Source organism: Salvia splendens, chromosome 16 (genome assembly GCF_004379255.2).
Source record: "Salvia splendens isolate huo1 chromosome 16, SspV2, whole genome shotgun sequence".
Taxonomy (NCBI): Eukaryota; Viridiplantae; Streptophyta; class Magnoliopsida; order Lamiales; family Lamiaceae; genus Salvia; species Salvia splendens.
The window spans coordinates 21,039,889-21,111,697 of record NC_056047.1 but is presented as its reverse complement, the minus strand read 5'-3'; the positions used below and the strand labels follow the sequence as shown (position 1 = coordinate 21,111,697).

The following is a 71,809-nucleotide window of genomic DNA, read 5'->3' as shown; positions in this document are numbered from 1 at the left end:
TAATTATCCCACATAGGAGATGAGACACATCTTTAAATGTGTATTTATTAAGTGACTTATTACACTTAGTAATTATCGTGGACTAAGATGGGTGAAAGAGCCCACACGCGCGCCGAGCCGAGCCGCGCCTATGACCGTACCCGAGCCCTTGCCCTTGCCCTTGCCCTTGCCCTTGGGTGGTTCTTGGGCTTGGTTCTTAGGCTTGTCCCTGGATCCAGACTTAATGTTTTGGACCACCTAAGTTTTGGGCAGCAGCCTGATCAACTTGACATGCTGCGCCTTGATCAGCAGTTTGATCAACTCGGTCTGCTGCACCTTGAGCGATGGCTTCAGTAGCCTGATCAACTCGACCTGCTGCGCCTTGAGCGATGGCTTGATCAGCGTCTTGATCAAGTCGAAGTCCACATGTGACGGTTGAACTAGGACGTGTACATCGTCTAGATTCAAAGTCGACCACTCCAGCTTTCAAACTCGTAACGGCCGGCGGTTACAGCCCCGCCATAATGAGCCATGATGACAGCCATCAAGGCTGAGTTGATCCCTGCAGTGGACCAATCCTATAAATAGGCTAGTCATTCCTTGCATTAGATATAGAGCACAATCAGAACAAGCATCATCTCTCTGCATAGTTTTTCTTTCTGAAGCTCTGCCCTCTCCTCCATCCAGTTCGCCGGAGCTTTGTTGATTGCGGTGCTGCTTCACCAGAGACGTAGCCGTTTTATCTTTAGGGATGACACGCCAAACCGAGAGCACTACCGGGGCGTATCTCGTCTTGCGAAAAGAGGACTCCTCGACTCGGCTAAGTTTATTTCCAGTTTTACAGTTTCGATTTCATTGTAATTTTCAGTTTTAGTTCTTCCTTCCTTCTTGGGTTGTATTACGCCCGGTATTGTTTATCTCTTGTAATTCCAGCATTATCCCCAACAATCGCAAGTCGAGGTATACTTGCCGTTGAAGGATTCGACGCTAACTAAACTTAAAACTTTTGAAACTTTAAATACCTTTGCTTGGAGATGTCGACCAACGCCAACACCGTCGCTGCCACCACCGCCGCCGCATTTCATCACCATGTCGACCATGTGCACCGGTCAACACATCGTCGATTCCGACGGTGATGCCCACTCCTGGGCGCTATCCATCTTCATCAATAACCCCTTGGGAGTTTGTTAACCCCCTTGGGCCCACTGGTGGATCCAGCTCGAGTGGATCGGTTGGTTCCACTTTTAGTGGTTCCTTCGGATCCTTTAATGGGTCAAGTGTTGGGGCCTTCGGGTCTCACACGAGTGCTGGGGCCTTCGGGTCTCACACGAATGCTGGGACCTTCGGGTCTCAAGAGGGTGCTAGTTCCTTCGGGGCTGGTACGACCATGGCGGGCTCCATGCCCAACATGAATGGTGGGGGCTCTATGCCCAACCACGTTGTTGGCTCCTTCGGGGGCAACGGAATTGGTTCCTTCCATGGACCAAGTACGACACCTTTGGCACCAAGAGTGATGCCACCTGCCGAGAAGCCACCAAAGTTTGGAGGATCCGACTTCAAAAGGTGGTACCAAAAGATGTTGTTCTACTTGACAACATTGGGCGTCGCCAACTTCCTCACGGAAAACGAGCCGTCCGCGCCAAGCGATCAAGAGACTAGGCTTGAGGTCATGGCAGACTATGAAGCTTGAAGAAAAGGAGATTACCTTTGTAAAAATTTCATTCTAAGTGCTTTAGATGATAGTTTGTACAATGTATACTCCGTTGTAACCACATCAAAAGAGATGTGGGAAAGCCTAGAAAGAAAGTACAGCATAGATAATGCTGCAGGCACTGAACAAGTTGTACCATCCAAATTTAAGGACTACAAGATGGTCGACTCTCGACCCATCATGGAGCAAGTTCAAGAGCTCCAAATGATCATCCACGCACTGGTGACTGAAGGGATGACCTTGCCCGACAAATTCTTAAGGTGCACGATCATTGACAAGCTTCCTCCTAGTTGGAAGGACTTCAAGAGCTATCTCAAGCACAAGCAAAAGTAGATGACTTTTGAAGACTTGATCGTGAAATTGCGCATTAAGGCCGAGGTGCGCAAAAATGACCAAAAGGCTAAGGGCTTTGGCCCACTTGAAGCCAAAGCCAATCTGTTGGAGCGGGGCGGTCCCTCCAACAAACGCCCTCGCCCAAGTCAAAAGGATAAAGGAAAAGGGAAGCAGCCTGCAAAGAAATTTGAAGGCGAATGCTTCAAATGTGGCAAACTGGCCACTTTGCCAAAGACTGCCGCAGCAAGAAGAAGAAGCCGGCAGCCCACGTCGTTGAGAAGGAGTTCAAAGACTGGGATGAAATGACCTCATTGCTGTGGTCACTGAAGAAGCCAACTTGATTGAAAACAAGGGAGGCTGGTACATCGACACTGGAGCAACTGCTCATGTTTGTGCCGATAGGAGTAAGTTTCAACTTACAGTCCTGTTGATGGAAGGAAGATCAACATGGGGAATCAAGCATCCTCCGAAGTCCTTGGCATCGGAAATGTGATCCTCATGTTGACGTATGGCGTCACAATAACGCTGAAGGATGTGCTGCATGTCCCGGACATCCGCAAGAACCTAGTGTCAGGATCAATACTAGTTAATAAGGGGTTTAAACTTGTATTTGAGTCTAATAGGTTTGTATTGTATAAGTTTGGAAAATCCCTCGGAAAATGTTATGTAACCGACGGGCTTTTCAAACTTAGTGTGACAACTCGCAGTGTTGCAAAGCCATTGACTAATAATAAATCATTTCTTACTTGAATGTTCAAATTTGTGGCATTGTAGATTGGGACATGTAAATTCGAAAGCCATTAAAAGATTAGTGAATTTAGATTTACTAAAGGCTAATGAAGTGGATACCCAAGATAAATGTGAAATTTGTCTTGAAGCAAAAATGACTAAGTTGTCATTTCACTCGGTGGAACAAAGCACAAAACCCCTTGAATTAATGCACACGGACGTATGTGATTTAAAGATGGTGCAAACTAGAGGTGGTAAAAAGTACTTTATCACTTTCATAGATGATTGCACAAGGTATTGCTACATTTATCTTTTAAGAAGTAAAGATGAAGCAATAGAAGCGTTCAAAAATTATAAGAACGAAGTTGAGAATCAACTTGGTTGTAAAATCAAAACGATTCGAAGCGATAGAGGAGGCGAATATGTAGCCCCGTTTGAGGAATTATGCAACGCAAGTGGTATAATCCATCAAACGACTGCACCATATTCACCACAATCTAATGGTGTTGCAGAACGCAAGAATCAAACTCTAAAAGAGATGATGAATGCACTGCTTCTGACTTCAGGATTACCACATAACATGTGGGGGGAAGTTGTTTTGACAGCTAACTATATCTTGAATAAAATCCCTCTCAAAGGAAAAGATGTTACTCCTTATGAGTTGTGGAAGGGAAGGAAGTCATCCTACAAATACCTCAAAGTGTGGGGGTGTTTGGCAAAGGTGATGGTTCCTCCGCCCAAAGAAGTTACAATCGGACCTAAAACGGTTGATTGCATCTTCATTGGATATGCACTTAATAGTAGTCCATATCGATTTGTTGTTCACAAGTCTGAAATATCGACTATTACAGTAGGAACAACAATTGAGTCAAGGAATGATGTATTTCTCGAAAATACATTTCCTTGCAAAGACAAGGAAAATGTCTTAACCAATTCTGAGACAAGAATTGAAGTAGAAGCCACTAGTTCTAAATCAGCGGACGAGGAACCTGAATCGTGCAAGCGTGCAAGACTCGATCCAAAGGATACAGTACTAAGATGTGGTAGTAGGGTCAGAACACCAGAAACATTTGGTCCTGACTACATTGCTTTTATGTTAGATGAAGAACCGACATCTATAAAAGTAGCCTTCGATGGCCCAGACGGGTTACATTGGAGAGAAGTTGTTCAAAGCGAAATTGATTCAATTTTGCTAAACCACACTTAGGTGTTGGTAGATCTACCTGAAGGTGCGAAACCTCTAGGTTGCAAATGGGTACTTAAAAGGAAATTTAAGGCCGATGGAACAGTGGATAAGTATAAAGCCCGACTAGTAGTAAATGATTTTAAACAAAAGGAAGGACATGACTTCTTCGATACCTATTCACATGTAACAAGGATTACATCTATCCGAGTGCTTCTCGCTATTGCTGCATTGCACAATCTTGAGATTCATCAAATGGATGTAAAGACCGCGTTTCTAAATGGTGAACTAGAAGATGAAATTTATATGGGAACAACCCGAAGGGTTTGTAGTACCTGGACAAGAGAAAAAGGTATGCAAACTGGTTAAATCCCTCGATGGATTGAAACAAGCGCCATTGCAATGGCACTTGAAGTTCGATAATGTGATGTTATCAAATGGGTTTAAAATCAACGAGTGCGACAAATGTATCTACATCAAGAGCACTAATAACGGCCACGTTATAGTGTGTCTATACATTGATGATATGTTAATCTTGGGTAGCAACACTCAAGTAATTAACGATACAAAGGCCATGTTAAAGAGAAACTTTGACATGAAAGACATGGGTCTAGCCTATGTAATTCTTGGAATGAAGATTCTAAGAACGTCTGATGGAATCATCTTAACACAATCTCATTATGTTGAGAAGATATTGAATAAATTCAAAACCTATGATGGCGCGCCAGTTAAGACTCCAATTTAACTCGACGTTCACTTGAGCAAGAACAAAGGCGAGCCCGTTGCACAAGAAGAGTATGCACGGCTCATCGGGTGCATTATGTACTTGACTAATTGCACTCGACCTGACATTGCTTGTGCCGTGAACAAGTTGAGTCGTTACACGAGCAATCCAAGCAAAGAGCATTGGAGAGCTCTTGTGAGGATTTTGAGATATTTAAAACATACTCAAGATCATGGGATACACTTCTCGAGATACCCCCGGTACTTGAAGGGTACTGTGATGCAAATTGGATATCCGACAATAGAGACTCACTTTTAACAAGTGGATACGTCTTTACTATTGGGGGTGATGCTGTATCGTGGAAATCCACAAAACAGACATGTATAGCCCGATCAACCATGGAATCGGAGTTCATTGCCTTAGATAAGGCTGGCGAGGAAGCCGAGTGGCTTAAGAACTTCCTTGAAGATATTCCATGTTGGTCTAAGTCAGTGCCACCAGTGTTGATCCACTGCGATAGCCAAGCGGCTATTGGAAGGGCAAAAATGGCTTCTATAACGGTAAGTCTCGACATATACGTCGACGACACAATACCGTGAGGCATTTGATCACAACTGGCGTGATTGCAATTGACTATGTGAAGTCAATAGATAATCTAGCAGATCCGCTAACCAAAGGGTTAAACCGTGATCAAATGAATAAGTTGCTAGAGGGAATGAGTTTGAAATCCACAAACTAAAGAATTATCATAGTGGTAACCCAACCATGATGACTGGAGATCCCAAGAACTTGGTTCAAAGGGACAACTAAGCTATGAGAGTTCATGAGAAACACTCAACTATATCTATTCCCTATAGGGCAATAGAGTGTTGGAGAACTTGCCTAGTGGTAAAGGATAAGTCTATGACTTTTAATGGTTCTTAAGGATCTCAAAGAGATGGAGTTCTCAAAGAGACCAAGTATGGCAAGGTACTTGACTAAGAATCACCTATGTAAGTGCGAAGTGTGGTCGCTTCATAAAACGCACTTATGAATCCAAAGTGGTGTCCAAGACCGCAAAGGACACAAAACGTGAGAACGGATGAGGTTGAGGTGTTTAAGCGTTAACACCATTGTCTCGGTGCACGCCGTGGGGGATTAGTTCAAAGCATCGCGCTACTAAGTCACCTGTGTATCCGATGGTGTCGACTATGAAGGGTTCAAAGCCAACAACTACCTATCCTTATGCTTATATACCTCGTGAGGGTTGAGCTTGTGTCTGCATACATATGCATTTGGCTATTTCTACTCATGTGGGGGATTGTTGGAATCTTGTTTTAAGATGTCCGGTCAATAAAGTTTGACAAATAATAAATGTGATGAGACATTTAATTTTGGAGAATTAAATGATATAGCGTCGATCTACGTTCCGCGTAGATGACCGTAGTATATTCACTTTCTTAAATCCGATTCCCGGTGAGTAAGAAATAGTGGATTAAAGTTGGTCACATTGTAGGTTTTGATAAAGCTTGGAGTTGAAAGTGTAGGGAGTAATTAACTAGTGTTAATTATCCCACATAGGAGATGAGACACATCTTTAAATGTGTACTTATTAAGTGACTTATTACACTTAGTAATTATCGTGGACTAAGATGAGTGAAAGAGCCCACACGCGCGCTGAGCCGAGCCGCGCCCGTGACCGTACCCGATCCCGTGCCCTTGCCCTTGCCCTTGCCCTTGGACTTAGATCTTGGCAATTGGTCTTTGGGTGGTTCTTGGGCTTGGTTCTTGGGCTTGTCCCTAGATCCAGACTTAATGTTTTGGACCACCTAAGTTTTGGGCAACAGCCTGATCAACTTGACATGCTGCGCCTTAATCAGCAGTTTGATCAACTCGGTCTGTTGCGCCTTGAGCGATGGCTTCAGTAGCCTAATCAACTCGACCTGCTGCGCCTTGAGCGATGGCTTGATCAACGTCTTGATCAAGTCGAAGTCCACATGCGACGGTTGAACTAGGGCGTGTACATCGTCTAGATTCAAAGTCGACCACTCCAGCTTTCAAACTCGTAACGGCCGGCGGTTACAGCCCCGCCATAATGAGCCATGATGACAGCCATCAAGGCTGAGTTGATCCCTGCAGTGAACCAAGCCTATAAATAGGCTAGTCATTCCTTGCATTAGATATAGAGCACAATCAGAACAAGCATCATACTCTTTGCATAGTCTTTCTTTCTGAAGCTCTGCCCTCTCCCCCATCCAGTTCGCCGGAGCTCTGTTGATTGCGGTGTTGCTTCACCAGAGACGTAGTTGTTTTATCTTTGGGGACGACGAGCCAAACTGAGAGCACTACCGGGGCGTATCTCGTCTTGCGGAAAGAGGACTCCTCGACTCGGCTAAGTTTATTTCCAGTTTTACAGTTTCGATTTCATTGTAATTTTCAGTTTTAGTTCTTCCTTCCTTCTTGGGTTATATTACGCCCGGTATTATTTATCTCTTGTAATTCTAGCATTATCCCCAACAATTTCTAAGTACTCAAACTAAAGCAATGACAAGAAGATTTGTTAGTTTCCACATAATTTGAAACATACTTAGCTTTGCTTATAGCATCTCCAACTATTTACACAAAAGTTAAATTCATTTTAATGTAAATCTTCCTTTAAATATGATTTTATTCTAATAATTTATACTAAATTCAAACTTAAAAAAATATTCTTTATATTATGCTTTTTTTACTCACAAAATTTGAAAAACTTTTGGATTGGGTTTAATGTAAACCTAAAGATAGATATTTTTTTCCCAAAAACTAAAAAATAAGATTGGTTTTGGAGTACTATTAAAGTTAATACTTATCTCATTTTAGATTTTAGTATACCATTGGAGATGGTATGAATCCTAAATCACATGCAAATTTTATGGTGCTATATAGACAATTCAATTCTAGAAAGTGAGTTTGATCTAAGATTTTTTTTAAAATTGTCATGATATTGGATACTACTGCTATTTTGTGTTGAAATTGAAAATAAAATGTAATTAGTTAGGTTGATTAGTATAATTAGTTAGGTTGATTAGTTGGTTTTTTGTTATTTTATCGAGCCTATATATAACGCTTCTTATTGTAATTTGTAGTTAACTTCTTTCAAAATGTAGTCCATAATGATTTTTTCTTTTTTCTTCTCCACTCTCTCTATCGAAGGTTTTCTCCAATTTTAGCAGTTACTTCATCCTCCTTCAATGAAGGTTTCTCAATCCAAATGAATTCACCATTTTCAACATTTTGTCAATGCCGACAAAGTAACCGATCTATGAAAAAATAGGTACGGGTTGTGATCAAATTGAGATTTTTTAGCCTAATTGAGAATTGAGATGCATTATCAGCCACTCATTTTTATTAAATAAGTGGTCCAAAATTTGCCACATGAAAAATATTTTTAGATTAATTAATTATGAAAGGGTAGAATGGTAATTTATATTTTTTTTTTACTTTTTTAAATTTTTTAATTTTAAATTTTTTTTTAATTTTAATATGTACAATCTATGTCAATTACATATATACAATGTCAATTATATGTAAAATGTTGTTATTTACATAATTTATACGTAAAATGTTGCTATTGACATTAATTATATGTAAAACGTTGTTGTTGACATTAATTATATAGGTCGTTTGTTGATATAAATAACGTTTGTTATTGGCATCGTAGTTGACATAATGTCTTCGTAGTTGACATCGTGCAAAAATGACAATTATGCCCCCTAATTGACATAATGTCTCAGTAGTTGACATCGCATGAAAATTATGAATGGGTGGCTGAAAATGCATTTTAGTTCTTAATTAGGCCCAAAAATCTCAACCTAACAACCTCCAAAATTGGTAGCGTATATTTTCATCTAAAAAGTTATATTATTCCGTGATTGGTCAAGGAAATAACACTGGAGGAAGCGAAATTAATAGGTTCTTCTTTTTATATTAATGATAATAATGAGTGAAATTGTAATTTAACTGAATCTCAAAATGCATTATTTGACGTTTTCTTCTTCGAAAATAAATTTTGCATATTGGATTGACGTCTATGGTTTCTACCAACCCTTAGTCATCCTTGTGATTTAGAGCGGCAATATTGTTAACTAATAAATTGAATTCAACAATAAATTTTATATTAATAACTATTTATATATTAATAAAACATAAATAGTACTCTAGTATTAATTCTAAGATAAAATGTCAAAAATATTTTTTGTTATGTAAAAGAAGTGAAAATATTTTTAAAATATGAAGACCACAAAAGTGAAATAGAGTTGCCTCTTATATTTATTAAAAACTTTGTTGTATATAAAAAGTTTTAAGCTTTAATCACCGAATAATATGAAAATTATTTATGATGAAGAGTGTTTTAATAGTACTTCAAATTTCATATCGCACTTCGGATGACTATATTATTGGTCATTATAATCTGCATTTTTAAATAAAAATACGAAATAATGCTACATTAGAAGATGAAGAAGAAGGCGGGCTCAATTACACTTCTTTTTATTGCTACTTTAATTCTTCTTCTTTTTGCAAATATTCTTCCAATAAAGAAAGTGAAATGCTTTATAAATGCTTTTGTTTTTGCAACAACACTTTTTGGAGCCTCAAGGATTCAACTACAACGTTGTTTTTGAATTAGAATATTCCCATGCAAATTCTGTTACATATATATTCAGTTTGAGTTATATATATTCAACAAAAAGTATAGTAATAAAATAAATTCAGCGAGATCGATTCAAAAGGCAGACTTTTACAATAATTCAAAAATATATTGTCGGTGGTTAAGATCAAGATTCTTTTAATGTAAATAATTTTACTTTAGATCCCTTTCACTTGATATTACCAATGTATGAAAACCACAATTCAGAATATCATATATAAATTAGCTCACAATAATTGAAGTATATATATACATATATATATAATATATCAAAATGTGAAGTGCAATTAATGGTAGCCACGGATCACAATCAACATTATTTGTACAACTACTAATTATCCATATAAAAATGGTTTGACGGAAACACGCATTATTATATACCATAAATTAAAAACTTCATTAAATGATGACAAACATTCCTCTTCTTGATAAAAATAAGTACAAGTCCAAAAATCATCAAAATCACCATAAACCCTACACAATTTAATTAGAACAAAAATCACATATATCGATCAAATTATTTAGTACTACTACCACCAAAAACATTTAAAAAAAAATTAATATGAGAATTTCATAACTACATTAGAGAGCAAGCATTTGGATTGTCATCACTAAACATGGCCATGTAGGGATCATCATACTTGACGGAGGCGACCGGGTTTTCAACTTTCCTAACGAAGCCCGGTGGGGCCTTCTTGTCGTAGGCCTGTGGCGCGTAGGGCTGAGAGACGAGATTGTATGGAATATAGGGCCAAATCTCGGCCTTCTTCCCCGTGGACTTGGCCTTCTTGAGCACCTTCGCTTGCTCCACGTACCCTGTCACCGTCACCTTCTGCTGCTTCCTGTTTATCTCCACAGACTTCACTCCTGAATTTCGATACATACCATTTTCTTAATTAAATATATGTAACCAGGGGCGGACGCAAAAATAAACATGAGTAGGGGCTAAATTTTCAAAAAATTTATACAAAAATAAATTTTCATGTAATTTAAAATATTATTAGGGGCTTTTATATACCAATATGTTCAAAATATGAACAAAATTTAAAATTTTATAATAGAAAAAAAATTTAAAAATTGGATTCATTAGGGGCTAAAGCCCTCCCCTCTTTACATGTGGGTCCGCCATTGTATGTAACATCAGTCTACCAAAATTAGACCAATTTTGAATATAAAATGTTTTAAATAAATACTAATGCTACACATCATTTTAAATGTGGACCTCACAGTCCACTAATTATCTTTCATCATATTCCCCTCCTCTCTGTATTACTTTACCAATTGTGATTTAAAACTCGTGCAATTTACATCTTTACCTGTTTTTTGAAGATCGAGATAGTATACAATTTGAAGAAAGAAGAAGGTGGAGTGAGTTGAGAGAGATGTATAATAGTACCAGAGAGAGAAGATAAGGCGTTCTTGACTTTGAGTTCACAGCCATCGCAGTCCATTCTGACCTTGAGGTTTACAGTTTGGAATTGCTTCTTCTTCTTCTTTTTGTGTTTGTGGCTGCTGCTCATCATCTCTGATATGTATTCTAATGTTCCTGATACACCCATTTTCTTTTAGAAATAAAAAAATAAACTCAAAATTAGAACTCTATTTGAGTTTTGTTTCACATAGCTCACTTGTTTATATAGACATTTGGTTGTGCAAACAGCTGCATATGAATGGGGGTGTGGCCCACCATTTTTCTACATGGGAATGTTGTTCAAAGTAATATTTTATTTTTCATTTGAATTTAAGAGCATCTCCTATGGCGCCCCTCCGGTAGGACGTCCGGTCGGACACCGGGAAGGGCGACGGGACGTCCGCCGTTGGGAGGTCGGAGGTCGGATACGGACGTCCCGTGAGGACGTCGGGTGTCCTCGGACATCCCGGCGACGGGCGGGCGGACGTCCGCCACTGTGGCTTCAACTCGGACGTCCGGTCGGACGTCCCGTTTTTTTTTTTTTTTTTTTTTTTTGAAACTCTATATATACGGCTCGTTGAATTTTATTTCATTCGCACCACGTGCGTTAATAACAAGTTTCTCTCTCTACATCTATAATCTCAAGTATATCTAGAATGTCTAGTGAAAGTGATAGCGAGAATGAGTTGGAGGTCGCTGTTTCAGGTGCTATACAGAGGCTGCTACAACAGAGGTTGCAGCGGCGGCAGCAGGCGGCGGTACCTCGGCCGATCCATCGTCGAACTCAAGTACCCCGTGACCACATTGCTGCACATATTCGGTTGTATGCGGACTACTTCGCTCCGCAACCGCGTTTTGGGGAAGCCTTATTCCGGCGACGCTTTAGGATGCATCGTCCGCTGTTTCTGCACATCGTGGGTGCTTTAGAGAGTAGATACCTGTTTTTTAGGATCAGAGAGGATGCAGCTGGCAAACCCGGACTCACGCCCTTGCAGAAGTGCACTGTCGCAATCAGACAACTGGCGTATGGAGGCGCGGCCGACATGTTCGACGAGTACCTCCACATTGGCGAGTCGACAGCAGTCGAGTGTCTGCAAAATTTTTGCGCGGGCGTGAGAGCGATATTCGGGGAGCGGTATCTTCGGAGTCCGAGCCCCGAAGACTGCCAGATGCTGATAGATATGCATGGGTCGGTGCACGGGTTCCCTGGGATGTTTGGCAGATGGGATATACCCAAACTGGCCTGTCTTTGTGAAGTCAATCAAGCATGCGACCGGACAAAAGAAGACATACTTTGCGAGCCGTCAGGAAGCAGCGCGCAAGGATGTGGAGCGGGCATTTGGTGTGCTCCAGAGTCGGTGGGCGGTAGTGAAGGGTCCTGCACGGCAGTGGTATATTCCCAACATCGGCGATGTCATGTACGCATGTATCATAATGCACAACATGATTGTCGAAAATGAAGCTGCGGAACTGACTCAGTGGACCAATGAAGATGATACGGGTGCAGGTCCAAGTCACGGCGTGGCCACCGCGAATGTGAATATGGGGGTACCTCATGGAGAGGTCGAGCGGCTGCGTGCATTTGCCGACATGCGGCAAACAGATGCCCATATTCGACTTCAGCAGGATATTATCGAAGAGGTTTGGACTCGGAGGGGTTGACGTGATAATGTATGAATTTTTTTTTTATTAGTGTGTAATTTTTTTTTTCGAATCATGTATGTTTTTTCCGATAAAGTTGTTAATTTTTCCCGTTCGTATTCTCGGTCAAATTTTATTTCCGTAAACGTAAATTGTTTTATTTGTGAATTTATGATTTTTTTTATTGCGGGATGTCCTAGTGGGAAGGGCGATGGGAAGGGCGGATATGCATGGGATGTCCTAGTGATGTGGCAGTGGGGTGGGATGTCCTAGTGACGTGGCAGGAGGTGTTTTTGGGATGTCCTAGTGGATGTCCGAGTGGGATGTCCGCCCACTGGAGATGCTCTAATTAGTTTAATAGATGTGGGAGAAAGTGACTGAAAGTGAGGACATTTAAATAGTAGATAGTAGCTAGGAGTAGTTTAAAGTGTCAAAACATCGAGAATTATTTAGGCCAAATTTACTCTAGAAAGAGACATGTTTTTCCCTCTGTAATTAAAAGGATGCGAGTAATTTAGAGTGGTGAAAAATGGACAATTTTGAAATATTAATTCCATAATTTTTAATTCAAACTATATCATGTTTGCAAATTTACATTGGAAATCAAGTGCATTGCATTATCCCAAATAGTGAAAACAACACTTTTTTAACATTTTATATCTATGAAATGCAGCAATAATGATACATACTCCCCGTCCCATAAAAACGCGTGCATTTTTCATTTTCATTTGTCCCATAAAAATATGAGCATTTAATTTATGAAAATGTATCCCAATTTATCATACGCATATACATTTAGTTATTTATAACTAATATCACCAATTAAACACTCATAATAATATGGATCTCTATCCATTAACATTACTTTAACTATCTGTTCTCTTATTTATCTTATTTTATCAATTTTATTTTAATTTTTATGTTATATCATATGCCTATATTTTTATGGTATGGATGGAGTATAACGTTGTTAGGAAGAGAATTAGCATTGATTTGAGAAGGAGACTAGGTTGAAGTTTTTTGGATTTTATTAGAGAAAAGAAAGATGTTTTCATAAAACAATAATGGTGCATTGTATAAAATATTATAATAGTGGTTCATCATTAATAATGTTGAAACAACCAATAATGGAGGGGAATTAGGTCACATCCGGAGATGGGACACGTGGCTCGATCGAATCGACGGGTTCCAATCCAACGGATTACACTTAACTTTGGGTTTATGAATTAATTACGCTTAGGGAGTCGCCTTTTCTCTTTAATTATTACTACTATAAAATTAGTATGGAGGAGTAAGAAGACCCATTTTTGACATCAAATATTACTCCCTCCGTTCCCGATTAAGAGTCACTCTTTTTCATTTCGATCCATCCTCAATTAAGAGTCACTCTTTCTGCTTATTATATTTTGACATAAAAAATACCCTAAAAGTCAAAGAGGTCTCACATTCCACTACCTAACTCTATTTATTACACCACGCATTCAAACACTTCTTTAAAACTATGTCTGGTCAAAAAGTGACTCCTAATTGGGGACGAAGGGAGTATATTTTTGATATCCACATGTCAGTTTGACACATTGACAAAAAGTTTATAATTCTCCTTTTCACCTTCATTAAAATGATACTACACCTTAGGGTCTCAAATTATCCTAACGCCGTCATTTTTTATACTCCTATTTGTTTTGAAACTTGATTTGTAAATTTTATATTTATCTCTTAATAAAATAAAATAAAATAAAAAGCCTCATCCATACCTCATTCATTCACTTCTATATATATATTAATTTTGATCCCAAATATGATTACCGTTCTAGATTTGCCACTTCAGTCAGAAATATTATTACGATTTACGTAGAACTTTTTTTACTTAAAAAATACTATTATAAGAAATAAAAATATTAGTATAATACTAATATCATTATAACATCCTTTTCGAAGCGAATATCATAAAAAGTTAAATAGAATTAGCCCGATCATTCCCCCTCAATATCAACCATAAATATTGATTTTAAATAAGAGTCGGGATGTAATCAAATGCAAACTCAAAATTATGATTTGTACCGTTAGAAAATATCAATAAATGACAAAATAATAGCAACACATGCTGTGTTGACATTGTGCTGAAATGTGTTGTCATTTTTTATTACTGTTCTAATTGTCCAAATCATAATTTAGAGTTTGCATTTTATCACTAAACCTTAATATATGTATTTACTTATTGGTAGCTATTATTTCCCCCCTAAAATTCAAAAAATGCCAATATTTAAAGTCAACATTACAAGATATCTTAGAACACATAATTGAAATTTTTGTACTAGTGATCCAAATTGAAATTATTTATATGTGGATGAGAGTAGTGTTGCCCACGGTTCCAAAACCGGCGGTTCCGGTTCGGAACCGCCGGTTCCGGTTTATAGGAATTCGGAACCGGAACCGGACCGTGACGCTATTTCACGGTTCCGGTTCCTATTCGAAAACCGGCGGTTTCACGGTTCGATTTTTTTTTCTATGTAATTTGAAATTTGGACTTATACAATAAATTGGAACAAGACAACAAATAATTTAAACTGAAATAAGATGAATAAGGTGAAAATGATATCAATTTTATTGAATTTGAGTTGTAACGGACAACGATACATTACAATGTACAATACATATACAAGTATACAATGTAATATAATTTACAAGTGTCCTCGGAACGTAAATAAAAAAAACATGAAATGGGGGGATAATGGATGAATTTGAATTCAAAATCAAAATTAAAAAAAAATTGAATTTCGGAAAACCGGCGGTTTTGGCAGAAAACCGTCGGAACCGCCGGTTTCACCGCCAAAACCGCCGATTCGGTCAACAAACCGTCTGCCTCGTGTTCCGCACTGGAACCGAAAACTGCCGGTTTCCGGTCCAAAAACCGCTGGTTTTGGCCGACAAAACCGGCTGAAAAAGCTGCCCCCGTTGCCACCTCGGTTTTCTCACAGGAACCGTGCAACCGCCGGTTAACCGGCGGTTCGGTGACGGTTCGAAAAATCTTGAACCGGAACTGGACCGCGATTCCAAATGCGACGGTTCCGGTTCGAAAAAATTGACACGGTTCCGGTTCGGAACCGGTGGGCATCTCTAGATGAGAGGCACAGCTGGAAGAAAAATGGTAACCATGATTTAGGACTCAAATCTCAAAGATTCCACGTTTTCAAGGTACACTAATTGTTCTTCATTCTTGTATATCTACCCATGTCAACAATATTATTACTACAATTTTATTTAATAAATATGTGTTATATCATAATTAAATATTTTACATTTTATGAATATAACTAATTTTCATCGTTATTTATTGGATTGATTGCATGTAAATCTTATCGGTAGCAACCCGATTAACCCGCTGGGCTAGCCCGAAACCCGAGCTTTTAGGGTTAGAGTTGAACTTTTACAACCCGAAAAAATTCACAACCCGATTAGCCCGCACCCGATTGACCCGCAACCCGAGTAGGGCCGGCCCGAAACCCGATGGGCCGACCCGATTGACATCCCTAGTCACATTGTTTCCCACCAAATAAAGATTCTCGTCTTGGGGAAATGTCATAGAACTCCAAGAATAAAATAAAATTTTGAATTCGAATAAATAACAATAACATGACCCTCTAACTTTTTGAGTTATGTTTCTGTAGGGAGATATACTTGCAATTTAAATTTGAAATTGTTGGATTTTAATGCAAATTGAACTTAAGTTTTAAGGCATTTTTTGATTTGTTTATTTCATCAATTTTTTTGCTATCATGATGTTATTAATTTCGTTGTCAAGCATCTAACACCTGGATAATTAAATAAAAAGTTGACTCCGCAAGATTGAGTTTTTTTTTTTTATGATTTGAGTTGCAATTTTGATATTACTTTACACAACACTTCTTGTTCTTGATGAATAATAATATCTGAGAAAAAGATAATAATCTAGGATCTATATGTATTAAATATGTCTAAAATAGAGTGAGTAGTACGTGTATTTCACTCGACATTTAACTTTTTTTTTTCTATCATTTAAATAGTTTCTTTTTTCTAACGAGCGTCTCATATTTTCATGGAGCAAGTAACCGAAGTAGGTCAAAATTTAATAATTATCATGTTTCTAAGTTTGTCAAAATCTTAGCATAGGAGTATATGTAATGTTCATTCTATTCATGAACAAATATGGGCGCCTCAATTTAGGTAGTCAATATTTTTAAAATATACCAAAAGGATTTTTTAAATGGGACTTCCCCTAATTATCATTTTAGACATAAACTATCTAAATTATTCCTTTCCAATCAACTGCACACGTTGTCTTCTCTCTTGAATGCAATGTTCTTTCCAAGCAACTTCAAGCATCAATTCTTGATATGGAGTAATAAATTTTCCAATATAATATAGTATAACTAATTAAATAAGATATCTTAATAGTATTGTTTTCCAATAGGTTCATGACACTTTTGCTTTTGCACTACATTTTTATAATATACATATACTACCATTTATGTTGATGAACTAATCAATTTTAAAATGTTTATTAAGTCTAATTTGCACATACATTCACACACACACACACACAAGCATGAAATTAGAATAAAATGTACATGAAAAACATAGTTCCTAAAGGGCCAAAAGCTTAAAAGTGGAGCTAGGATGAGTTCCTCTTTATGCAAAACAACAAAAGGAAATAATAGCTTTTGGGATTGGAGATGGAAGAGGAGGTGCAAATTCCAATTCTCAAAAGCCACACTCATCCAATCTTGATAAATTATTCATTATTTTTCCCTCACTGTCTTCTCTTGCTAGCATCAACTACAAGCATAGTCCAAAACCCTCCAACTCCCCCTCAACACACACCATACAAATCATGTCTTGATCTAACTAGTATCCCTAGATTTCACCACTCACACAAATTCATAAATAAGCACATTTGCTAAAAGCATTATCAATCTTAGAAAAGCAGGGTGTTTACAACCAAGCATTATCAATCTTAGAAAAGCAGGGCGTTTACAACCAGATTTCATACTCCCTCCTCCGTTCCATAGTAGTGGAGACATTTCTTTTTGGCACGCAATTTAAGAAAAATTGTATTAAGTGAGTTAAGTAAAGAAAGAATAAAGTAGGAAATGAAAAACGCATAGAGATGAAGAGAGAATAAAGTAAAATAGAGTAAAGTAAGTGAGAAGAAATATGTTGACTTTTACTAAAAAAAGAAATGACTCAACTACTATGGAACGTGCCAACATGACAAAATGACTCCCCTACTTATGGAACAGAGGGAGCATATGTTTGCATTAATCCAAACCTCACTCTCAAGTCTAAGGAATAAAAAGAGTAAATTCCTCGACTTCTTAATACTCCTTCCGTCTCCTAAAAATAGGAACTTTTGAAACGGTAAGAGTTTTAATGCAAAATTGGTAAAGTAAGAAAGAGAAGAAAGAAAAGTGTGTTAGTGGGAAATAGGACCCACCTTATTAGAGAGAGAAATTTCCTGAAAACAAAGGTTTCTATTCTTAAGGGACGGACAAAAAAGTAAAGAATTTCTATTTTTACGGGATGAAGGGAGTACGTTTTTACTTTAATATCAACAAATGAATTTCTGAGGAGTGGGTGGTCTATTCCATTAGTGACAATTGATCAAGCTGGCAATTCAAAAGTTTAAACTACTTATACCTAGAATGCAAGGGTAGGGGGCTCATGATTATTCAACAGGAGCCATCCTACTTGGTGCAAAAAAACAAGAATCATAACAAAATGCTTCAATTATGCAAGCTGTCAATTTGGACTAATGTGGTCTATACAAGCATTATAAATTAATAGCTTGGAACATAATTCACAAATAAAAACAGACATTATATGCTTCCTTAGATTGAGAAACACACCTGCACCAAGCTTGTTAGGTAAACAAGAATCTTTCTCAATTGCTTGAAATTTGCTGCACAAAATGAATGAAAAAAATATCTGCAATCAACGTAAAAATTATTCTTCAGTACTTGTTAAACAGATAAGGTTTCTCTGGCTCCAGCTAAGTTAAATCAGTATGATTTGAGAGAAGCCCTACCTCAAAGGCTACCTATTGAAATGAGAGTCCAAGCCTACATAAATTCCAAGTTAAAGTTAGCATCCTATTGTATAGGAGTAAGCTTTTCCCAGAAATAGTAGACATAAAAATGCGATCTTTTACAGTTCAAGTAGAAAAACGTGCAATAATAGACCTTACAGAATGGATTCCGTTGGGCAACTATGGAAATATCGCAAGACTGTAAAACTGAATTTACACAAAAGAGAGTGAATCAAACAAAGACAACTGTAAAAAAAAAGTAATATTGGTTGACAAAATATGCAACCAAAATTGGGAATTATGCATATCTCTATGTGAAGGAAGTGTATACTATTACATACAACAGTACATAAGAAGAAGTGCTAGGAACAACTCTATGTATGAGCACCCTAATTCAAAGCCTATATAAGATTATATAAAGAAGAAGGGATGTTGGGATGGTGAATAATAATGATGCAATGGGAAAGAATGAAGCTAAGAATCAGAATTTACATGGAACTAACAAAGATTTATATTTTATGTACTCTATGAGAGGTGAGCTATGAGCATCAATGAGAATAGCTTTGCCAAACATGACAGGCATTTGGCAGAGGATTCGGAAGGTGTCTTTCCGGCAACTGCAGGAGAAACTGCACGGCTGTTTGGTGCGCTCTGCTGTTGTGCTGTCGGCAGTGAGTTGGAAGAGCTGTTATTGCCCGTTGGATTCAGAGGCGCTCTGTCACTGAGATCCTTACCTGGAAAGATTAACATATACGGGTTGATGGCGTGAGCTGGATAGAGAAATGAGGTTCTAGGTTGAGAATACTTTGTTGAAATGGGTACATTTATAAGCAGATGCAGAAGATGCGAAAAACGGCCATGCAATTGAATTGTGTGGTATTATGTGCTTAAAATAGATAAATTTAAGCATACACTAAGTTATGTACACTCACAATTTGATTCAGACCAACCCAGCTTGAAGTTTTCCCTGTCGAATACAATCTGATATCCAGTCATGAAGTTCTCTGCAAGGCATAGCCAATCACAAAAGGCACTCACATGATGCCAACCAAATGGAAAAGACGCACAACTCATTGCTTCCCATGGTAAGAGTCAGAAGCTTTTATTAAGATTAACTTACGTCCGATTGTCCCAATATCTCCATCCGCGGCCTGTACTGCTAAACAGAATCCAACAGCACCCTGTACCAAAAACAGACCATTCAGAGATTTCACATGTTTCGCATCTTAAGTTTCGTCATTCATGAACTAACAATTGAAACCATCTATAACTCCAGAAACCAAATAACCTGAGTTCCATATATCACAAAAACTGGATTCTTGACCACAAAACTTTTGGATGTTGCAAACTTTAGAGTGAAAGAAGGAAGCTTAGGCACCCCATCGGGACTGTTTTCCATAAAATAATCAGCTGTGTCGATAAATAAATCAATGGGTAGTTTTAACACATGGTTATCAGTCAAAACAAACACACCTGGATTTGTAGCAGTACTTCCATGGGTATCCTTCAAAGCTTGATTTTGGAGCATTTACTTGTCTGTCAAACTACAACCAAAACAGTATGTCAAACAAACTTGCTCATTTTACAACAGATACCAGGATGAATAAAACTAAAAGAGAAGGGAAAAATAATTACCTCATTAGCCACCTTTTCAAAAATTTGTGCTGGAAGAAATGAGAATGAAGACCCACTGTCGACCAGCATCTGGAACTCCGGATTTTCAAGACATGAGCTCTCAATGCAGCACGCATCCACTCCGACAATATAAGTTAAACTGTATCATGAACTGGATCAAAATTGGACTACAATGTGCAAACAAAAGAAAAAAAGAGTAGCAGCTATTGTTACTTACTTTTTCCCATGCAAAGGCAAAAAAGGAGTAGTTTGTTGGCCAGCAATTCCCTGGTCCCCAAAAAGTAACCTTCCAGAATCATCTTCGTTAAAACATAGAGAAAATGAATTTCTAATGTATCCAGCTTTTGCAAGAAAACTCCCAACAGAAATTTCTCCAAGTCGAGACCCAAGAGACCATCAGGAGCAACTCCACTGAGGTACCCACCAGTTTGTTTATTACCACACCTAAAATAGAAGAACGTATAAGAATCGAGAAAAGGAGAAAATGTTTCTTTATGGTAGTTATCGGGTGCATTCAGGTATGAGCAAAGCAAAACGCACCCAATAACCACTGGAGCCTTGACAGATTTGTTAGATACGTCAGAATTGCCTGGCAGGAGATGAAGAACATCTTCAACCAGAAATCCAGAAGTTGAAGTATCATCTGAATAGTAGTTGATGGTATAAGGACATTGTTGCTTAGGATTTGGACAGTCTGGACCCAGTGCACATAACTGGTGGCTGCAAGAAATGATTTTGCTAGTACTAGAACCAGAAGGATTGTACTCACTAAGATCTCTATCCTGCATAATAAATGCCCGAAAAACAAGAGGGCACCTGCCAATCAATCATTCGGAATAAGCGATACTAAGCAGTACAAACAGCTCATTGCTTCTGATACGAGTTTATTGGGCTGCAGTTTTTTGCTTTCTGTCATAGAGAGAAATCTGGAATAGGTCACCCAGAGCAAGGGTGGCAAAGTAACCTCGCCTGCTGACTTGTGTTTGAGGATCCAAAAGTATTTGGGAACAATGGGGGCAATATTGCAGCTGGTAGACTTTAGGATTCCCTGATTTCAGTTGTTCAGTAACAACCTCGAGTAGTCTGGTCAGATGGTTCCTCGCACTGAATGGCTTCTGAGAAGGTCAGGAAGTGCCTCGTTGCCCAACTTTCAGCCATTGTTCAGCACTTGAGAGTCATCGCTCTCCAAACGAAGCAGACACTCAGAGCACCAAACAACAGTGCTCTCTGTTCCTGAACGCAGCAACCTGACCAGCACTGCAACGGGTACTTCCAAATAGAACTCGGAACTATATTGCAGGATGCTAGATAACACTGAAGCAGCACACTCCCACAAAGCATGAGGGAGAAGAGGATCTGACTGAAGTATGACACTCGATAGCTGGCCTACACCCTCTTTTGCAATTTCATTTGGCCATATAGTTGAGACATTGACAAGAGCGCGAACAGCTCTCTGTTGCAAAAATAGGAATGCCGGAACCAAGAATTCGTACCAGTGGAGGGATCACCTGCTGTGTCAGAGGATCTTTCTGAAGATGCTCCTCCAATAGTAAGTGGGAAAGAAGCTCTGCTGCTAACTGCCGTACTGCTGAAGCTGGAGAGTCAAGCAAAGGTAGGAGGGGTTCTATAGCTTGTTGTGATGTAAGAGTATAATCCACACGGCACTGTGGATGCTCAAGAATATTGACAAGAACCTGCAACGCGCTGTGTTGTCCATCAGGTCCAAACTCTGATCTTGTCAGCAACTGGAAGAGAGGCTCGACCACTTTTGCTGCCGAATGACCTTTTGCAATGCTTGCATTGTTTGTTAGTATTCTAAGCAATTCAGAAAATGCAGCAGAGAGAAAATCAGGAGCTTCATGAAGTATATCAAGCACACACTCTATTACTCCAGCTTTCACCATTTCCATCTTACAGGCTGGCCTATCTTTACCTAACTTAACTAGAGCTCTTGATATAGCTTCATGAAGCAAATAGTTTCGACCGTATAGAAGGCCCACAAGCGGGATGACAGCACCATGGGCAGCCACAAGTTCTGCCAGCTGGTCATCATCAAGGAGCTTATCTAATGCACGGACAACAGAATGGTGAGATGGACTATACTCAGAAACAAGCAGAGAAACCAATGGCTCAACACAGCGCGCTGCTGCTAAAGCGGATCGTATTCTTGTGTTGCCAAAAAGAACACTGCACAATTCAGCAGCATCTCCCTTCAGCTCCATAGAGTAATTCGACGAAAGGATTCTGCAAAGCACATCAACTGCATTCATCTCAACATCAGCAACTGCAAGGGCCTTCGATGGGTTTTCATTCAGCAGTCTGATTAAGGCAGCAATAGCAGCATGTTGTTCTTTCTCCAAACCTGTACTCAGAATTTCCACCAGAGGCTGAACAGCTTGCCTGGCAGACTCGGCATTCCTTACATGATCAGCAGAAAATAAGTTTTCCATGCTTTAGCAGCACTATGCTGCACTTCCATCTCACACACCAAAACTGCTACGAGCTACAAGCTGACTGACTGCACCGAATGCAGATTCGTGTCTCCTTATCTCAGCTGTGCTGAACATAATGCCCAGTAAATCAGTAGCAGCTTCCTCATATGTATCTTGGGGCCAAGGGACAGATACTTCGTCAAGCCTTCCAAGCCCCTGACTCTACCATAGCAATTTGATTAGTAGGGCAATCAGTAGCAAGCTGGATCAGAAGTCCCAGAGCAAGAAAAGGTGCTCCAGGACGTTCTGGAATAGGTTTAAGCAAATCCACTAGTGCTGGTATAGCTTTCCTAGAAGTAGCACCAAGCCTGATGTCATCAACCCTGAACAATCTCTCAAGGGCGACTTGATCAGGATAACGAACCAAAGCAAAGTCATCCGCCAATTCCAAAAGGTCATGTATATCAGCATCAGCACAACCAAGCAAAGAAATGAGTCCAGCTGGTGCCCCTGAATTTGCAACAGAGAGAAGAGTCCCCCTGCTACCATTACAGACGAGACTGGCTACAGCTTGTGCAGCAAAATATCTATTCACCCCCTCTTCCGTCCTAAACAAACTAGCCAGTACCGGAATCACTTTCATAGTTGCATTGGCACGTATGATATCTCTATCTTGGAACAATATAGCTAACAATAATGCACAGATCCATATGCTGCCATCCTCCTTATAATCATTCTAAAGAAAAGAAAATGAAAAAATCAGAGCAAGTATTTTCAAGACTATGCCAGTTGCCAGCAAGGCTATGCATTAGAATATGAGCCATGTACTGCACTTAAATCAATAATATAAACACATACCAGCATGTTATGTGAATAGGATTCAGAAATTTTATCAGTGAGAACTTCAATTGCACCAGCCTCCATGATCTCAACTTTACTTTTGTCATCCCGACTAGCAAGAATAGAAAGAAGCCATGTAACAATATTCACACCACTGATGACAGACGTACTTTTCTCAAAGTCATCTTCACTTTCTTTTTCAGTTATCCTGGAGATACTTATAATATCCTTTCTACCCCGATCAGCACCAGGGGAAGACTCTGAAGAAGCTAACATTCCAACAAGAGAATGAATGAGTGGTGTACTCATATTAGATCCATGTAAATCTTCAACTACTTGTTGATATTTGACTTTTGCAGTGCAGATGAGCAGTGCAGCTCCTCCAATTTTGATCCTTGCATCTGAGGAACTTATCACCCTTCTTGTAATAGATGAAATGCATCCATTCGCACATGCAATAGTATTTCCAAGAATTAGGGGCCGAGCCTGGGCGAGCCGAGATAATATTTCTATAGCCTTATCCTGCAACAACGGTGTGGCATCAGCAATACATGAAACTATTTGGGTAATGCCACTCGGATATTCAGCAAGAACGGCCCAAGCAGGCTTAACTTGCTCACCATATCCTGTGGATCTGGAGAGAAAAGCAAGTGCATCTAATGCCTCTGATGTAGCAACTGATCCACTGTCTGCAGTTTCCAGGAAAGAAACTATAGCAAGTACTGTTCCATTGCGATTCACACATTCAGTTAGAGAAGAATCAATCTGACGAGAACGAAGCAGACGGGCAATTGCCGCTGCTGCGTGGATCTTGCCTGCATTTGAGCCTTCGCGCAACACTGCAGTGGCAGGTAAAACAATCTCTTCTGAGATAGCTTTTTCTGAAGTGTCATAGTCTAAAAGGAGATTGGCCAATGCACAAACTGCTTGCTCTGCGACCTGCAGTACTGAAGAGTTAGCAAGCACCACTAATGTAGGCAAAGCATCTCTAGCAAGAGCAGCCAAATCACGGTTTTCTTTAACTGAGAGAAATATAGCAGCAAGGCACTGAGATACTTCTGCTAAGATGGTTTCAGATTCAGAGCTCAAAAGTTTCATGACCGATCCAAGAGTCTTAACAGCAATGTTAGTTTCACGCAAGTCTTTTCTGACATCAAAGATTCCAGCAAGAGCCAGTGCAGACCTTGCCTGAGTCTCTTCCTTGACAGAGCTCAATATTTTTATCATTGTCTCAATCGCATCATTTGCTGCACTTCCTTCACGTACCATGTCACTGAGAGGGGCCACACAGAGCAAGCTTTTTAATGCATCTAATACATAAATTTTGGACTCAGGCAAGTCGCTCAGTAGTAATGCAGTGAGTTGGCTGATTGTTGCTGTATCTGACTTATGAATCAAATGATTTAGGGTCTTAGCAGCAATCTCCTTTCCATTAGGTCTTCCATTCTTTAACAGCCAGAGAAGAGCAGGAACAGCATCAGCACTTTCAACGCAAGCACGTATATCCTCACTATGATTACAGAGGTTGCCAAGGATTGTTGCAGAATCTTCTTTAGCTTTAGCGGACCCAGTTTCCAGAATTTGAACAAGTGGAGGAATACCACCAGCAGCAGTAATAGCCCATTTGCTATCATCGTTTTCATTGGACAGAAGACAGAGCAATGCAACAGCACACTCTTGTTGTTGTTCCGATGATAGACCAAGAAGAGATATTAACAGTTGAATCCCTTCACGACCTTGAAGGGCCTGCCACAATGTACCCTCATTGTTGCAAAAAATAAGTAAAGATCTTATCAACTCTTCCTGAACTTCGTCTGTCGCCATTGTAATCAAACCTACAAGCAGCCTCTTTGCATCAGAATTCGCAAGTTTGCTTGCTAGTATTCCATTACCATACAAACTGGCAAGGGCTTCTATTGTACGCTCCTGGATTAAAAAGGGCAACTGAGGTTTGAGCTGCTGTAACAATGTCTTCTCGACCTCTTCCGGATCTGATGCTCTAGCATATTCAGCTTTGCTATCATATATCATCAGAGCAGAAGCTAATGCACCTAATGTATCAGCTACTTGTGCAGGAGATGAACATGATTCTAGGCTTTGACCAAGACTTGAGATGACGTACGACAAGCCACCAGATATATTTGCAAGGGCACACATTGCATTGTCTTGCAAAGCTAGAGCAAACTCGCCCTGCATAAATTCTTTAGACGGAGCTATTGTAGCATTTATTAGAACGGGAATACCATTAGCATTGGCAATCTCCCGCCTGGCTTCTTTGGATTGTGCAGAAAGAGATTTAAGAGCAGATGCAGCTTCCGCTCTAAGTGGAGCTTCATTATCCGGCCCAAGTAGCTTGAGGAGCAGCTTAGTAGCTTCTGCAGCCAAGATTTTGGAACAAATAGATGCATCTTCCATCATCATGGATGCAAGCAGAAAGCACACATTTGCTTGAGTACTTGATTGGCCTGTTGTAAGCAATTTGACCAGTACATCAACCCCTCCAGCTTGAATTGTTGCTGGCCAAAACCCCTCGGTGCTGCTACAAAGATTCCGCAAAGCTCCTGTTAGTAAGTGATCGACCTCATTTCCTGCCTTAAGTCCCTTATCTAATTGTTGCCACAAGGCAGGAACAACTCCTTCTGTTGAAAATATTTTTGATCCGACGTGATCCTTCGCGCCACCTTGAGACACAGAATATATGGTCTTTGCTGCTGCAATTTGGCCTTCTCTCGAGTTGGACTTGAGAAGACCAAGCAATGGGGGAATGCATCCTCCAAGTAATACTTTGACCCGTAGTTCATTCTCTTGGCACAGAGAACCCAACACTACAGCACTCTGTATCTTTATCCCCAGTGATCCAGACCGAAGAAGAGAAACGAGAACTGGAACCGCTTGAGAATGTGATCCAACTGCACCGAAAGCATTTTCCCTTGTGTTGATTAACTCAAGTAACTGCCTCAGGCATTTCTCTTTTTCCTGTGATGATGAGGAACTCTGCCGCAATTGCTCAATACATTGTGCAACACTTGCTAATGTTCCATCTGGGTCCTCCATGTTACCTCTATCTCTGCATGTGAATAAATCTCATGATCATCACAAAAATTTACCTAAATATTAACTGAAATGAAATCGAGCAGCAAATTCAAAGTAGATTTCAAACTTTTTTGTCACTAAAGTAGCTATGCAATGTAATGATCTCCTAAACACTATAATTATAAAGCTACTGTTGTAACCGATAAGACATTTAAATTGGTGTAACCCTGAAAATTTGTTAGTGCCAAAGGTAAAACAAAACTTCAACTATGAAATTCTACACCATATCTAGCATTTACAAAAGGCTAACAACTGCAGATAACTTAGGGGCCTATTAGAGGTTAGATTAATTATGCAATATTGTATTGGCAAAACATGGAGGTCAAAAACTTATGTCTAGGTAGTAGGAACAAGTGACATCGCTAAGCAACAGCTTTCAGTTCAAAACACATAAACTGATCAGCCTTGAACAAAATAAAGGAACTGCTAACCTTGAACCCATTTTCATGAGTGAGTGGGGGGTTGGAGGTTCTGAATCATGAGGTCTACTTTCCCCATTTCTCTCCTACAACAGAAATATAAAAAGCTCAAACTAACTATAATAAATAACTCTGAAATGGACACTTCAGGAAATGGAACAGGAGTACACAACCAAGCAAATCCATGCCATGATAGCATATGCGCACCATAACAAACAATATAATGCACGTCCCTTAGAAGAAAGAAAGCAACATCAGGAATGGCAAATATACAAAGGAAAGGAATGCATATTTAAATTAAGTGGAGTGAGAACAAAGTAGAAGGAAGAAAAAGTATGAGAGAATAAAGTAAGAGAGATAAGTGTGTTGTGTTTTTCCAAAAAAGGAAATGACCAACTCTAATGGAACAGGAACACTCAAAAAGAAATATGATGCAACACTAATGGAACAGAGATTATATTTTAAAAGCCAGTCATGATCTTCATCCTATCTCTTTCAAGGAACTAGAGTCGTTAACTCGGAGTAAACAATACACATCACGCAACAAAGTAATACTAATACTAGAAATCAGGATTTTCAGGAACTTTCTTTCAAAACTGAAAACTAAGAAACTAATAATCTCCCCCAATAAATTAACAATATAAAAACAAATGAACAATGTAACTACTTAAGGGTGATTTATCGATCCCTTTATAATTTTTCCAATCTGAATTATTACTATTCGAATGGGAAAAACTCACTATGAGCAATGCATGTGATCTATGTACACTACAAACAGAATCAGAAAACATTCATTCTGGATCCAGATAGTTCAGCAGATTTCAAGATTAACTGCAGCGATAGTCTTAGACAAACAGAAAATTAGTTAAATTTAGCAAGCTTACCATGCCATTAGAGGGATTGCTACCATTAGGCGCAGCCACCCTCCATGCTATTGTAGCCGCCAGCCTCGCTGCTATTCTGATGTCTTTCCTTCAGATCCAAATTTTCCCCCTCACACAGGAAAAAGCTAGCAGCGCGTACTGTTGAATCGCAAGTCAGCCTCAGCACATCAAAAGGTTGACTAGACTAAAACACGTAATTAAAATCTAATGAATGAACTTCGTTTTATAGCACAATTAAATCAAAGCTACAGAGAAATGTAGTAATCTGAAACGTGAAATCCAGCTGAAACGCCTCCCCTCACGTTTAGAAATCAAATAGGTGAGTGGTTTAAACGTTACTTTCACCATAAAGTTGCAACCAATTGAAATTGATTGACTACAAACAGTATCATCATCACTTCCAATCACAATAAAATAGGAAATAAGCAAATCCTATTGAATTTCCACTAAAACGGCTCAAAAAATTCTCAGATCATATACATCCGCATAGAGAAGCTGACAACAACAGTATAGTATAGCCAGATCAAATACAGCGCGGCGACCGGAAAATTCTCCACGGATCAAAAATTAAATGTGAGGAAAGATAAGATCTAGCAGAAATGGAGAAACCTTTTGCTAGATTCAGCGGAAGCGCATGGAGATTTCCTTCTCCAACAATGTAGGTGAGCTTCTATAATTGAATCCCCTCTTTTAGCAACTCTCTTCCTCGCTTACTCTCTGTGTGTAAAATGAAATCAAATCGAGAGTTCCGTAGCTGAGAAACGAGGAAGATAGATTGCCTAGAGAAAGAAAGAGAGAGCGTATGTAAGTATGTGTGTGTATGTCAGAGAAGAAGAGTGAGAGTGTGTGAGGAAGAGAGAGACATAGAGCTTTGCTGGCTAAATTCCACGAATGTACGTCATGTCCATCATTTGTACCCGGAAAAAAAACATTTTCCAGTGATGGAAAAGACGAGTGAGGCTCTCGCGTCTTTGATAAACCAAACACGCAAGAGTCTCTTGCGTGTATACAAAACACGCATCAAGCTCATGCGTGTTTGAAAACACCCAATCGGGTGAATTTCCAGTTTCAAAACACCCGGTCGAGTGTTTTGAAACAGGAGAAGTCCAGAGAGAACATCCGGTCGGGTGATTTTAACTTTCAAATCACTCGGCCGGGTGAAATTCGTCTAAAGGCCGCAACAACTATTGAATCAACTATTCTTATTCAAGCTTTCTTGACGTCTTTCTACCTTACATAGAGCTTTCTATTCGCCGGTTGTTTCCAAATCTTGCAAGCCGCTGGCTGATCAAGAGAACCAATATCTGAGGCGAGGCCTTATATGATATGTTGGGAGATAGTCCGCTTTGCCTTGTTGATAGGATAAAGGATAGTAGCTCAGCTTCGGATTAGACTATGTGAAGGGATAATCAAAGCTCAGCTTCTTCACCGCTCGAGAACTCACGAATTGAAGAGCTCACGTCACAAACTAATTTTTCACCCGACCGGGTGATTTGAAAGTTAAAATCACCCGGCCGGGTGTTCTCCCTGGACTCCTCATGTCTTAAATATTTCACCCAGTCGGGTGAAATTCACCCGATCGGGTGTTTTCAAACACGCATGAGCTTGATGCGTGTTTTATATACACGCAAGAGACTCTCGCGTGTTTGGTTTATCAAAGACGCGAGAGCCTCACGCGTCTTTCCCATCACTGGAAATATTTTTTTCCGAGTACAAATGACGGATATCATCTTCCATGACGTACATTCGTGGAATTTAGCCGAGCTTTGCTGGTGTGCGGTGGCGGACCACCGACAGCTCGCGGCTACGGTTTCGGCTCGGCTCGCTGCCGTTTACCTGAGTAAATTATTTTAAAATTGTGTAGCAGATTATAGAAATATCATTATTTTTACTAGGAGATAGAGTATATAGTTTTAACTAATAATATGAACTCATACTATTTCTCTTTTACCTTTTTTCCCCATTTCTTACTAATAATATGGACTACACATTCCACTAGTATTACTTATGGACCGCACATTCCACTAAACTCTCTCTTACTTTTTTTTCTTTTTCTCTTACTTTACTAATTCTACATTACAACCCGTGTCATTCATAAAGTGCCCTATTTTCATTGACAGAGAGTATTTTTTTCAAAACCAATCCAAAATAATAAAATTAGTCTATTTTTTATGGATGCAGATAGTATTAGCTAAAATGTCAGTAACTACGAGTATTTTTGCTAATTTTTATAGCTATATTAATACGAGTTTAGAAAAGTTACGTCCAAATATCAAAAGATAGTCCATTTCATTCAAATTATGGTGTTGAGTAAATATGGTCTCATGTTAGTATGTAAGTGAAGAATCTTAATTAGAGCACCCGCATTGATGTGGGCTCGGTCACGCCTCGGTGAGACGAGCCAGCATCGAGACAGCGATGCAGGTCCCCCGTCGCGATGAAGCTAACGAGCTCTGGCGCGCGGCGTGACGCCCACTTGCCGGCCCGTGAGTGGGCATCGTCATGCTGACGCAATAAATAATTTTTTTTTTAAAAAAATGATTTTCCGAAAAAAAAATTAAAAATTAAAATTTTAAAACAGTAATATTACCGTTTGAATTTAAATTATATTATATATATATATATATAATAGGGTAGTGTTAAACTCCTTTTTTCCCCTTAGATTTAAGTTCCTTCTTAATCTGGACCGTTAGATCTCATTCATCAACGGTTCAGATGATCTGCATTATTACACTATAATGGTGCATTATTAGTCGGTGTGCATTATTCAACTGAAAATCTGCATTATTACACTATAACGGTGCATTATTAGTCGGTGTGCATTATTTAACTGAAAATCTGCATTATTAAATGACACGTGGCATCAATCTAACCGTCGGATGACAAAATCGTGGGGCTGAGATCAAGAAGGAAATAGGAGAAACTATGGAAAAAAGATTTGAATACAATCCTATATATATATATATATATAGGGTCTTCATCTACCAAAATCAGTCCTTAAGTATAGAAATACAGACCATATCTAGACCGTCAGATCTGGAGATTAATGGCTAAGATCTGGAGTGACTCCTCGTTTTATATGGGTCATAATAAGGCCGATCTATGTCATGTTAGGGGTAATTTAGGAAACAAAAATATAATAACTGTCGTTCCGTTTTAGGCCCTGATTAATTGGGATTGGGAGTAATTACTGCACACGTTCCATTCTATTTCACTCTCTTTCAACAAAAACTCTCCAATCTCCCTCAAATCTTCTTCTTCTACCACCAAATCAACAAAAAATCATTCAACAAAAAATCGTCTCGGCCCCTCAAAATCGTCGTCTCCTCCACAGATTCGTCTTCTCCTCCACAAAAAATGTCGCCTCCTCAAAAACCCTATTCCTACTCCAGAAAATCGACGGAGAAGGGGAACCAAAACCTACTTTACCACCAAATCAACAAAAACCCTTCTCCAAATCAACAAAAACCCTTCTCCAAATCAAAGCGTCTCCACCTCAAAACCGTCGTCTCCTCCACAAAATCGTTGTCTCCACCAGAAAATCGAATCCTCCACGATTTTGGAAGACGGTGAACCAAAAGCCTACTTCAACAATGGTGGACACTCGAGCATCTGGATCTGCTAGTCATGACGGAAAAAGTTAGTAAGATTTTGTTCAACGCTTGACTTAAATTTGACTAAATCAGGCAAAATTGTCACTTTAATTGGTTGTTCGGCACGTAGTGTATCAGAGAACGAACGTGAAGAAGAAGATTTTGCGGATCCCTAAAGCACCGAAATGTATGTCGATTTCATTTTCTGGGATTTGGATGCATGTAGTTTTGTTTCGATTTTGGAACTTTGGTATTTAATTGTGGTTTTTTGTTCCATAAGCAAAAGGTCAAACCTCTTCAATGGCTCAAGTTTTCGTTTAGTATGACCCAAAAATCGTAGTTGACGATTTTGGTTATTATTAGTGTATTCGTCGGTCGTATGACCCAGTGCCAGCTTATTATGCCCCAATTTAACCAAATGTTTCTATGACTGAAATCCCCGTTTAGTATGACCCAAAATATATCTAATGTTTTTGGTTATTGGTAGCGTATACTTTGGTCGTATAACCTAGTTCCAGCTTATTATGACCCAATTTAACCATATGTTTCCATGACTAAATATATTATTAGTATGACCCAATAGCATAGTTGATGTTTTTGGTTATTGTTAATGTATTGTTTGGTCGTACTAATATTTGCAACCCATGTTTTGCAGAGGACGTTCTTTTGTAAGTATTTAACAATGATTGGTTGTCACAATCAATGCAAATCAGTGATCAACGCACCTATTCAGAGGTTGAAAATGAGTTGGACAACGACAGACAATGTTGATGACAACAGGGTTTATTTGCTTAGACACCTTGAAGTCTACATGGGTGAAAGAGAGGGTCAATGACTTTTGAATGCTCTCCTCTTGTTTTTGTAGACGATAGCCCATGCGATGAATATTACTCGATACATTGGGTCACAATAAATCAATATTTGAGTTATAGAATTGTTAGGTTAATTTGTGTCATAATATACCAACATTCGAGGCATGACGTAAAACTACTCAGTACCAGCATGCCTCATACAATTTGATCGAAATGTTCGCATGAAACAAACTTATTGGAAGTACGACCGAAGAATATTCTCGTGTTCTGAACATATTAAAAAACCAAATACGCGATTGTAATCATGTTTTAAACATATTAAAAAAGCTAGCAAGACAGAAGAATGCAAACACAATAACTAAAAACAATAGTTATGCTTTTGGGTCATGCTAAACGACGTTTTGAGTCATGAAAATATGTGGGTATATTGGGTCATAATAATCCAATATTCAAGTCATGCCATAAAACTACTGTTTTGTATGCCAACAACTTAATGACGATGATACAGAATTGAAATGGGACTGATTAATCTGGAACACGATTGGAGTTGGAATCTGCTAACGACGATGATATATAAAATTGAGAATGGAACGGATTAATCTGGAACACGACATCGACGAATATTAAATCACAAATAATAAATCTTCATGGAAAAAAGTATGATGGAAGTTTGATGGTAGATCGGTTGAAGAAGATGAAGATAGGAAGAAGAAGAAGTTGAGGAAAATAAACTGTTAACTCATGCGTGTGATTTGTTGGCCGAAATAAATGTAGGCAAGATTATAGGAGATGGCATAACAATAGAGAAATAGCTAATGACTTTATTAACCTTAATGAATATTTAGTGAATAAAATAATAATATTTAGGGAATTAAATGGGCCATTAGATCTTTTAATCTCAAGATCATCTCGCCTAATCCTACGGCTGAAAATTGGCCTGTATTTCTTTGTTTTAAATGGATTCTTGTTTGGATCAAAATCCTATATATATATAATATATTATATATATATATATATTATATATATATATATATAATATATTATTCTATAAATACTCTCATTACCTCTTTCATTTTACATACAAACACACTATCACTCATTTTTTTTCTTCTCATCACTATAATATCATCTCTCTTTTCTCTCCAATTTATGCAAAAGTTTTCGGTGACGGAAACTCCGGCGGCGAGGGCGGCTACGACTTGAACGCGTTTGTCGACTTGGGGGGCATGCACAATGTTTTGGGTGCTTCCGGTTCCAGTTCGTCGCCGGGCACCCAAGGCTCGTCGACGTCGGCGTACCAAACACCATCTTTTACAATTGATGCATATTATCGTCCCTCCGCCCCGAGGTATGGGCAAACGCAGGGATTATCCGAAATTATGGAGAATATTCCGGAGGAACACACTCCGAAAAACCTTCCGACAGGAGCTAGAAGAGGAGGAGGCGGAGGAAGACGAGGAGGTGGAGGACGTAGGTCGTCATCCATACAGCTCCGCAGAGATGATGGCTCTGTTCAACACTTGGATCAGCACGTCGTACGATCCCATCGTCGGGAATCAACAATCCCGCAAGTGTTTTGGGATAAGGTCACCGCCGTATACAACGAGCAAAAGCCAAGGAGGACCTTCAAGCGCAACATGAAGATGCTTCGCAGTCATTTTGAGCAAGCCGACAAAGATATCAAAATATTTTGTGGGATCTACAAGCATGAAGCGGAGAATTACCAAAGCGGAGCCAGTGGAGCCGCCGACATTCTGAGAGCGGCTTTGTGAGTCTTTAAAGCCGATACCGGAAAAGATTTCAAATATGCCGATGTTTGGCAGTCGGTCAAAGAGGTTGATAGGTGGGTTGGCGGTGTCCAGTCCAGCACGGGCTCGAGCTCGAAACGCACGAAGCACACGGCAGGTGGTCAATACTCGTCTAGTGAGGGCGGGGAAGGCAACGCCTCACAAGAGGTTGAGTTCCCGACATCCGATGCAGGGGGCTCCTCCGGTACACGACGTCTGCCGCAAGGGAACAAGGCGGCGAAGGTGGCTAGAGCTCGCGCAGGGAGGGGCCGAGACGAATCAAGCTAGGTGGGCTCCCAAGGCACGCCGCCACCCTCCCTAATGTCCATGTACTTCACCGCCACGATGGCTGACACTTCCCGCATGACGCCTGACCAATATCAAGCCCATATTGCCGGCATTGCGTATCTGGCAAGACAATTTGGTATTCCGCCTCAAACGGGTGCACCGCCACTGCCTTCGGGGGATGATTCGCCGTCGGAGTAGTTTTTATAATTTAAGTGTGCAATTTTTAATTTCTAGTATTTTAAATTATGTCTTTTTTTATTTTTGTTAAGATTTTAATTATGTGTTTTTTTATTTTTTAGGATTTTAAATTGTAATTTTCTTTTATTTAATGAAGTGTGTTTTTATTAATTGAATTTGTTGGAAATAAAAATAAAAATGAAATTGATACGGTATTGAGACAGAGATGTGGATGGCCTTAGAGCATGTATAACGGTGAATCAAAAATAGTTCACACTCAGCTCGTTGTAAGGGTCTCTTCCCAAGTCCCAACAAGCTGCTCGTGTTGAGGTGGTAGGGGTGAGCCATCTTTCCACAAGCACGGTGAGCCGTGAGCCGATTCGTTGAGGGCTCGACCTCTGGTCAAGGGGTCGAGAGCCAGTTCAAGATGTCGTTCGACTGATGAAGGCGACAGAGGCTTGAGGCGGGTGGATCAAGCCAAGAGCCCCACCTCGCTCTTCAACCGTAGCCCATGGGAGAGCTGCATAGCCGGCCCGACCGAGGCCCTTGGGCGCGAGGCGCGGCCCCCTATTGCGGTGGCCGAGAGCCGCGACTCATGGCCAATTTCAATTTTTTTTCTTATTTTTTTTATAAATACACCATTTTTTCTCCATTTTTTCTACCCCATTCCAAACTCCACTCTTTTCAATTTATCTCAATTCAACTTTCAAAATATGGATTCCGACGATGAACAGTATCAACAAGCGATTGATCGGGGGTTCGATGAACTGGTTGCAGCGGTGCAACGTGAAGTTGACGAGACGGAGGCAGCGGCGGCAGTCCCTTAGCCGATCCATCATCGGCGAACAATCGGCCGTGACCATGTCGGGGCCGACCAGCGATTGATGGAAGACTACATCGGCGATAACCCCTGTTATCCGCCAGAGATTTTCCGTCGGCGATTCAGAATATCGCAACAACTCTTCATCTATATAGCAACGTGTTTGGCGCAGCGGTTCAGGTGCCTCACCTTGCGACGTGATGCCAGCAGCCGAGTCGGTTTGTCGACATATCAGAAGTGCATCGTGGCAATTAGGCAGCTTGCCTATGCCGGGCCCGCTAACATGTTCGACGAATATCTACAAATGGGCGAAACGACTGCCCTAGAGACGCTGAGACAATTTTGTAGGGGCGTCAAGGATATCTTCGGTTCGGAGTATCTACAGAAGCCAACGACCGTAGAATGCCAGAGATTGATACATATGCACGGGAATGTGCACCATTTTCCAGGGATGTTGGGCAGCATCGATTGCATGCACTGGGAGTGGAGGAACTGTCCAGTGGCTTGGAAGGGGCAGTTCACTTCTGGGTTCAAAGGGCGACACCCCACGATAATCCTGGAAGCCGTTGCTGACTACCGTTTGCAAATCTGGCATGCATATTTTGGTGTCGCTAGGTCGAACAACGACATCAACGTTCTGCAATCGTCGCATCTCTTCAATGACGAGTGTCTGGGTGAGGGTCCGCAAGTCAGATTCGTGGCCAACGGCACGCAGTACAACATGGCATACTATTTGGCCGATGAGATATACCCTCGCTGGCCCATGTTTGTCAAGACGATCTGGCAACCGGTTGGGCCGAGGCAATCCTATTTCACGCGAAAACAAGAGGGTGAGAGGAATGATGTTGAGCGAGCTTTTGGTGTCCTCCAATCGCGATGGGCCATTCTATGGTGCCCAGTACGACAATGACACGAAAATGATGTCGCTGACATCATGATTGCATGTATCATATTGCACAATATGATAATAGATGATGAAGGATCTGTTGCAGAGCACTGGGCACCGGAAGAGGGTGCTAGTACAAGTCACGGTATTGCCACCGCCCCCTGCAGATGGGTGTACCGCGTAGTAATGCATACTTGATTCAGCAGTTTACCGATATGCGGAGGGAAACATCACATACGACACTGCAGGCTGATTTGGTTGAAGAGGTCTGGAACCGTAGAGGAGGGGGCGCAACGTTATATGCGTTCGCGGTGTTGTTTTTGTGATGTCGATAATTTTCGTTGTGTAATTTTTCCCTTTATATAATTCAACGAAGATTTTGTTATAATTTTTTTATTAAATTATGCAATTTTTAAAAATTATTATAGTCTAAATTTTTTATTCCAGTTAAATTAAAATATACGAAAAAATGAAAAAAAAATCATTTATTTGTGGCTTGGGCTTGTCCACTATTGTGGTGGCCAAGTTTTTTATAGAATGGCCATGTTTCTTGGCCTTGACTAAGTATTGGTGGCTTGGGCTTGCCCTTGGCTCCACTATTGTCGATACTCTAAGGCCATCCACAACGTTGTCACTATATCGTCCCTTTAAACACTATCTGTGGGCCCCACTGTACTTTTTTACTCCATCCCTTAACTAAGGGACGAAACCTGCAACCCTCCGTCCCTTAAATTACTATTCATTCAATTTCATTTTTTTTCCCACCAAATTCAATTAATAAAAAACATACTTCATTAAAAATAAAATAACATTACAACATAAAATAAAAATACAACTTAAAATCCTAAAAAAAATAAAAATGACATAATTTAAAATACAATTTTATAGAAAATAAAAAAAACTACTCCGCCGGCGAATCATCCCCCGAAGGCGATGGAGGTTCCCTGAGGCCACTTGGAGGCGGGATACCAAGTTTTGCCGCCATAAACAGGACTCCGTTAAGTCAGGCTTCGTATTGGGTGGACGTAAAGCGGGAAGTGTGCTTCGTGCGCCCTCACCAGATGAGTATTGTCCACTCGCCGTGTGCTTCGTGCGCTTCGAGGTCGAGCCCGAGCTGGACCGCACACTGCCGGCCCACCTTTCCTCATCCCTGACGATCTCCCAAACATCGACATATTTGAATTATTTGCCGGTGTCTTTGTAGTAGACCCGCAAAGCCGACCTCAGAATGTCGGCTCCCGTGGCTCCGCTTTGGTACTGAGCCGCTTCATTCTTGTAGATGCCGCAGAATCGTTTGACCTCTCTGTCGACTCGGTCAAAGTGAGCGCGGAGCATCTTATATGTGCGGCGGGGGGTCTTTTCGGCTTAATCTCGTGGTAGGCCTCGGTGACCTTTTCCCAGAAGCACTTCCGGGGTTGTACGAGACGCTGATCCAGGCATTGTACACCGCCAGCGTTTCTTTGGGGCCGTACGGATGCCGGCCTAGATCCTCCCCCTCCTCCGCCTCCGCCTCCGCCCTGCAACCTCTCCCACCTCGGCCTTCTTCCGGAATGAGTTGAACCGGATAATCCTCCCGAATCTGAGATAATCCCTGCGGATACCGCGAGGCGGAGGGACGGACGTATGCATCAACATCAAAATTGGGTGGTTGGTACCCCCCGGCGTGCCCGAACTTTGGGTGCCCGGCGTCGACGAACCGGAACCACCCAATGTGTTGTACATGCTCCCCCGGTCGCCGAACGCGTTGAGATCTCACGCACCGGAGCCGCCACCGCCGGAGTTTCCGTCGCCGGACATTTTGTGATTAGATGTTAGATGAAAATTGAAGAGGAAATGGAGATGAATTTGGAAGAATAGATGTGTAGTTGTGTGTAAAATGAGAATGAATTAGGAGTATTTATAGAGTAAAAAACTGTAAAAAAAATGAAAACGGCTCTTTTAAACGGTAACATTACCGTTTCACTTTTTTAATATTTTTTATTTAATTCGATTTTTTTTAAATTAATTATTGCGTAAGCATGACGACGCCCACTCGCATGGCATGGGATCGCGCCACGTCGCCGGCGGAACGAGTTTCGTGACGAGATGGTGACGGGCTGGGGACGAGACAGGGCGCCGCAATGCGTCGCGCTACCGTCCCGTCCCTGCGTAACGGGTTCCGAGCCACCCGCGTGACGCGTTGATGGTGGCCTAAGCCAATGAAAAACAAGTACTCCTATACTGTATTATACTATATCTCACACCTACAAACACATGCACTTAGTTAGAAGGAGGATGGTGGACAGACAATATTGATTCTCGAATCTCACATGCAATTCACAAGTCGATATCCAAACCAATGTTTTTAACATTGTTCCCTATATTAATAGTACTTCTTAAACCGACATTTTGCCTAATTAAGAAGAAGTAATTATTTCCGAATTGTGCAGATCCGACGATTCGTTGGCAACCAACATGGTCCATTTTGTTTTGCCTGTCAAATTTGTTTGGCTCTTAAACTAATTTTTGCCTAAATTTTTTGTCACCGTTGCTATTCATTATTCACCAATCATCAGAGTACAACATAAATATTACCACTACTATCATTCATTCTCTTGCTCTACTAGAATTTCAGTTAAACGTAATTTTGATTTTTTAAAAAAAACATAAAGTATTCAACAGATGACGGGGCCATTTTTGCACATTTCTACATAATTTAGAAAATGTATGACATCCAATCCACACGAAAGTCTACAATAATGAATAATATAGCAAGTTGGTCAATTGATCATCGGTTTGGGATAATTTTTCAAAATATTATTAAAAATAACGAATAAACTTACAGTTTTGCATATTATCATTAAAATATAAAAAATTGTTTGACTTTCTAAAAGAAATTAGTAGAAAAAGTTAATAAAGATGAATCCTACTTTTTATATATTAGTTTTATTATAAAGAGTGACCTACAAAAATGATATCTAAACAATATAGGAGGCATGTTAGAGGTACTTCGTGAAAAAGAAATTACATTTGATGTACCTGAACAATAATTTAATTCATTTGAGGCAGCTTTACATTATTTTTGAACATCTTTACTTTTTTGCATGGAAGGTCATTTTAGTATATCTGAAGTTTTTGTTTCTCTTTTTTCTATTTTCTTGTTTCTTATTTATTTCATTTATCTCTCTTAAAATATAGTTATACTTCACAATTAATTAACATTTAAAAATAATATACAACGAAAAACAAATATAAATTTATAGTATTATATTTTAGTTTAATTCAAAATAATTTTTTGAATAAATAATAATAATAATAATTATAGTTAATGAGTAAAAGAAAATGTAAAAAAGAAAAGAAAAAAATTAAGTTTTTCAAATATAATTTTAAAAATATCTAATTAATAATAATGTATTAACTATAAGAATATAAATTATAAATAAATTGGAAGAGTTAATTGAAGAGTGAGGAGAGATGAGAGATGGAAATAATAAACAAATAAGAAAGAGATAAAGTGATATAAAGAAAATGTCAATTGTGCCCTTAAGCTTAAAAGGGCAAAATGGGATAGAAAATGTGAAAAAGTACCTCAAATTAATTAAAATATTGTTTACATACCTCAAATGTAATTTATTTTCACGAAATTCCTCAAATATGCATCCTATATTATTTAGGTACCATTTTTGTAATTCACTCTATAATAAAATGTGAGTGAAGTGGAATGTGGAGTCCGCTTACCAAAAATGGTAAAAAGTAAAATCAGACATTTATTGGCGTACAAACAAAAATGGAAAAATGAGATTATCCAAGCCTTCTATCACCAAACAGAAGATTCAATGTCCCCGACACGACCAATTTGCTCAAACTAGAAGGCGTTGGCCGAGGCAGCAAATGTACCTCGTTATTGTAGGCAGAACCGGGACCGAATAAACACGACAAAAGATACACATAACGAAGTCACCTTTTGCAAAAATATTCTACATCAGAAGTCACAGGTAAGCTCCAGTTCACACATACTGTAGTCTCTGGAAACATATTTAGGACTTTATTTTTCATGGAGCCGTACAACAGTATAAAGAAGGGAAAGAAACCTCTGCATTTGGTTTTGAGTTACTTTATAGGCTGGAGACGAACCTTTGTGGCTTCAGAAAATCAAAAATTGACATGTTGTATAGTGGGTTCAGGTTAGGCTGATGGAAGTGGTGTAGGACTGCAAGACCGTCAAAGCTTGCTCTGTGATGGCTCTGTCCCTAGCTCGCCAGACCCAATCGGTAACGACTTCTGCTGCCTGGCTGCCTCTAACCCCGTTCTCAAGAGTATCTGCAGCTTCGCATAGTTTGCCTTGAGCTAACAAAATCTCGACTCTGTTTATGACAGATTCAACTCCTTCGCCCAACAGATCAGCCTCCTTAACCTGAACTCGGAATGAAATATTCATAGTTGTGAGGTTGTATTTTGTAATCCGAGTAAGGGCGCTTAACTGCAAGGCTAAAAAGCACCTTTAACCACGAAGCAACTTGAGCCAATGAGTGCGACAATATCCCTCCGCCACCAGGTGGGATTAAACTGAAGTGCCTCAGTGTCCCCTTCATGGCATCAAACTGCAAAAATATGAGATATATACTGTAAATTTCTTTGGACCGATGCGCGCACGCACACACGCGCTGAGTGCATTTACAATAAAAGCAGCTGACATTGAATAGACAAACACACCTTGTGATTCAATTGGGACAGGGTATCTGTTCCGTATTTTTGAGTGTCTTCGGGAAGTGACGATAGAACTAGAGGTATAAGTGCGTCTTTGTCAATGCCTTCAAGATGATCGCGGACGGTCTCTATTTCCTTTTTAATTGGTAACCCTTTGGATAGTGCATCCTCCAGTGCCAGTGCACCCTGAGACATGCGTGATTAAAGGAAATCAGTTGGACTAGTTACATATCAGTGGTCAGTCCAAAAACATGTTGTACCTTCTAAGGAATTGGAAAACATTGGAAGCATAATTACACACTGCACTTGATTTTTAAGTGCTATTTTACTCACTTCTTCCCTAGCTCTTTTCATGACTTATGATATACCAGCTCATACACTTGCTCTAATAAAAAAAACTGTTTACTTTATCTTGATTGAACAACAAAGAGGTGAAACACAAGTTCGATTCATGTTCAGCTATGAAAATAAAAGCCAATAAGCTAAGAGTAAAGTATCAGGGTCAAATCCATAAGCATGTAACAGCTAATATGAAAGTGTGCACCTTACCAGAGCAAGCTTGTGCACAGAGTGACTCTGGCGAGCTTCTTCAGAGCGCGCATAAAATGCCATGCACAAAGCATTTATCTGCATAGAATGGGAAGGGTCACTAACTTATGATTGGAGTTTTTGGTAGAGGTTTAATGACTCCACAATGAAATCAACATTAGCAAGCATCATACATGAAGATTGGCTTCAGCCATTTTCTCAATCTGAGAAGCCTTCTCAATTGAAATTGCCGCAGCCAGTTCAGCTTTAGCTATATCTTGCATTTCCTTCAGTCTTTGTTCCACTTCCATTTCCTGCACAAGGAATTCCAGAAATTGAATCGGTAGATCAACATCGTTGAAAAAGTTACATTTCATAGAGTACTTTATATAACATTATGTTGATACCTTCTGCTCAAGTTCAGTTTTGAGTTGCTCTTCTAATGTTTCTTGAAGAGATTTGAGTGCGGCAGCTGCTTTAACCCGTTCTTTTGTCAATTCCTGTGAATATTTCAATAACGAACAATTTCAGGGGCAAGATAACGATTTTTGCTCCAAACAGAACCAAGAATGCTATTATCTTTCTGGTCCCCTATTATGTTTCTGGTCTGGAATGAAGATACTCCACTTCCAGAAGAAATTTCCTTCCAAGGTATTCCTCAGCTAACTAAGGATGTGAATTACTTTTGATTTTCAAGCACAACAAGTGCATAAAATCAAGATACACAGAACTCACTTTTTAAGCACCCAGAGGCTGGTGCCAATTGTGGACAGAGTAGATGGGTGAAAAGGAAATTGGAAAACCTGGGAATAATGTTATGCATGCATTCATACACAATGAATCAGGAGATCTGAATAACATTAGCTTACTACTTTGAGAAAAATGAATGAGAAAAGGGAGGGGAAAATGCTAGTATAATTATTCCACCAGATTGATTGTGACAAATGATGCAATGAAGATATAAGCAAAGACATAAGGCAAACTGAATTACATTCAACTGGGAGCACAAAGGAAGAAGTTTGAACCTTATCCAAAATGGCTTCCCTCTCAGCATACATGAGTTCCCTGACTCGTGCGTCCTTAAGTTCCTTTTCATATTTCTCCTGAAGAGTAGATGAACTTGTTATGTGAAACTTAAAGTATGATATACAAGTATAAATGCAACTCAAGGCATGACATTTAGAAAGAAGTCCTCCCAATGAGACATTATCACAATGCAACTGAAAAGTAAAACTTCAATAAGCTACATGAGTGTGTGTGTGTGTGTCCTGACCTTCATTGCTCTCTTTTCTTCTGCAAAAGAACGAGCGTCCATCTCTGCTTGCCTTTGTTCAGCAGCATGTATTGCTTGCAAGAAGTCAATAATCAGGTTCACATCATTTGTTATGTAACCACCATGGGCATCTTCTACTGTGGAACTAGTATCCTTCAATAGTTCAATATCAGATGTAAAAAGTATATCCGAGAAAAGATCAATCTTCTGTAATAGCAATGAGGTTATTGATTAATGAACAATTACAGCACTAAATTCTTCTTCATAACAGTATTTAGGAAATATTAACCTCGTGATTTTTTGATGAAGGTGAAGCATATCCTTCAGAATTGTCTTTTAATAGATAATCGTTGAGGAGCGAATCAGATTTTTGTGCTATACCATCCTGGAAAACCTAGCAGAATTTGCACCACAAGAAATCTTGAATAATCCACCAGAAAACAATAACTGAAAACAATGCAAGAGAAATTGAACATTGCCTAAGAAAACTAAAATTTTACCTCTTGTATGTCATCAGTTGTGGTTGGCTCGCTTTGTACAGATGTTACTACAGAGTCAGCAGAAGTATTATCAGCTGAAGTAAAAGTGGTTGTGGTCTCTATTTCCTTGTGCTCTGGCTCATCAGCTCCCAACCCCAGGCCCTTCAGATCAACACTTTCTTCAGCCGGTTTACTAGTTCCATCACCTGACAATGAGCTGCTTTGAGGAACATTAGGAATATCGCTACTTTCAACATGATCGGCATTCAATAGTGTCTCAACTTTAGCAAGTTTTTCTTGAAAACTTTTCTCTTCTTCAGTTCTCATCGAGTCTCCTGGAACATGTGGCTCTGCATGTGTTTCAGCATCTTGTTTGCCATGGTCCACAATGGGACTTGATTCACCTGATTGCCTTGAGGTGTTATCAGGAATTACAGTAATCATTCCACTAGCTGGATTGTATGTGTCTTTTTGTCCTGGAAATGCCTCTGTAGCCTTATCACCAATCCCGGTGTTGGTGTATTCTCTGATGCTTTCTTTTTGCTTCCCAATGTACTCATCAAGAGCACCATAATAGTACGCAGCCAGGAGGACAGAACCCAACGCAAGACCTCCAGTGAGAATCTTTGGTACACGGCTCTGAGGTTCAGGGGTGCTTCCTGGATCTAGCTTCTTTGGTCCATTCTTCGGGGAAACAGAAAATTCCCTTCTGGAAGAAAGGTATGAAGGTATCTGCATATTACCCCAATTTTTAGAAGATAACAACTTAAACAATCAGACTAGTAAATTGCCGACATACACCCCCCTCCCTACTTACATCTAGGGAGCTACAGGAAAGAAGCAAGCCAAAGAAACCCGGCATCTACACCTTTTGTGCTAATTCATGTTTTTCTTTCTAATCTTCACCAAAAACAAAACCATTCATTTACCTCATTACATTTTCTTACTAATGCATCACTCATACATAGCATCAAAGCTATTCCACCAATATACTATCAATCAGAAACTGAAAAAACATTACCTGAACATAAAGATTTGCTGTGTCTTTCCAAATTAAAATTAAAAATAATACTAATAGATACGTTTAATAAAATATCATCATTTCTCTATCCTAGACAATAGATGCAGCAGAAACAAATGTCAGCAAAAATCATACTCCTCATTAATTATTCACGCACAAACACACACACAGGCACACTAATACAACAAAAATGAATGAACACCTGAGTTGTAGCTTGCAAAGGAAGCCTACTGAATGAATTGCTGGATGCGAGCTGTGTAAGTGACCTACAAAATCGTTGCCCAACAAAAATTAACAACGAGAAATGAAAAACAAAAACTTCAATCAAATTAATCAGAACCAACATAAAATAAAATTATGCGTTTAATATATCTAGTGAATCACATTGATACCTGCGTAACATTGCGAAATTAGCTTCAGAAATTCAGCGGTGCGTTGAAGAGGGATTTATTTTGTATTTGTACGGGTATGGATCTTCTGCATTGGCTGGGAACTTGGCAGAGGGTGCTGTGCTCCAACGGTGTCGTTCCATCTCTATTTGAACAAAAATTCATTTATTTTGGTCCTAAACTTTATCTTTTGAATTTTTGCATCCTGAACATTTCAAATCGGATCACAATTGGTCCTGGACTAACTGTTCCGTTAGTTTTTTAACGGTCAACGGGTTTAATCCAGATTTTGACCAAATTAGACTGTTAATTATGATTTTAAATGGATATTTATTAAATGGATATTCTCCTCTTTTCCCTACGCCTCACTCTCGCAGCCCTATAGCCACCCCGACCCCAACCCCTCCTTGCAGAACCAGGCCCGGCCGGCGTCGGGCTTTCCTTCCGTGGTCGCTTCCGTTGGGTAACGGCTGTCTGCATACCCAGCTATTGGTGCAACTTGCGGTTGCGACGCCCAGCGAGAGAAGGGTTCCACGCATGGCCAGATTGTACACTTGATATCCAAAAAATAACGTCAGTAATATTCAGATTAGGTACGTAGGAATTTAATGTACATTCTATCACTACTCAGTAAAATCAGTGGGTCAACACATCCCGCTGTTCCAGTCAGGAATGCACCTTCTTATCACTTGATCGGATCCTACCCTCCATAGGTAAGGGTCGTCCCAAAAATAATATTTTGCCTCACTCTTGATCTTCATTCGTTGGGCTTTGGTAACACTTGGTACCTCTGGAAGTTCTCCAGTTACTAGGTAGTTGGCCAGGTCCGCATACCATGGCCTGCCCTACCTTCTCTTTTCCTTTTGCTGCATCATTCTGACCAGTAAGTTTGTACACTTCTTCCAATCAATTTTTCTGGTGCAAAAAATCACCTCACATAAGTGTTCCTCTGGAAACTGGTCGTTGCACCTCCTCGCTGTTTCCTTCTTGCACTATTCTGCTCAAATGGTCTGCCACCTTGTTTTCGACTCCTCTCTTATCTTCCACTCCCAATCAAATTCTTGCAACAAGACCCATCGGATCAAGCGTGGTTTTGATTCTCTCTTGGTAACTAGATACTTAAGGGCTGCATGGTCAGTGTATACTACGACCTTAGATCCCAGCAAATAGGCCGGAACTTCTCGAAAGAAAAACACCACTGCCAGCATCTCCTTTTCGGTGGTATCGTAATTCCGCTGGGCTTGATTTAGAGTCTTGGACGCATAAAAAATACGTGCCTCCTCCCATCGATCTCTGACCCAGCACGGGCCCCTACCGCAAAGTCGCTGGCGTCGCACATTACTTCGAAAGGATGGTTCCAATCAGGAGCTCGTATGATAGGTGCGGATACTAATTTTTCTTTGAGAAGATCGAAAGCTGCCTTGCATTGCTCATCAAAAACGAACTCCACATCATTTTGAAGCAGTCTGGTAAGGGGGTTGGGCGATTTGGAGAAATCCTTTATAAATCTTCGATAAAATCCAGCATGTCCCAGGAAACCCCTTATTCCCTTCTGATCAGTAGGGGAATGGTAATTTGGATATGACATCCACCTTGGCTCGATCCACCTGGATACCTCTTTCTGAGACTACGTGTCCTAGGACTATCCCTTCGGTGACCATAAAATGGCACTTCTCGAAGTTCAAAACCAGACTCTTTGCTTGACACCTTTCCAAAACTATGTCCAAATGATGAAGGCAAGAGTCGAACGAGTCTCCGTAAACCGTGAAGTCATCCATAAATATTTCTATGCACTCCTCAATCAAATCGGAAAATATGCTCATCATGCATCGTTGAAACGTACCTGGAGCGTTGCATAAACCGAAAGGCTGCGACGGTATGCATACGGTTCCAAACGGGCAAGTAAAAGTGGTTTGTCCTGGTCCTCAGGATCCACGGAATTTGGAAGTACCCGCTACCCATCTAGAAGCAGAAAAAATTTTTCCCAGCTAATCTCTCTAATATCTGGTCGATGAAAGGCAAAGGAAATGTTCCTTCCTTGTTGCGTTGTTCAGCTTCCGGTAGTCGATGCACATTCGCCAACCCGTGACCAGCCTTGTTGGAATCAGCTCGTTCCTCTCATTCTTGACAACTTGGATCCCGGATTTCTTTGGAACCATGTGGATCGGGCTGACCCACTCACTGCCGGCACTGAATAGATAATCCCTAGCGACAACAACTTCAAGATTTCCTTTAAAATTTCCTCTCGCATGTTAGGGTTTACCTTCCTTTGAGCATCTCGATGAGCCTTCGCTCCCTCTTCTAGCCTGATGTGGTGCATGCAAACGCGGGGGCTTATCCCTACTAGATCTGTAAGGCTCCATCCGATTGCCTTCTTATTCCTATTCAAACACAGTCAGTAGCCGCGCTTCTTGTTCTTTGTGAGACTGCTGTTGATGATTACGGGATATGAGTTCTCCTCCCCGAGGTAGGCATACTTCAAGTTCGATGGTAACTTTTTAGCTCGACTTGGGGTGGAAGTGTGTCTTCGGGTAGAGGGTTTTTTCTGGGCCTCCCCGTCTTCTTTAAGTCTTCCCCTGAAGGTTCTTCCGTACTGACTGGAAGCTTGGCCCCTGCGGCTCCAATGAACGCCGACTTTTGACAGAATTCCTTGATCGCTCCTTCTATTTCTTCGTCGTCAACCCCTGGCTACTGATCAACTCACACCACGCAGCAGCTTCTTCGTCGGCCTGATCACAAGCATCTAAAGCCTGGAGTTTTTTCCTGTAATAGTTCGGTCTCAAGAAAATCTTGGACTAGAGGGTCAATCACATCAACAAAGCATAGATTTTCAGAATCAATGGGTTTCTTCATGGCATCATTTATATCAAAAGTAAACTTCTCACCATTAAAATCAATGCAAATAGTCCCCTCGGCCATATCCACTATTGTCTTAGCCGTTCTCAAAAAAGGTCTCCCTAACAAGACTCCACTAGACTCTCTCGCTTCATGCTCACTCATTTTGATCACATAAAAATCAGCAGGGTATGTGAACTCCTGTACTCTAACCAACACGTTCTCTAAAACTCCTTCAGGGCTTATGCAGCGACCTATCAGCCAGCTGGATCAACACCCTAGTGTTTGACAGCCTCACTCCTTTCAGCCGGTTATAGATTGATAATGGCATGACATTAATGGAAGCTCCAAGATCACACATCGCATGTTCAACCTTCACATCCCCTATAGTTATGGGTAAAGTGAACATACCTGGATCGGCCCTTTTGGGCGGCAGTTTCTCTTGCACAATTGCGGATGCGATCCCTTCCACCATGATTTGTCCATCTTTTTGAGCTTTCCCGGCTATGAAATCCTTAATGAATTTTCCGAGCGGGGGTAGTTTCACGGCTTGGAGGAATGGTATGGTGACGTCCAACCTTCCAAAAATCGACAAGTAGTCGACCGGGTTCTCTTTCTTCCTCTTTGTAACAAATCGGAATGGGAATGGTTTCTCCCCTTTTTTCTCTTCTACGGATTCCTCAGCAACTTTCCTTGGTAGCTCTTGGGTCCGAGCCTCCATTCTGGGATTTTTCTCTTGAGGAGGTTCCTTCCTGGTCAGTAAGGCATCGGGTTCACCTCTTATACTTGGTGTATCATCCAGGAAGAATGGATCCTGCATTCGAGGCATGAAATTCCCTATTTCCTCAGCTGAAATTGTCTCGCCTCCTATCTTCGTTCCATTCGATCCTTCACTCGGCTGTTTCGGTTGAGGTGCATCATAAGTAGTTCCTGACCTCAACGTGACCTTACTCACATTTGCCTTCTCGGGCATTTGGACTGTAGATGGGAGTTTTCCTGCATTTCCCTTCAAATCACCCATCGAACTGGCCAGTTGAGCTAACTGCCTATTCATCATATCCATGTTCGCCTTATGTTCTTTCTGGGCATTTTGCATCCCCTGCACGACCTCATTATGGGCTTGCAATTCTCCTTTGATGTTCTGTTGTGATGCTAGCATTTCACTCATCATGTCCTCAACGGATCTCCTCGGCCTGTTCGAGTTTTGGAAATGACCCGGCCCTTGGTGTTGATAGTTCTGGGAGGTTTGCTGTCCTTGATTAGGCGGGTATTGGTTATATTGGGCAGGAGGAGTGTACTGATCTTGAGGATATTGATTCTGGTGCTGGGCTTGGAATTGATTCTGGTTCTGATGGTGTTGGGATGCTTGGTTTGGTTGATTTTGGTAGTTTTGGAAATTTCTCTGATGGGGTGGCACGTAAACAGGGTTCGAGTTTGAGCTTTGTGGGTTATAGTTTTGGGCTTGTTGGTTTCTTCCTGACCAGTTGGGCTGGAAGTCTGGGTTTGCTGGTCCACGGTTAGGGTTTTGGTTCGGGTAAGGGTTATATTGGTTCTGGCCTTGACCTTGGTTCTGGTTTTGGTTCCCTTCTCCCCATCGAAAATTCGGGTGGTCCCTCCATGGTGCGTCCCGTTGTCTCCCCTGGATCCAATTCCCATTCTGGTTAAAATACCCAGCAGCATTAGCTTGCTCCGTACTGATCAAGTCATTCGGATGCTCGTATTGGGCCCCTTGATTCCCCTGCTCTGCACCCTTGTAGTTCCCAGTTGGGAGAGGTGGTGGAGTGCTCTTCTCGATGGCACTCAAAGTGACTTCTTCAGTTCATCCATCTTCAAGTCCATTTTCTGCTCCAGCTTGTTCTCCTGATCAGTAGTCGATGCAACAGCAGCCCGCTCTCGGTTGTATCCTTCCCTTGAATGGTCATACTCTTTCTTTGCATTCAGTAGCTTCCTTAGGACTCTCTTTGCTTCGCTGACCCGTAATTGCGTGAAGCTTCCTCCCGAAGATGAATTGGCCAGGTCTTTGGTTACCGCGTTCATGCCCTCGTAGAAAGTATGATGTACTTCAATGTCCGCCATGCGATGGTTGGGACACGATTCCAAAAGACCCATGTATCTTGCCCAATAGTCGCTCAAGGGCTCGTCATATCCTTGCTTCACATTCGTTATTTCTCTCTTCAGTGCGCTTGTCTTAGATGACGGAAAAAAACTCGCCCAGGAATGCTGACTTGAAGTCGGCCCAAGTCCTCAATAGAGTCAGGGGGCAAGCGCATGAACCAGGTGTTCGCTTCCCCCTTGAGCACAAATGGCAGAGCTTTCAGCCTATAATCATCTTCAGTCGCTCCTGCTGGTCTTCTCTGCGCTCTACAAATCTTACAAAATTCGTGAAGGAACTCATACGGCCCTTCATAGCTTTTCCCGCAGTATGTAGGTAGAATCGCTATGACATGAGGCTTCACGTCACAAGCAGTCTGTCCCGGGGTGACCACGATAGCTTGCGGTGGTTCTCCTTCGGTATGCGCATTCAGCGTACCGATCTCTGGATCTTCGTCCATGTTGGCAGCCATTCCTGGATTGCCTTCCAACAGTGGTAACTCCACGGGAATTGGTCCTTCTATGGTGTCCTGTTCTTCGTCGCTACTCGTGTCTAGGTCGGACAGAGTTGTTGACAGGCCAGAACGAGTGGTCACAAGTATGGATCCTCGCTGAAGTATCTTTGGTTTCCACGGATTAGGATCCGAACTGCTTCTCATAAACTGAAACAAAAGAAAAAGAGAAAAAATTATACACAATATTTACGCCAAAGTATCACACACAATAGTATATAAAACGCCATCCATCCCCGGCAACGGCGCCATTTGAAGAGGTTACGAGGTGCGTAGGTGTCGTTCAAGTGAGGATATATCCTACTGGCAGGATAAAGATCCTAACTAAGCCTAGACCTCGTCTTCAAAGATTCCTCAACCCACTTCTACTGATCAGTATAGTGGAGGTAAGGGTCGAATCCCACAGAGATGGTGCGTTTAAACTACTGCGGTGATGTTTTGGAGGGTTGGTTAGCTACCACGCTCGGGTTGAGTTTCTACCTAGGCGAGTAATTAAAGGGTGGCGTCCTACTGACTAGGATGGGGGAGCAGATCATGGAATGCAACTGTGTACGTGGAAATGAGGGGACATGGTGTAACAGAAATTGTTTGGAAAGGACGGTATTTCTATTTTTGGCTAAACAGAATATTCAGAGTGTAGTGGAGGTAGTGGTGACTAGGCTGACAGATCTGCAGGTACAACCAGAGGTGAAGGACAAAAGAAAGCAAAAGTAAATAAAAGTAAGGTGGTCCCCAATCTGGATGTAGACATCGTCTTCTCCAACAACACAACTTGAACTCAGATAACAATTCCAGATCCAACCCGGCAAACGCAGATTAACAACTCGCGAACACAGATCTAAAACTAAGAAATCAAATCTGAAATCAAACGCTGAAACTGGACTTCTGCATGCTGGTCAACATGAAAGATCGATTCAGAAAATAAAACGAAGCCTTGCATGCAACGATCTACTTCCAGATCAAATAGTACATGTTTACCTATCCTAAAGAAATTTGTTACGTAACAGAATTTAGAGATTTAGCACTTAAAACACCGAGAAATCTTAGATCTAAGCTAACTAGACAAGGAAAGAAAAGAACACTACAATGAACGAAACGGAAATCAACTTCATAGCATTAACACGTTCGGATATCCAAAGCAAGCATTTCAAAACAACAAAATCCCAAAATGTAACAGAAATCCAACGTAAAGACGGAGAACTAATTAAACTACGAAAGCAATTTAAAGATTGTTTGCCACTCCGGGCGATAAAATCTCTGACTGGAACTACGATCTAGCTAACTGGAACGGACGATGACTGGAACTCGGGAACATTCTGAACGTCAGGTGATCATGGCTCGGCGAGGCAAGAAGTGGACACGGCTGAAAGACTGAAATTACCGAGAGAACTCTCTACCTAAAGATGATGGTGAATTGAAGTCTATCCCCCCCGGCTGCTTCTTCTCTCTCCAACTTGGCTACCTTTTATAGGGAGGCTACCCTTGATTTTAGGGTAAATCCTCGCTGCAATTTGACTTCTTTGCCCTTAATTGTGGGTAATCCGTCCCAGCTATCCGTCTTCTTCATCTCAAGCCGTTTTAGCACGTATACGGATCAGTATGAGACCATGCTGGCGCTTTTTTCTACCCGAACACTCCGGAACTTCCCTACTGGCCAGAACACTTATCCTGCACACTTTGAGCAACTGCTTTGCAAATATAATCATTTAAACCTGTCATACTGACCAGTAACCGAGGCCTAGAATACGACTTATCAACACACATTCATGCTCACACGTTCCTCATTCACATATTTGCATACAAACACATATCATTCACAAATATTTCGATCCAACACCCATGATTTCAACCAACAATGCAAAAATCAAACAAGTTCTTACGAACACACAATTTCCCTCCCGTTAAAACTTGCGATCTATCAAACCTACACTCTCTACATGCATGTAGGACTCAAAACATGGTTCAAAAGAGAAGGAGGAGGAAAAGTGTGCGAATATACCTTCCTTTGACAAAACGAATCGGTAGAAACGTAGAATGGAGCGATTCGTCGGAGGTTCGCGAAGATAACTTCAACGGATTGCAAGAACAAGGGTTGGATGGAGGATTTTTTTTGGAGATGGGAGAGTGGGAGAGATGAAGAACCGTGTGGGAGAGGGAGAGAGAGGGGTGGGCGAAATTTTGAAGGAATGGGGGCTAGGGTTTGATAAGTTGGTATTTATTTGCTAGGTTTAAGTCCGTGAATGAATTAAATAAATAAATTGTGGAGAATTAAAATATAGGCTAATGAATAAAAATCCCACAATTATAAAGAGCCTAATTTTCGAAAATTATGGCTGAAAATTTAATAAGAGATTATTTGATATTTACTTGGAGAGAAATAAATCCACAATTTGGGTAATAAAAATAATGAATACAAGGAAACAAATAAATTAAATCTCCAAGTAGGAACAATTGTGGTGGGGGCCGAAAATTTCAAGGACTTTGCACAAGGAAATTATTTAAATCCCCAATTAAATAGAATAGGATTTAAATTTTGGTAAATTCTTTATGCAAAGAGGCTCCCATAAAATAGGTAACAATTATTTAAATTCCCACAAGGAAAATAATAGTATGGGGCGTGTGACATGGAAGGGAAGTAGTAGAAAAATATTCACATCCCCAATTAAATTGACAAAGGAATTTATTTGAATAAATAGGGATTCCACAAATTAGGAAACAAATAAAATATTCTCCAAATTTTATTGGAGAGGGCCGAAAATTGCTAGGCTAAATAGCCAAGGAAATACCCCAACTCTCTATCTATTTTTGGGCGAGGAAATGAAATATATCATGATTTAATTGGATTTAATTCAAAAGAAGAGAGTCAATAAAGCACCAATTAAATCAAATGAAAAATAATCCAATCTCCTATTGGAGATTTTTGAAACTCCCAAGGATAAAAGGATGGAGTTCGAATTTCATGTAGTGTAATTTAAGGTCCATTGGTTTGGATTTAATTTGGAATAATGTCCCAAAGCAATTAATTAAATCCACAAAAAGAAGTACTGTTTCAATAATTAGGAAGGGCCGAATATTTCAATGAATCGACTCGAGAAAGGATAAATGCATGATCCTATTAATCTTTTCCCCACATTGGAAAAACGATAAAATCTCAAGCTCATCATTCCACAATTACCACGGTAATTTATTTCACGCAAAGCACTTAATCACATAAAATCAAACGTTTTTTTTTTAAAAAAAAAAATCCAAAATTCCAATAACATAAAAAAAAATGTCACAAAAGTTTGGGATGTTACATCCTTCCCCTCTAAACAGAAATTTCGTCCCGAAATTTAAACGTCTCACACAAACAGCTCGGGAAACTTTTCTTTCATCTTATCTTCTAACTCCCACGTAGCTTCCTCGGGACCATGGTGCTTCCACAACACCTTCACGGACGCTATCGACTTGCTCCGTAGCTCTTGTACCTTCCGATCTAGGATTGCTTCGGGCCTTTCCTCGTAGCTCATGTCGGGGGTTAGGATCACTTCCTCTTGGTGACTCACATGTTTGGGGTCGAACACGTACTTGCGCAACTGCGATACGTGGAACACGTTGTGCACGTTCCCAAAGCTGGGAGGTAACGCCAAACGATACGCCACAGGACCTACTTCGTCGATGATCTCGTACGGTCCAACAAAACGCGGTTTCAGCTTGCCCTTCACTCCAAATCTCACAACTCCTCTCGTCGGGGACACTTTTAAGAACACTTTGTCACCAACGTCGAATTTGATTTCCGTTCGACGCACGTCAGCATACGATTTCTGCCTATCTTGAGCTTCCTTGATCCTTGCACGGATTTGATGCACAATTTCGGTCATCTCCTTTATGGCGTCGGGTCCTAACATCTTTCTCTCGCCAACTTCATCCCAATAAAGTGGGGATTGACACTTCCTACCGTACAAGGCTTCGTACGGAGCCATATCGATCGTCGCTTGATAGCTATTGTTGTAGGCGAATTCGACCAATGGTAGAACAGTTTCCCAACCTTCTCCTCGATCTAGGACAACGGCTCGCAACATATCCTCAAGCGTCTGAATCGTCCTCTCTGACTGTCCATCCGATTGTGGGTGATAAGCAGTGCTGAAGTTCAGTTGTGTGCCCAATTCGCGTTGCAAACTCGTCCAAAACTTCGATGTGAACTTCGTATCGCGGTCGGACACGATGGTCTTTGGCACTCCATGCAATCGCACCACTTCATTCACGTAGAGCTTAGCTAACTTATCCGCGCCATAAGTAATCTTGATCGGTAAGAAGTGCGCACTTTTAGTAAGTCGATCAATGATCACCCAGATCGCAGTGTTGCCCTTCTATGACTTTGGTAAACCCGTAACGAAATCCATAGCGAGATGTTCCCACTTCCATTCAGGAATTTCGAGCGGTTGCAACTTCCCATATGGCCGCTGGTGTATGGCCTTCACTTGTTGGCATGCTAGACATCGTTCCACATAGGACGCTACATCCCCTTTCATCCCATTCCACCAAAACCGTTGCTTCAAATCCTGATACATCTTCGTGCTTCCGGGGTGTGCGGTGTAAGGCGTGTCGTGCGCTTCACACAAAATCTCCTCTTTTAGCACCTCATCGCTTGGCACACACAATCGTCCATCGTACGTCAAGGCATTATCCGCCTCCTCGAGGTAATGATCAAGCTTCTCGGCTCTCACTTTCACGCGTAATTCCTCCAACTTTCCATCACGTCGTTGGGCTTCTATGAGTTTGGTTCTCAAATCTGGCTCAATCACTAGTGTCGCCAAATTTGCACCTACTGTCTCGGGCGCTTCCACTATTTCCAAACTCATCTTGTCAAACTCGTGAATCAAAGCTTCCTCTTGCGTTAGGAAATAAGCTAGTTGAGGTTGGTTCTTCCTACTCAAGGCATCGGCGACCACGTTCGCCTTGCCCGGATGGTAATTAATACCGCAGTCATAGTCTTTCACGACCTCTAACCAACGTCGTTGTCGCATGTTTAGCTCCTTCTGCTCGAAGAAGTACTTGAGACTCTTGTGATCGGTGTAGATTTCGCATCTCAGTCCATAGAGATGATGTCTCCAAATTTTCAGTGCATGCACCACTGCTGCTAACTCCAAATCATGCGTCGGAAAATTCAACTCATTCGGTCTCAGCTGTCGGGAAGCATATGCTATCACCTTCCCATCTTGCATTAACACACATCCTAGTCCTACTTTCGACGCATCCGTATAGACGGTGAAGTCCTTGTCAGGTTCTGGTACCGCTAGGACTGGTGTTGTAGTTAATTTCTCCTTCAATAGTTGGAAACTCGCCTCGCACTCTGGCGTCCAAACCACCTTAATTCCTTTCTTTAGTAGTTGCGTCATCGGTCTCGCAATCTTAGAGAATCCCTCGATGAATCGTCGATAATATCCCGCCAATCCCAAGAAACTGCGGATTTCACTTGGCATTTTCGGCGATTTCCAATTCTGTACGGCCTCGACCTTTGCTGGGTCTACTTGAATCCCATTTGCCGTCACAATGTGACCAAGGAAGTTCACTCGAGTCAACCAAAACTCACACTTACTAAACTTGGCATAAAGTTTCTCCCTTTGCAACGTTTCCAACACTGTTCGTAGGTGTTGTCCATGCTCCTCCTCGTTCTTCGAGTATACCAACACGTCGTCGATGAAGACAAACATAAACTTGTCAAGATACTCGTGGAAGACTCGGTTCATTAAGTCCATGAAAACGGCTGGGGCGTTGGTCAGCCCAAATGGCATCACGACGAATTCGTAATGGCCATAACGAGTGCGAAAAGCAGTCTTAGGCACATCCTCTCGTCGGACCTTTAGTTGATGATACCCTGATCTCAAATCCATTTTTGAGAATACGCCCACTCCTCGAAGTTGGTCAAACAAGTCATCAATCCTAGGCAGTGGGCACTTATTCTTCAAGGTCATCTTGTTGAGCTCACGATAGTCGATGCACATCCTCATCGTCCCATCCTTCTTCTTAACGAACAAAACTGGCGCTCCCCATGGTGACACACTGGGTCGAATGACCCAAGTCTAACAGTTCCTGCAACTGAACCTTCAACTCGGCCAACTCATTAGGGGCCATTCGGTATGGCGCCTTTGATACTGGCGCTGACCCTGGTTCTAAATCAATGGTGAACTCCACCTGTCTGTCGGGTGGCGGTCCTGGCAAGGCTTCGGGGAACACCTCGGAAAAATCTCGCACCACTGCCACGTCTTCCACTCTCAATTCTTTCTTTTCTTCCCCATTCAAGTATACCAGATACGCCGGACGCCCTTTTCTTATCATCGTAGTTGCTTGCAAAGCAGAGATTATGGAGGTTCGCCGATTCATGGAGATCCCATACACGATAGTCGGCTCTTCGTCCGGGGCTTGAAAGGAAATCTGCCTCTCTTTACAGTAAATCGTTGCGTGGTTCTCGGTAAGCCAATCCATTCCCAAGATTATGTCTACATTCTCCAAAGGCATAACGTGCAAAAGTTGGGCCACTACTCTTAGTTCTCCTAACACAAACTCTAAGTTCGAGCAAGTTCTTACAATATCTATCAGTCCTCCAACCGGTGAAGACACATTCAAACTTGATTCAAGCATAGCAGTAGGGAGTTCTAAGGCATTCACACATGACATGGAAATAAAAGAATGCGAAGCACCCGTATTAAACAGCACAATAATAGGCAGTTGTTGGAGCTTTCCCATACCTGCCAAATTCTCTTTGCCCTTGCTGGCTTGGGGTTCCTGCCCTTGATTCCCTTTGAGTGCATATGCCCTTGATGCTGTGGGGCCACTTGTCGGATTGGTTGAGGCTGCTGTGGTGGCCTCTGTCCTTGCCCATTCTTCACTCCACCTTTGTTGTTGTTTGGGCACTCTCGAGACATGTGCCCGTTTCCACCGCAGGCGTAACACCGAATGCCTCCAACTCGGCACTCCCCAACATGATGCTTGGAGTACCGATTACAGTAGGGTGTTCTCTGCGGGTTTCCTCTCTACTGTGGCACAATTTGGCGCCCATGATTCTGCGGCTGCCGAAAAGTGGAAAAACGCCTCTTGTTGTCAAAAGGAGTTCGGTTTCCCTCCCACTTCCTTTTGTCTCTAAAGTTCGCTGGGGGTGCTGACGGTGCAGGATTTGTTATCCTCTCATTCTTGGGCAGTGCTTCCTCCACATCTAAGGCACAGCCCAACACCTCGGAATAAGGAATTCCCCTCCGACTAGCCACTGCTACCCTTATCTCTGTCCTAAGGCCGGAACGGAACTTCGCAGCCGTCTTCTCGTCTGTATCCACCAATTCTGGCGCATAACGCGTCATCTCACATAGGGTGCGGTCGTACTCTGTGACCGTCATACTTCCTTGCTTCAACGTGTGGAACTCCACTACCTTCGCCCGCCGATAACTTTCCGGAACATACTTGTTGTAAACCTCTTCCTTAAAATCCTCCCAAGTAAGCGTCTCACGGCGAGCGGGGTCCATGGTTCTGTTCTTCGTTTCCCACCAAAAGTCAGCGGGTCCTGTCAGCTGATACGTCACGCAGGCCAGACGTTCCCTGTCCGTGCATCCCATAAACTCAAAGATACGCTCAATGTCGCGTACCCATGCCTCCGCCTTCAGGGGCTCTCCCAATCCATCGAACTTAGGTGGGTTCTCTTTCCGAAAGGCTTTGATGTACTCCCTTTCGTTTGGTTGGGGTAGAGGTGGTGGTGGAGGCGGGGGTGGATTCCCGACACTTCCTTCTGTCTGTTCCCCCACGTTGTTATCCACACGCGGACCACGTCTACGTCTTGGAGGCATGTTGATCTAAAACGCAGGGTAGCACCGTTGTGAGTACATCGTTATCAAAACACCACCACTTTCATGCATTCGTACAGTACAATAAAAACACAAGTACTTAAAGGCATATAAAAAGGGAAACTTCCATAAACAACGTGGAAAGGAAAAACAAAAGCATTCGTTCAGAAAAACAGAAAGGTACTACTTCCATCGTCTTAACAACTTAAGGGAAAAGAAACAACATCACCCATCTATCTAGTGCTAATATCCTCTTCCGGGTCTTCTTCCTCTTCCGGGTCTTCTTCTTCTTCCGGGTCCTCTTCCTCTTCTACGTGGTACTCATCAATCATACGGAGATCTTCTTCGTCATCCATACTATCATCCGTGTTAACATCCACGTAGTCATCTTCGAAACCCGGGACCATTCCTTCTTGTGGTACGGCTTCTCTTACTGCCGTTGGTTTAACCTCGATCACATCATTGTCTTCCCAAAAGGTCTCATCTTCTTCTTTCTCTGTCGATGGTGGTCGCTCGGAACGTGAGTCAATCAAAGCACAGGTTAAGGCCTTTAGAAAACCTTTCATGTCGCCGGCCATCATCTGGTTTCTTGGTTCGTACCACATGAACCGACTGGCTGTTGTTTCCATCCAAGGCTCCCAATTGTCGGGCATCAACTCAATTAGTCTCCTTATGCCACCATAGGCCGTTACATGGTACCCGCAGACATCTCGCCATAGGGTCTCAAAACGGGCAACAACCTCTCTCAAGGCCTTGCCTTCCTCTCTCTCATAGTGGTCGTAATCGTATATCGCTTGTCGCATTCTGGCACTATACTGACTGCTCTTAAGCGCGGTTCGTTTCGTTCGTACCATCTACGTGGAGACGAAAATTTTCTTTTAAAACACCAAATTGTATTATTGTTTGAAAAAGTTGTTAAGTTTGTCGCGTGGTTTGAAAATTTGTTGTTGTCTTAACGTATTCATACCATCTCGATATCACATTTGTACATACAATACATGTCTAAATTATCACGCCAATCATACTCGTATTCCATGTAATCATGCTATTACAACATCATATTTACGCACATCATTCATTCACGTGCATAAACCTGTCAACGTCATATCATATCATCCTTGCATACTTCCAACAATTTAAACATACCTTACTTTCATCGGTTGAGCGTGATGCTTTGGATGTTGAGCCTTCGTGACACTTCTAGTCAAATAAGGGTTCGCTAACTTAGACTTAAAGTGAAAGAAGACTCTCGGACCAGAGCGAAAGAACCAAGCTCTGATACCACTCTGTCACGACCGCCCAAACAAGGGGTACCACAACGCGGCGATCGTGACCGACAGGCATGGACAACACTTTAAAAGAACACCTTACTTAAAAGATTTTAAGGTAAATTATTTTATTGAAAAGACCTAAGATGAAAATACTTTAAAAAAAAAGGATAACGGAAAAATTAGACTTAAGAAAACACAACAATTAAATAACTAAAGTAAAACAAGCATTAACTCAAATCCCGAAGAATACCATTTTCAAAAGACGACGTAAACACACGTTTAAATCCTAACATCACCATACATGTTCAAACCCAAAAATGTTTCATAGACTGGCCAGTCAAATAATCTCCCCACTTTTCACATCAATCCAACAATCACAACCACAGTGCGACGAAAGTGTGGCCACACTATTCGCCCACGAGACCGGCCGACTTGCAAGGACGGCTCACGATCCCACCAGTGTACACAGCCCGATAGGGTTTACGGCCCTACTCGGACCCGAATTCGTTTCACAAAACAGCCATATAGCCTAATGGAGTAAACTCATACGAACTAGGCATCAGGCACAAAATCTCATAACAAAAACAGTCCTTGGCATGACATAACAGTTAAACCACCCTTGTATCTCCACATAATATTTTTCGGAAAAATAAAGAGGTTTGAAAAGAAAGCCCACCTCATTCTCTTAGTAATTCACAACCCAACTTAGCAACTCTCGATCCTTGAGTTCACGAGTACCCAACACCCTTGTCAACGACAACACAAGTCAGCCTCACACAACATTATTTTACTATGCATGTCCTATCGTCTCTCTCTCAACGTTTTCCCCAATTTCCCAAACCCAACATACATCTCAAGGTGTAAAACACACGTAACACATTTCAACTTATCACAAGTGATTTCAACATTTAAGCACATTCCTTGGACATACATGCATCATACAATACTTTTAAACTTGAGAAATAAGTGTCATTTAATCAAGGCAGAAAACTGGCAGAATTGCGCGACCGTTTTGTAAAAATCACTTTAAATTCACCCGACCTCAAAACATGCTAGATTTTGGTCACGATACAGAGGACACATTCAAGTTCATCCATGAAAATTTTCATATCGAAATCACGTCATTTAGTCAGTCATATCACATATTGAACTCTCTGGTCGGAACATACAATTTCTGACAGTATTGCGCAGTTCACTTGAAAAATTCACCATAAATTCATACGATGCCCAAAAAGGCTGAAAATTTAACACAACACAGAAGACACTTCAAATTTTCATATAGTTTAAGAATCACATCGATCGGAGGTAATTTGGTCAGTCAAACAGAAAACGAAACATTCCTGGCGAGAACTCACGTTTCTGGCAGATTTGCGCAGTCAACTTCAAAAATTTATTAAAAATTCATTTTTTCGATAAAACAGGCTGAAATTCACATGAGACACAGAAAACACCTTGACGTTTACTCAGTAAAAATTTTGTAGCAAAATTCGTTCATTTGATGGGTCGAACACAGATCATAAGTCACTGGTCGTGCATCACAGATTTCTGGTTCAAATTCGAAAATAGGGTTTTTAAAACATCCACAACAAAACACCGATTCTTCATGCTCGAGAACACACATTCATGCTCACACGTTCCTCATTCACATATTTGCATACAAACACATATCATTCACAAATATTTCGATCCAACACCCATGATTTCAACCAACAATGCAAAAATCAAACAAGTTCTTACGAACACACAATTTCCCTCCCGTTAAAACTTGCGATCTATCAAACCTACACTCTCTACATGCATGTAGGACTCAAAACATGGTTCAAAAGAGAAGGAGGAGGAAAAGTGTGCGAATATACCTTCCTTTGACAAAACGAATCGGTAGAAACGTAGAATGGATCGATTCGTCGGAGGTTCTCGAAGATAACTTCAACGGATTGCAAGAACAAGGGTTGGATGGAGGATTTTTTTTGGAGATGGGAGAGTGGGAGAGATGAAGAACCGTGTGGGAGAGGGAGAGAGAGGGGTGGGCGAAATTTTGAAGGAATGGGGGCTAGGGTTTGATAAGTTGGTATTTATTTGCTAGGTTTAAGTCCATGAATGAATTAAATAAATAAATTGTGGAGAATTAAAATATAGGCTAATGAATAAAAATCCCACAATTATAAAGAGCCTAATTTTCGAAAATTATGGCTGAAAATTTAATAAGAGATTATTTGATATTTACTTGGAGAGAAATAAATCCACAATTTGGGAAATAAAAATAATGAATACAAGGAAACAAATAAATTAAATCTCCAAGTAGGAACAATTGTGGTGGGGGCCGAAAATTTCAAGGACTTTGCACAAGGAAATTATTTAAATCCCCAATTAAATAGAATAGGATTTAAATTTTGGTAAATTCTTTATGGAAAGATGCTCCCATAAAATAGGTAACAATTATTTAAATTCCCACAAGGAAAATAATAGTATGGGGCGTGTGACATGGAAGGGAAGTAGTAGAAAAATATTCACATCCCCAATTAAATTGACAAAGGAATTTATTTGAATAAATAGGGATTCCACAAATTAGGAAACAAATAAAATATTCTCCAAATTTTATTGGAGAGGGCCGAAAATTGCTAGGCTAAATAGCCAAGGAAATACCCCAACTCTCTATCTATTTTTGGGCGAGGAAATGAAATATATCATGATTTAATTGGATTTAATTCAAAAGAAGAGAGTCAATAAAGCACCAATTAAATTAAATGAAAAATAATCCAATCTCCTATTGGAGATTTTCAAAACTCCCAAGGATAAAAGGATGGAGTTCGAATTTCATGTAGTGTAATTTAAGGTCCATTGGTTTGGATTTAATTTGGAATAATGTCCCAAAGCAATTAATTAAATCCACAAAAAGAAGTACTATTTCAATAATTAGGAAGGGCCGAATATTTCAATGAATCGACTCGAGAAAGGATAAATGCATGATCCTATTAATCTTTTCCCCACATTGGAAAAACGATAAAATCTCAAGCTCATCATTCCACAATTACCACGGCAATTTATTTCACGCAAAGCACTTAATCACATAAAATCAAACGTTTTTTTTTTAAAAAAAATCCAAAATTCCAATAACATAAAAAAAAGGTCACAAAAGTTTGGGATGTTACAATAGGGCGCACTAAGGTCAATAAGTGAAATTCTGTCATAAATCAAAGCAAATCTCAGCCCTTAAATCCTTAGATTGGATGGTTGTGATAAGCTACATTATTAGACTAAGATGTTACATTATTATCCAAGCTACATTATTAGAAAAAATGACATTATTTCACTAAAATAGTACATTATTAGCTATGTTACATTATTAGACTAATAATCTACATTATTAGATGACACGTGACATTAATCTAACGGTTACATCACAAGATCCAATGACTGAGATTAGCTTTGATTTTTGACAGAATTTCACTTATTAATCTGATCACATCCCTATGTTTATATGTATAAGAAACAAAACAATTCAAAGTCTTTTGTTTATGTAGACTGGTTGTGGGCATCGTTAATTTTAAGGTAACACGGTAAGCTCATAACAAAAGAAAAAGTGTATTTCATAATCTAGATAGACTACCTATTGTGAAACGTAGTAGTGTCCATCAAAATATTTCCAATCTTAACGAAATAAGATGACAATAGTGTGGTATAGCATTGAATCGGATCTAACGGTGAGACAAGTCTTTATTGTTATCTACTGAAAGACGAGGTCTCGATCATTAATATTTCTTAATCAATATATTAAGCCTTGAGCATTCGACATTGATTATGCATTACTTTGATCTATCAAAATGTGCAGCTTTTTGTGATCAAAGAATCCTGATATTTTCGGTAATGATAATCAGTATCTAGCGGTGCTAGGATTGCTATTATGTTGAATCACGCCCTAGGTGAGTCTGGTTTGATACGTACTCAAAAGGAGCTTGAAATTAATTTTTATTATTTAGAACCTAGCTAGCTGAAATTTATTCCACGAATAATAAATAAGAATTTCACTCTAAGTCCACCCTTGGAGTACATAAGATACTTCGTCCCACTATAAGCGAGTCACTTTCCTTTTTTGGGATGTTCCACCATAAGCGAACCAATTCCATTTCAAGTAAAAAATCATCTCTCTTGCTTTATTTCTTACCTACTTTATTCTTTTCACTCCTCTACTCTTCCCTCTCTCATACTTTATTCCCTCTACTTTAACTTTTTAAATATAAGTTTCTTAAATCTTGTGCACATGGAAGTGGCTTGCTTATGACAAGACGAAGAGATTATTAATTAGTAATTAAGTCAATAGCAAACTTCAATTGATTAATGGATATTTATATCTTGAACGTGAAATAATAAATACAAGAGGAAGCCTTAATTCATTATAATTTCGGATTTGGATGGGTAGTCAATATTATTTAACGTAGTGGTTGATAGTAATATTCTATTATGGTCTGGATTAAATTGAGGCTTAATTTAATTATTTAAAGTCATATAGGTGTAGCCCAAATCAAAACCTCCATAGATCCATGACTGAACTAATACATAACTTAATAAATAGGAGAACATATGGGAGACAAAGATAATTCTCTGCAAAATTTTCTCCTCTATTGCGAATAGGGATCGAAAATTCTCTTCCCACTCCTTGTGGGATTCTATCTCTTCTCTATTCAAGATCTGCATATTTTGATAAGCTTAGCCTACTCTAAGATCAAGATACAAGTTTGTGACACAATTAGAAGATCCGTGATCTAGTATCGAAGATCCTTACGTTGAGAAAGAGCAAGGCATCTTTGATTCTTTGGAGAATCATTAAAGTATCCAATTCTCTCCGAAGTATGTATGCTTAGGGTTTCAATTAATAAAAAAAACATATTTTAATTCAAGTGGGCAGAATTCATGCGTTAATTGTGTAAATGGATTTAGTCTAAATAATCTGCTAATAGACTAGAACTCTGATTTATTTGTTTTTCCGTTACAAATCCACTAGTTAAATGTATAATTAAACTATATATAAAGAATTGAATTTATTAAAGTTAAATAACAAAAGCATAATACATGATAATTCTTCCATTCTTTTATTTATCTCCATTAGTCTTAAATGTGTAACTAGTCCATACAATATCACCCACACCTATCTTATATTTCCTCACCCCAAAATCCTTCACTTAGGCCAGAATAACACAACATTGAATTAACCATTTCTTTCAACGTTCTATTCTTTCTTTCCGCTACACCATTTTGTTATGGTGTATATGGAGCAGTGGTCTGATGTACTATACCAGTAGATTCAAAATATACTGGATCATAATACTCACCTCCCCTATCAGTGCGAAGAACTTTAATCTTCACACCATGATGAAGCTCTACACTTTCTTTGAAGTTTTTAAATTTATCAAGAGCTTCATCTTTTGAATGGCACAAATACACATTGCAATATCTAGTAGCATCATCAATAAAAATAACTACATACTTTTTATTACCAAATGATGGAGTCGAATGAAAGTCACACAAATCATTGTGTATAAGTTCTAATACCTTAGTATCTTTACTGATATGTTTATTGAAAGGTTGTCGAGTAATCTTAGTTAACATGCAAGTTGTACACCTTTCAACATTCAATTCAAAAGCTGGTATTAAACTCATTTTCGACATGTCTTTCAATTCTTATAATGTACATGTCCTAATCTAGCATGCCACAATTCTGATTTACTAACATGATTACTAGAACTAGTAGAAGTCATGCAAACAGAATTATTAACAAAAGAAACATCTAGATTCAACCTAAACATGCCACATAGATAACCAAAACCAATAAAAGTACCATGTCTAGACAGAATGTATTTATCACTTTCTAACACTTGTTTATAACCACAATTATTTAATACAATACCAGATACCAAGTTTTTACGAATTCCAGGTACATACACAACATTTTCTAAAACTAAAGAGTTTTCGGAAGTAAATACTATGCTAACATTTCCTATTCCTTCGATTGGTTCAGTTACAACGTTGCCCATCTTCAAAGAAGATCCATCTTCAATTGGTTTGAAATCTTTGAACCATTGACGATCCTTGCACACATGACACGTTGCACCCGAATCATCCCACCACGAGAGATCATCATCCTGCACATAAAGTGCTTTAGAAATTATTGATGTATAATAATTCTCAACAGAATGATCATTAGGTACAGAAAACGAACCTGATTGTTTTCCCGGATCCTTGGATCCACTTGTACCAGCCTCGTTCTTTCCCTTACTTCCACCTATTCCAGACTTGCAATCCCTCTTGAAGTGCACAGATTTACCGCACTTCCAGCACATCAGTTTAGGCTTCTTATCCCCAGCCTTACTGGTGTATCCTTAAAACTTTCGTTTCCCTTTAAATAATCGTTTCTCTTTTTCAGCCTTGGAAGATTCACCCTCTTCCACCATGTTCACAGAAGAACCAACCATTGTTTTCCCACTACCGACAGAGCCTTTTCCATATCACGTATGGACTGTTCGATTTGGAAGTCACTTCCAAGTTCGACCAGATTCAACTCCTCCTTCTTATGTTTCAAATTATTTTTAAAATCCTTCCAGGAGGGTGGCAGTTTATCGATAATGCTAGAAACATAAATGGATTCATCCATTTTCATATCATATTGGGAAAACTGTCCCAATATCCTCAATATTTCGTTGTATTGTTCCATGACATGCCTCGAATCCACCATTTTATAGTTAATAAAATTCCCAACAAGAAATTTCTTGCTAGAGGCATCTTCTGCCATATATTTGGCTTCGAGAGAATCCCACAACTCTTTAGCAGACTCTACGTTTTGGTACACATCAAAAAGGGAATCAGACATACCGTTTAAAATGTGACCACGACATATGTAGTCATCGTTCTCCCATTTCATCCGCCTTCTCGTCTGTTCTAGAGTTTATTATCAACAGCATCGGGCATGGGAGTACTCAGATCGTACACGACCTTCAGACCCGTTAACATGAAATGCATCTTCTTCTGCCAGCGTCTGAAATCCTGGCCAGCAAACTTGTCCAACTTTGCAAAACCTTTCGTCGTTTCCTTCGCCATTTCCTTGTTCGACATTTTCAGAATTGATTTGATCTTTGTTAGGGAGTTTTAAACAAAACGTGAACAAAACGGATGCCCTGAAAGGCGTGAAAACTTTCAGATCAAATCAATTTGGCGGTTCTACCAATATTTGATCGGATACAATTCAGGTTTCGAAGATCTTCATATGTAGATTCTATAAAACTTTGAACCCCGAAATTGACCATAAGAAGAGGCTGAAAATGAAGAGTCGCGTCTCTCCGTTTCATAACTGTTTTTAACAGTTTTTTGGCGGGAATAAGAAATTGCAAAATAGTCCTTCAACTTTCAGAAATTATGTTTCCGGATGAATTTTCTGTACAACAACTTTAATGGAAATAAAAAATTTCCAAGCTGACCCCAGCCAGGGGCTCTGCCCCTTGGACCCCGCTACTCGGGGTCGCTGCCCCCGAACCCCCGTCTAATCATAAGGAATTCAAATAAGTGTACACCCCGCACTTCCAACTTATTTGATGTCTCATTATGATCACGTTGATCAATCAAGTTAATCTAATTACACTAAAATATCCAACAAGATCCACGACTGCGCGGCGGAGACAGAGCCTTCGCCAAGCAGCACTGCCTCGGAGCCGGACGCCCAGAGCGACGACGAGGTCATCAGCTACGCCGACCTCAACCGCCGCATGTGGAAGGACCGCATGCGGATGCAGAAGATGAAGGCCGCCGCCGTCGACGAGCCCGGCACGGCGGAGAAGCTTGAGCTCTCCCGGAGCAAGAAAATATGCCGCGCCCAGGACGCCGTGCTTAAGTACATGGCCAAGATCATGGACGTCTGCAAGGGCCAGGGCTTCGTCTACGGCATCGTCGCCGAGAAGGGAAAGCCAGTCACGGGGGCTTCTGACAGCCTCCATGGCTCGTGGAATGAGGAGGTCCGCTTCGACCGCAACGCCCCCAGCGCGATCGCGGACTTCCTCCCCAGGGTGGCCGCGGCCGCTGACGCCAGCCCGAACTCCTTCATGCACATGTTGTAGGAGCTCCAGGACACGACGCTGGGGTCACTGCTGTCTGCGCTGATGCAGCACTGCGTGCCGCCCCAGCGTCGGTTCCCCATGGAGCGCGGCCACGCGCAGCCGTGGTGGCCGCGCGGGGACGAGCTCTGGTGGGGGACCGGGGGAGGCCGCGCACGAGCACGGCCCGCCCCCTACCGCAAGCCCCACGACCTCAAGAAGGCCTGGAAGGTGAGCGTGCTCGCTGCAATTATCAAGAGCATGGCGCCTGATCTCGAGAGGATGAGGAGGCTGGTCAACCAGTCAAAGTCACTGCAGCATAAGATGACTGCTAAGGACACCGCCATGTGGGCGAAGGTCGTGAACCAGGAGGAGGCCCTGGTCAAATTGATTCATAAATCCCTCTGTATTTCTGATCAAGATGAGGAGGACGAGGGATGGATTAATGTGAATGAGAAGCAGCCGTGCGAGTTTGGATCTGGGCGCCGGGCTGGGAGGTCGGCGGCGGAGGCGGGGTTTGGGGATGGTAATGAGGATGAGATGGTTGTGAATTAGAGGAATAGCATTTTGCAGGAGTTGAATCTGTGTGATTGGCTGGAGATGCCATTGATGGAGAAGAGCAATGTTCATGAGGGTGAGGCTTCGGGGAGTTTGTGGACCATTGATGAGATCGAGCGGCTCGGTTCGGGCCAGTGGTTTACGGGGATTTGGAACTGGCGGGTTCGGTTTGGGACATGGGGTATCATGACATGGTGGATTGAAGGGTGAGATTTTTCAATTTTCACTCAAGAGAGATATATAGTGAGAGATATAGAATTGTATGAGAGATGTAATGTGTGTTTTGTGAGAAAGATTGATATAAAGATATATGCATCATGGATTAGTTTTGAATAAGTGTTGTGTTTCTCATGAATATATCTAACCTATATTGTGAAACATAGAAATAATTGCAACATGAATATAGATCCATTAGATCCATGTGAATCATTCAAAAATTATGCCTAATTGTTAATTATCAAATTAAACTAAAAACACACCAGATAACTTGGATTTAGCCACAAAAAACTAGATCTTGAACGGAAGATTGGAGAAGGTAGAAGTGTATGGGATGACTATTTAGAATTAGAACCATAGGACTTCTACTACAATGGAGGGTCTATATAAATTTATAGAACTCCCCCCATCCCTTTGTAGTATAATTTCAAAGAATCATACTTTGTAAATTAGGGCAAGAAAAGCTACGTCTCTTTTGTTGGACATGCATGTAACCATTAATTATTTGGAGTTTGGACTATAATAATTCAATCCTGCAGCTAGGGCTGGCAATTTTTGACACGACACGATAACACGACACGAACCGGCACGAAAATAATGGGTTTGGGTCAGAGCTTATTGGGTTCGTGTCCTTATCGGGTCGACCCGTTAATGACACGAAAATTTCGTGTCGTGTTCGTGTCGTGTTCGTGTCGGGTTCGTGTTATCCGTTAACAATACGTGTCTGTGTCGTGTTCGTGTCGTGTTCGTGTTATCCGTTAACAAATAATATTTTAATATTATTAATTCTTATTATTTTCATTTTTAATAGGTTTAACCGTTATCAGGTCGTGTTGTTATTGAGTCGTTATCGTGTCATCTCGTGTACGTGTTATTATCGTGTCGTGTTGACCAGAATTGGTTCGTGTCGTTAATGGGTTCGTGTCGTGTTCGTGTCGTGTTCGTGTCTGAGGGTTTCGTGTCGTGTTCGTGTTCGTGTTTGAGGTTTTCTTAACGGGTCGTGTTCGTGTTTGTTGTTATCGTGTTCGTGTCGTTATCGTGTTGACACGATAACGACCCGACACGCACGATTTGCCACCCCTACCTGCAGCTTCTAAAAGTGTAATGGGATTCTTTTTTTAACACATGCACTAATGATATCTTCTGTTATTTATATATATTCGCAGATAGTATAATATTTTAGTGTATATAGTATATAAACATGTTTTATGTTTATATTTTAGTACATTTTTTTAGAGAAATTTGTTTATTAAATCATTTGTATTTTCACTGCAAAATAAAAGCTCTTTAGCAAGCACATGTTTTATGTTGTCGTAAGCTTGATTATAGGAATTAATTTATGAGGTAACTTATCATTCCCACTACTAATCTTCATTAACAATACCACATTATTTTCACTTCATATGATCGAAGATTGGATTCAAATTGGATAATTTTGGTCACTCATGCTTCATAAATTATTAGAAATGGGTCACTCACCCCGCTCTGATACCTTATTAGAAATGGGTCACTCACCCCTTAAAAGGCCTCATAAGGGGAGGGTTATTCACACTTATATAGATTAGAAAGGATCTTCACCAAGTTCGAGGTGGGACATAATTTTAGAGAATTTAACATAAATCATACTGCTATCAATGCATCTTTAATCGCCACTCTAAATGGAAATGCAATTATATCCTGTTGTGCAGATTTGACAATTTCCACCGCCAAGAAAGTGGTTGTCAAATCCAACCTTCTTCTACATCGTACACTAATAGACATGCTCATGGTTACAGAAGATCTTTCAATCAGAACCTTGTACAAATAAACTATCAATATTCTCAGCCTAGATAGATGTAGATAATCTATACGATCGATCCAAAGTCACTTGCGACTTCAAGGAAAGCCCACTAATTATTTGCTTATGGGCTTTAAGGAAAGCCCACTAACTATTTCCATTCGAGGAGGTTAGATTGGTTTCTGCCACAATTTTACATACTATTTGTATAAAATGAGATAATGATATTTTATTCCTTTAGTAAAACAAACATTTTCAAGTGTGCCATAACAACAGAGTGTGGAAATTGGGCTAGAAAGGAGTTACATTAGCCAACAATAGTGAGTGACTATTGCACAAAATTACACATAACACAACCCAATCAATCATTATCTCAAAAATTAAGCTTCTAATACAAATAGTACCATATAACAAAACATAGGATGTTTCTAAAATGATTCAAGAAGAGAAAAGATCTCTCAAGACTCCTCTGTTTCTTGGTATTTCTGGAGGATCTGAGCGCAATTGGCCAATGGAGTCCTCTTGAGGAATCCCATGTTGTTTGCGTAACGAATGTTGGAGGTCATGCCGTTGTTTCGGGTGAGGATCACGCGAGCACGGTCCCGCCCTGCGTTCGGGGTGGCACACTCTGGGTTGGCGCTCTTCACCAGGACAGCATCACAGGTGTCGTCACCGAGGTCGCTCGTCACGTCCACGCTCCAACGCCCGTCAGGGCCGGTCACGGCCTCAGTCGTGAAGGTGATCTTGTCGGAGTCCTTGCCGCGGCACTCAATTCTAATAGTGGCACCTGCACCATGTTCGACCATTCTAAGTTAGAGGACCCCACCATTCACCTAAATCATTATATTCGTATTCTATTATAAATAAAATCAATATTTAAAAACGGGGTCCACATCCATTAACTCATTTTCTCATTTTTTTTTCATAAAATCAAACAATTTCTTAAATTCATGCCGAGTAAAAATGAGACTATAAATGATCGACGGCGGCAGTAATAATTATGTTTCACTTCATCAAAACATGTTATTCCAACTTGATTAAATTGTTTTTATATGTAAGTTTTTTAACTATTTGTGGCATCTATGAAATCCAATAGATTAATTTCAAAGTAATTGAAACCGAACTTCTTTATCATATTATTTCCCAATATAAGCTCTATTAAATATTAGCTTGATCTAACTGTGTGATGGTAGTAGTTAATAGTAAAATTTAAGAAACTATTCCTTGATTTTAAACTTATTTCAATCCATGAATAATTATAACCTGCGAATTAGATGGATTTTTAAATTATATTCCTTGACTAATTAAGGATCAAGCTTGAATAGGTTATGCACCACTCATTTTTGCAAATTGTTTCTTAAACTTATTGATGAAAAGGAAGAATATTTTACGCAAACAAGACCAGCTCAGTTGAACAAATCCTATCACTAAAACATAGAAACAAAACACCCCCCAAAATTTCCTCCAAACAAGAAGCAATTAATGCAAGTTAACACACCCAGTTAAGGCTTATCCTCCGTCCACAAAAAATAATCTCATTTTACCATTTTGGACACACACAAAAACAACAAAAAAACAGTCTTATTTCTAAAAATGAAAAGTTTCTCTTTATACTTTTCCAATTTTCTCCCATCTGTCTCATACTTTACCTACTTTTTCTCTTTATTTGTCTTTATTACCTATATTTGCTCATCCTCTCTTGCTTTATCATTTTGCTTTACAAAAAATAATCTCATTTTACCATTTTGGACATACACAAAAACAACAAAAAAACAGTCTTATTTCTAAAAATGAAAAGTTTCTCTTTATACTTTTCCAATTTTCTCCCCTCTATCTCATACTTTACCTATTTTTTCTCTTTATTTGTCTTTATTACCTATATTTGCTCATCTTCTCTTGCTTTACCAATTTATCATTAAAACATGTATCATGCACAAATGAGACTATTTTTTTGGACAGAGAGAGATTACTGACCGGCCATGTACTCGGTGGCGTCGGTCTCGTAGCCGCAGCGGCAGGTGTCGCAGTAGACACTTCCCTGCAAATGGAACGCCTCGCTCACGAAGCGAGCGTTCGCCATCGCCGGAACGAAGCAAGCAGCAACAAATATCAGCAAAAATCTCGCCATTTTCAGAGGTTGTTTAGCAAAGGATTTCTGCAAATTATATGTGTGACGCTGG

General features: G+C 40.4%; 4 protein-coding genes, 1 long non-coding RNA gene and 2 pseudogenes across 6 annotated transcripts in view; 2 read left to right on the top strand and 5 right to left on the bottom strand.

Moving 5' to 3' along the window:
• Positions 1 to 9,703: 9,703 nt before the first annotated feature.
• Positions 9,704 to 10,927, bottom strand: LOC121770870 (heavy metal-associated isoprenylated plant protein 23-like). The gene is made up of 2 exons (XM_042167654.1): positions 10,722 to 10,927; positions 9,704 to 10,192 (listed from the first exon to the last, which is right to left on the bottom strand). The coding sequence occupies exons 1-2, from the start codon at positions 10,882 to 10,884 to the stop codon at positions 9,903 to 9,905; spliced, it is 453 nt and encodes a 150-aa protein (XP_042023588.1). The 5' UTR covers positions 10,885 to 10,927; the 3' UTR covers positions 9,704 to 9,902.
• Positions 10,928 to 18,669: 7,742 nt separating this feature from the next.
• On the bottom strand, positions 18,670 to 20,970 carry LOC121771400 (aspartic proteinase-like protein 1). Its single transcript, XM_042168181.1, is given in 9 exon segments — positions 18,670 to 19,175; positions 19,374 to 19,445; positions 19,562 to 19,622; positions 19,730 to 19,829; positions 19,915 to 19,985; positions 20,077 to 20,215; positions 20,294 to 20,453; positions 20,456 to 20,520; positions 20,617 to 20,970. Coding segments are annotated over 9 exon segments (1,125 nt in total). The 5' UTR covers positions 20,865 to 20,970; the 3' UTR covers positions 18,670 to 18,966.
• Positions 20,971 to 21,226: 256 nt separating this feature from the next.
• On the bottom strand, positions 21,227 to 28,646 carry LOC121770338 (annotated as a pseudogene).
• Positions 28,647 to 31,132: 2,486 nt separating this feature from the next.
• LOC121771401 lies at positions 31,133 to 32,179 on the top strand. The gene is made up of 3 exons (XR_006044023.1): positions 31,133 to 31,383; positions 31,468 to 31,524; positions 31,993 to 32,179. It is a non-coding gene; the product is annotated as an uncharacterized LOC121771401 (long non-coding RNA).
• Positions 32,180 to 40,029: 7,850 nt separating this feature from the next.
• Positions 40,030 to 44,620, bottom strand: LOC121772445 (extracellular matrix-binding protein ebh-like). Of its 2 annotated transcripts, none has more exons than XM_042169561.1 (12): positions 44,487 to 44,620; positions 44,297 to 44,360; positions 43,095 to 43,805; positions 42,884 to 42,988; positions 42,595 to 42,801; positions 42,347 to 42,424; positions 41,729 to 41,821; positions 41,516 to 41,635; positions 41,343 to 41,420; positions 40,800 to 40,979; positions 40,586 to 40,687; positions 40,030 to 40,500 (listed from the first exon to the last, which is right to left on the bottom strand). In XM_042169561.1, the coding sequence occupies exons 1-12, from the start codon at positions 44,495 to 44,497 to the stop codon at positions 40,267 to 40,269; spliced, it is 1,983 nt and encodes a 660-aa protein (XP_042025495.1). In that variant the 5' UTR covers positions 44,498 to 44,620; the 3' UTR covers positions 40,030 to 40,266. The 2 variants fall into 2 exon arrangements, with proteins under 2 accessions (XP_042025495.1, XP_042025496.1); XM_042169562.1 differs by having other exon boundaries at positions 42,595 to 42,747.
• Positions 44,621 to 66,003: 21,383 nt separating this feature from the next.
• LOC121770337 lies at positions 66,004 to 67,633 on the top strand (annotated as a pseudogene).
• A 2,273-nt stretch (positions 67,634 to 69,906) lies between these two features.
• The window catches only part of LOC121771235 (protein DOWNSTREAM OF FLC-like), a 1,930-nt gene continuing 27 nt past the window's right edge, over positions 69,907 to 71,809 (bottom strand). The window contains exons 1-2 of the mRNA XM_042168013.1: positions 71,604 to 71,809; positions 69,907 to 70,416 (exon numbers count right to left, since the gene is read on the bottom strand). The exon at positions 71,604 to 71,809 is cut by the window's right edge and continues 27 nt beyond it. Of these exons, the coding sequence (XP_042023947.1) occupies positions 70,088 to 70,416; positions 71,604 to 71,757 (483 nt within the window). The 5' untranslated portion in view covers positions 71,758 to 71,809 and the 3' untranslated portion in view covers positions 69,907 to 70,087. The remainder of the gene's footprint in view (positions 70,417 to 71,603) is intronic.

Coding starts and splice junctions, on each gene's coding strand:
- LOC121770870 (XM_042167654.1), bottom strand. CDS start 10,884: ATGGGTGTATCAGGAACATTAGAATACATATCAGAGATGATGAGCAGC. Junction 10,193..10,721: donor CGCCTTATCTTCTCTCTCTG/GTACTATTATAC, acceptor ATCGAAATTCAG/GAGTGAAGTCTGTGGAGATA.
- LOC121772445 (XM_042169561.1), bottom strand. Junction 42,425..42,594: donor AAGAAAAGAGAGCAATGAAG/GTCAGGACACAC, acceptor TCTACTCTTCAG/GAGAAATATGAAAAGGAACT. Junction 40,501..40,585: donor AAGTTGCTTCGTGGTTAAAG/GTGCTTTTTAGC, acceptor TTCCGAGTTCAG/GTTAAGGAGGCTGATCTGTT.